General features: G+C 39.9%; 2 protein-coding genes across 7 annotated transcripts; one reads left to right on the top strand and one right to left on the bottom strand.

The window, feature by feature from the left end:
• Nucleotides 1–15529: 15529 nt before the first annotated feature.
• On the top strand, nt 15530–20773 carry pnpla4 (patatin-like phospholipase domain containing 4). 3 transcript variants are annotated; one of them, XM_023817491.2, is made up of 7 exons: nt 15530–16077; nt 16249–16438; nt 16987–17081; nt 18041–18176; nt 18534–18599; nt 19461–19613; nt 19757–20773. In XM_023817491.2, the coding sequence occupies exons 2-7, from the start codon at nt 16259–16261 to the stop codon at nt 19886–19888; spliced, it is 762 nt and encodes a 253-aa protein (XP_023673259.1). In that variant the 5' UTR covers nt 15530–16077; nt 16249–16258; the 3' UTR covers nt 19889–20773. The 3 variants fall into 3 exon arrangements, with proteins under 3 accessions (XP_023673259.1, XP_023673258.1, XP_023673260.1); XM_023817490.2 differs by having other exon boundaries at nt 15531–15928; XM_023817492.2 differs by having other exon boundaries at nt 15532–15691.
• Nucleotides 20774–22376: 1603 nt separating this feature from the next.
• On the bottom strand, nt 22377–29860 carry sts (steroid sulfatase (microsomal), isozyme S). Of its 4 annotated transcripts, none has more exons than XM_023817487.2 (10): nt 29789–29860; nt 28226–28387; nt 27985–28106; nt 27105–27227; nt 26365–26779; nt 26062–26198; nt 25336–25473; nt 24386–24545; nt 23853–23974; nt 22377–23644 (listed from the first exon to the last, which is right to left on the bottom strand). In XM_023817487.2, the coding sequence occupies exons 2-10, from the start codon at nt 28381–28383 to the stop codon at nt 23289–23291; spliced, it is 1731 nt and encodes a 576-aa protein (XP_023673255.1). In that variant the 5' UTR covers nt 28384–28387; nt 29789–29860; the 3' UTR covers nt 22377–23288. The 4 variants fall into 4 exon arrangements, with proteins under 4 accessions (XP_023673255.1, XP_023673257.1, XP_023673254.1 ...); XM_023817489.2 differs by having other exon boundaries at nt 24386–24542; nt 28226–28390; nt 29789–29854; XM_023817486.2 differs by having other exon boundaries at nt 28226–28390; nt 29789–29854.
• Nucleotides 29861–63153: the final 33293 nt, after the last annotated feature.

Here is a 63153-nt window from a genome sequence, read left to right on the forward strand (position 1 = left end):
TGTGGCAGCCTTGTTAATGTCCTACAGATCAGGGGCAAGTAAATAGACCCAGATCCTCAGCCGGACACCTCAGAGGCTCCTACCATAATTTGCATTTTATTTCCAGAATCCACACGATTTTTATGGCATTAAACCATGACCTTGAAATCAAATAACATAGTGAAATTTAAAAAAAAAAGAACACAGACACACAGAACCCCAGTCTTTAAAATATGGAAATGGCTAGTAAACAGGGGTCCTTATACAGCCATAATAATACAGGACAATCACAATATTAAAAAGAAAATAAGTGTAATACTATTGTCAAGGATAGATACTGACATGGTAAAGTACATCATGCCCTGCCAGTCAGTTTCTTCAATAGACTCTTGTCTTCTTTTGGCACCATTTAAACTAAACATAGCATTTGGTACTAGGATTGTTGACAACATACCTTTTGGTCTCTGCATGAAGTTTTGTGCAGTATTCTTTGTAATTAAACAATATGCTGATATGAAACATACAATTGAAGCCTTGTGAGTGATTACTTTTAAATATTCAAAGATAAATATATATTTTCCTGATACCTCCAACATCAGTGGTCTGAACACTGGCAGCATAACAGAAAATTATTTTTGTTATTATACTGAATTATTTATTTATCTGCTTTTCAGATTTTCTTTATCTTGACTGGCTTCCAGACTCATATTGTTATATTTTTTTGGGTCTGTGTCTTCCATCCATCCACCCATCTTCCCTATCCAGTTATCCAGTGCAGGGTTACAGTCAGCAGGGAGCCTAACCCAGGATACACTGAGCACAAGGCCGGGACATCCTGTGTGAGATCACAGTCCAATTAGAGAGACCAATTCACCTAAACCACATTTTTGAAAACACTGAGAACATGCGAATTCTACAAGTACATGCACATACACACGCACATGTGCATGCGTACACACATGTATACACACACACACACACACACATACACACAACCAGGGGTGCGAATGGTGACACTTTACTCTCTCGTGTATACTGTACTCTCACTTTACGCACACATGTGTAATGCATTATAGATACCTTCAGAAGGCATTCGTTCTCTAAATGAATAGCACTACAAATACTCTATAAATACCTTCATAATATATTATAATGTATTATACTGACCATTATCATGCATTATGAAGGTGTCTATAGTGCATTATACATGACAGCCTAATGCATAATAAACATGGCTATAAGGTTTTGCCGTTTTACAAATAGTTATAGCCATGTTTATAGTACTTTATGAATGCATTTTAATGCATTCTGAAGGTATCTATAATGCATTATGATGACGGCTTTAAGTAAAGTATCACCCTGCAGATCAAACCCACAAGTAAGCTGGTCTGACCAAATCGCTGAGCCAGTCCTCTTGCAGTGTTTGAATGTGAGATAGTACTAACTACTGGGAGACGTCTGCACCATATGCACACTTATCTGCTAATTAAAATACAGTAAGTGGTTCCCAAGCGTGAGGGTTCTGCTTACAAAATACAGTGGTACCTCAGAACTCGAATTTAATCTGTTCAGAACTCCAGATCGAATCCTAAAAAGTTCGAGTTGTGATCGAATTTTCCCCATAAGAAATAATGGAAAATCAATTAATTGGTTCCCGGCCCCCAAAAATTACACCAGTTTGTTTTTTTTTTTTGTTTTTTTTTAGCATTTAAACACAATGGACCGAATAAAACAAGAATTGCATATACTGTACTAAACACATCTAAGCACATTTATCAAAACAGTAATTTGTAAAGTAAGAAAATAAATGTATCCAAACAATGTGTCCTGCCCCGATCCTTCGCTTCTTCCGTGTGCCACGCCCCCTCGTTAACCCCGTGTGATCAGCTGTTTCTGGTTGTTGTCTTTAGTCCTCTGTATTTAGTCCGCGTTTCAGTTTGTTTCCCCAGTCCGATCATTGTATTGCCTGTCTGCGTTTTGCCTGCCTTACCTGTAATTAAACCCCGTATTCCCCGATACCTTGATGTCTGCGCCTTTGTCTCCGTTCTGTCCCGGCTTGGCACGACAATATTATTATAATTAAATGTATTAATGGTTTATTATTAATATTAAAATAATTAATAAAAAAATCTTTATTTTTAAATGTATTTTATTGTATAATAATAATTACTGTTACTGTCTATCATTGTCTAAATGTATTTTTACTGTCTAAATATATGTATTCAGCTAGTGTAAACATGCACGATGCTATCACAACGAATGCCAGGCTGAGACTGAAGCATTACCCTATGTTTCCGCTGAGAGACGTGCGGCGTGATTCATTTCCCCGTGCATACATGTTATCTTAGGTCGGCGTTTACGGTTTGACTTCTGAGATTCAGATCGAGCTCTAGGTAAAATTAAAAGTAGACTTTAGCAGGGCTTCTTGCGGGCTCCTCTTCTCCTGGGCTGATGTTCTCCGCCTCTCTCTTCGGGCTGATGGTCTTTCTGCTCCTCCCTTTGTTCTGAGGTGCCAGGTTTTTATGGTCTAAAGTTCATGAATAGGGATGACCAAGAATTCGACTCCTGAACCAATGGCTGGCCATCCATTTGGCGGGCTTTCGGAAGTATCAGTCCTTTTGGGATTCATGACCAGACTGATTTCCCCTTTACTGATGATTTTCATTAAGCTGGTGTAACTTTTGATACATCTACTTTCATGGTAACCACTGACCAGATTTGGAATCGGGAGTAATACCAAACATGCCATACCAGCTTCAAAGGTTCACACCTCATATCATCTGTATTAATTGATTGACAATTACTTACCAGTTCTTATTACTAATCCAACATCGTCTATAACTAATATATATATATAACTGAAGCTGATGTTTTGCAAAGCCTAGCTAAGCTCAAAATAAATAAATCACAGGGCCCTGATGGCATCTTACCTATAGTGTTAAAAGAGATGAGGGATATTATTTGCCGACCCTTAACATTACTGTTTCAAAAATCCTTATCTGAAGGTGTGGTATCTTCTGATTGGAAGCATGCCAACATAACGCCCATTTTCAAAAAGAAATAGGGATAGAAGTAATTTGTCAAACTATAGGCCAATCAGTCTAACTTGTATAACTGGTAAAGTTATGGAGGCTATAATCAAAGAGAAAATGGTAGATTACCTGGACTCAAATAACATTTTGAGGGATAGCCAGCATGGATTTAGGAGAGGTAGATCCTGTTTAACAAATCTGTTGGAGTTTTTTGAGGAAGCTACTCAGGAAGTTGATGATAAGAAGGCCTATGATGTCATCTACTTAGATTTCCAAAAGGCTTTTGATGTTGTTCCCCACAAGAGGCTCTCACTTAAACTCAAAGCGACAGGTATTTTAGGAACTGTAGCGACCTGGATTGATAACTGGTTAACGGATAGGAAGCAGCGAGTAGTTATAAGAGGCTCAATGTCACAGTGGGCCTGCATTCATAGTGGGGTACCGCAGGGTTCAATTTTAGGACCACTTTTGTTCCTAATTTACATAAATAATATAGACACCAATATATACAGTAAACTGGTGAAATTTGCAGATGACACCAAGGTGGGTAGTGTAGCAGATACTGAACTAGCGGCTCAGCAGCTACAGCGGGATCTTAATTTAATTAGTGACTGGGCTGACACCTGGCAGATGAAATTTAACATAGACAAATGTAAGGTACTCCATGTAGGGAGCAGAAATATAAAGTACAGGTATTTTATGGGACCTACTGAAATAAAGGTAGCTGATTATGAGAAAGACCTTGGTGTGTATGTTGATGCTTCCATGTCTCATTCTTGCCAGTGCGGGGAAGCAATAAAAAAGGCCAATAGGATGTTGGGGTATATCTCCAGGTGTGTGGAGTTTAAGTCAAGGGAGGTAATGCTAAGATTATACAATTCCTTGGTGAGACCTCACCTAGAATATTGTGTACAGGTTTGGTCACCATATCTTAAAAAGGACATAGCGGCCTTAGAAAAGGTGCAGCGTAGGGCCACAAGAATGATTCCTGGTCTTAGAGGAATGTCATACGAGGAAAGGTTATTTGAGCTAAATCTGTTCAGCCTCAAGCAAAGGAGACTGAGGGGGGACATGATCCAGGTCTATAAGATTCTAACAGGTTTGGATGCTGTTCAACCGAATAGTTACTTCAGCATTAGTTCAAATACAAGAACTTGTGGCCATAGGTGGAAATTAGCGGGAGAACATTTCAAACTGGATTTAAGGAAGCACTTCTTTACACAGCGTGTAGTCAGAGTATGGAATAGTCTTCCTGATAACGTAGTGCAAGCTGAATCCTTGGGTTCCTTTAAATCAGAGCTAGATAAGATTTTAACAACTCTGAGCTATTAGTTAAGTTCTCCCCAAGCGAGCTCGATGGGCCGAATGGCCTCCTCTCGTTTGTATAGTTCTTATGTTCTTATGTTACTTATATTATGTATGTGGCTGACTCAGTATACGATACAGGTGTTTTGGGTTGCACCTCAACAGATGTTACACTTTGTACAGACATTACATCACATATTCACATTAAAAACAGCACATCTTACCCTTAGGTAGGCATGGCCATTAGTTTGTGGTAATACCAATTTAAATTGCACATCTGGAAACAACATATTTTGGTTGGTGTGGCTTATCCCAATTGATCTTCTTCAGAATGGATAATGTACACCTTAATTAAGTTCTTTTAATATAGCATGGTAGAGCACAAAAAGCTTGCTAACGGACCACCAAGATCAGATAAGGACCACAAAGGAATGTGGAAAGAAAGGGGGGGGGGGGGGTTAAACAAAGAAAGAAGACTCTCTGAAAGTTAGGACACACTGATTACACTATTCAACTTTTCTTCTGGTATAATCATGAAAACATATATGCAGTGGTAGCTAATACCTATTTATTTATTCAAATTTATATAAGTGTTCAAGAATAAAGGGGCAAAATAGGTGATACTCCGTGAACATGGTTAGGGTGGCACACAAAACACTAAGATTGTCTAAAGACACATACAAACATAACCTATCTGTATAGTAGTCATGACTAAATCAATATGCAGGATATACAAAAGCCAAACTTAAAAGAAACTTTCTTTAGGGTGTTGGTCTGTTGGGTGAGTGATATGTAAGGCAGGATGTCTGAGGAGGGGGTTGTGTGCCAAGTTGAGGGACCCCTGTCCTTGAGATCCACTCTGCTGTCTGTAGGTCCCTAAATCTTTGGGCAATAAAAGTTGGAGTGCTGGCCGCCCTTGTTTTGTGTGTGTGTGTGTGTGTGTGTGTGTGTTTACTAACCCCCCTTTGGTGCCTAGGCCAATGTGTACCTCTCGTACCAGGCTAGACCTTGTCTCAGGCCACCTGGAATTTAAGCTCTTTGATATGTGCATGTGTGATCCTACACATCACTCTGATACAGGTTGATCATGGTTTAATCTGTCCAAAGAATGCTGTTCCAGAACTGCACTGGCTTTTTTAGATGTTTTTTTGCAAAGTTCAATCCAGCCTTTCTATTCTTAAAGCTTATGAGTGGCTTACATCTTGCAGTGAATCCTCTGTATTTGCTTTCATGCAGTCTTCTCTTTATGGTAGACTTGGATATCGATACGCCTACCTCCTGGACAGTGTTGATCACTTGGTTGGCTGTTACAAAAGGATTTCTCTTCACCATGGAAATGATTCGCCGATCATCCACCACTGTTGTCGTCCGTGGACGTCCAGGCCTTTTTGTGTTGCTGAGTTCACCAATGCTTGCTTGCTTGCTTTCTTGCTTTCTTTCTCAGGATGAACCAAACTGTGGATTTTTCCACTCCTAATGTTATTGCAATTTCTCAAATTATTTTTTTATGTTTTCGCAGCCTAAGTATGGCCTGTTTAACCTGCATACTGAGTTCCTTTGACCGCATGTTGTATGTTCACACCTCAATCTTCCAAATGCAGACAAGACACCTCAAATTAACTCCTGGCCTTTTAGCTGCTTAATTGATAATGAAATAACTGCCCACACCTGTCCATGAATTAGCTTTTAAGTGAATTATCCAATTACTTTCGGCCCTTTTAAAAAGAGGGTGGTTCATGTTAACGAGCTGAAACTCCTAAACCCTTCCTCCAATTTGAATGTAGATACCCTAAAATGAAATCTGAGAGTCTGCACTTTATGTCCATGCCCATCATATAACTTCAGTTGGAATATATTTCAGTAAACAGGTAAAATAGTAAAACTTGTGTCAGTGTTGAAATATTTATGGTCCTGACTGTACATTTCTCAAAATGGATGATAATTGTATGTTTAGATGTTCTAATTTATAGATGACTGACATTTTCTTCCCTAACCAAAGAAAACACAGAAGCATTTCTGGTAAATGGTATACAGCAGCATTTTCAGCAACATATGAAATTGTTGCTATGCTAGGAATCTGACTGCTATGCAACTTGGAAACTGTGATGTTCGACCTATGCCACAATTTCTTTATGGTAACTGCTGTTATTAGATCGATCAATGAAATTGCTGGAGTTTATCTTCAGACAGTTCAGGGTTGAAAAAAAAATCTGATCACTCGATTTTGTGGAATAACATGGACCAAACACTTGGGCAAATTCATTCATTAATATCGCTCTGAATAATTTCAGTGGATTGATTTCATATTTACACAGCTTTTTCAATTTTTCCACAACAGCCAGTAAGTCTTAATCAACTGAATATATTTTAATGTAATATAATATACACCAGGACATACTTATGCTGGAGTAGTTTTAGAATGACATGAAATATAGTCAAGGTTTACAATACACTATTTTGAAATATATTTTAATATTTCCAAAAGCAATAAGAAGCTGGTTTTCTGGGTGGGGAACTCTGTCCTTGAAGACCGTAGGGCATGTTGGCTCACTCATTATTCTTGATGCGAAATAATCTTAGGCCGACTTTTCAAGTCACAAATTAGTTCACTAAATGAATAGCGACTGTAAGCTACAGGCCTGCCGTCTGTGAGACCCAGCTGCCCGTCGCTGTTCCGGACCGCCGAGGAGCAGTGCAATCTGACAGGTGTTAACATTCAGCCATTCAAAGCATCCCAGCAGGAATTTCTTGCTTCACCATGAGACTCCCGTACACTTCAAAGCAAAAACAGCTGCACCTGTACAGCTTCATTACTGAAACTGACTGAGAGGCATTTTTCAGTATTATCTTATTTTCATGGCTTAGCAATCAGTTATGAAATTGGGCTGTGTACAGAACGTCCTGGAAAAAAAGCACCAAACAGCAAAACACGTAGGTACGGGACTTGTATTTTAAATAACCATCATTGCCCTGCGTGTACATGCATGCCTAAATAGGAGGGACATTGTTTTACCATTGTCCCTGTTCCTGAGAACAACAAGCCTTCTTGATTGAATGATTACCAGCCAGTGACACTGACCTCGCTAAGGTTTTTGAGAGACTCATCACAGATTCCATCTCCTTCTCTATCCCCATAACCATCGACCCACTCCAGTTCGCCTACCCTCAAACAGGCCTACTGATGATGCCATCTTACATGTCTTGCACAACACACCATCTTGACATCAATGGGCGGAACTATGTAAGGATGCTGTTTATTGACTATAGCTCAGCTTTCAACACTATTATCCCCCATAGACTGGCCTTCAAGCTCAGGGACCTAGGGACTGAACGCCCTCCTCTACGATTGGGTATTGGTGGTGAAAATGGGTCACTACATCTCCAATAGCAACATTAACACAAGGTTATGTCCTGATGCCACTGTTGTACTCCCTCTACAAACATGACTGTGTAGCCAGTGATGACTTCAGCTCCATTGTTAAATTTGTGGACAATACGGTGGTGCTGGGCCTCGTCTTAAACAATGATGAGAAGGCCTTCCTTGATGAGTGTGACCACCTGGCATCATGGAGTGAGGCTAACAACTTCTCACTCAACATCAACTAATCAAATGACTTTATAGTGGAGTACAGCAGAAGAGCTATACTACCTAGCATTCAATGGGGCACCAGTGGAGAATGTGAAGGATCTATTATGGCTGCAGCAAGAACTGGCGCCAGAGCAAATACTGGATGGTTTTTGCTGCTGACGGAAGGGGGGTAGCCGTGGTAAAAGCTGTCGGTTTGTGATTAGGTCTGGCTCCTAATCTGGCACCAATACTGGACCCAACTTATTCAGCCCCATGTCTCAAAGGCAAGATCAGGGTACCATCAGAGACACCTGAGTAAATTCAGGGTCTCTCCAGTGATCCTAAAAGCTTTCTACACTGGTGCTATAGAAATTTTCCTGCCACATCCTGGTACGGCCACTGTACCGTAGGACCCCATAGCCCTGCAGAAAGGGGTCTGCTTGGCTGAGTGCTCCTCCAGGTCAGTTCTGCACTCCCTGCAGGATATTTATACCAGTCATTGCAGGTCCACAGCTAAACAAATAACCCGCAAGGACTCCACCCATTCAGGTAACTGGCTGTTTAGCTTACTGAAACAAAGCAAATGCCTACGGAGTCTGATGGGCCAAATCAGAGAAGCTCAGAATAGTGTTTGTCAACCTAGTCCTGGGGTAGCCCCAGACGGTCCACAATCCCAAAGCATGATAGATCCACCTCCATGCTTAATAGTTGGCAAGGTGTTCTTTTCATAAAATGCTGCTCCTTTTTTTCTCCAAACATGTCTTTGCTGATTGTGGCCAAAGAGTTCTATATTAACTTCACCAGTCCACAGCACTTGTTTCTAAAATGCATCAGGCTTCTGTAGATGTTCTGTTGCATACTTCTGATGTTGGATTTTATGATGGGGATGCAGGTAAGGTTTTCTTCTGCTGACTCTTCCATGAAGGTCTTGTGGAACAGTGCACCACCACTCCTGAGTCTGATAAATGTTCCTGCAGTTTTTTTGTAGTCAAATGGGGGTTTTGATTTGTCTTTCTGACCAGCATATGAGCAGTTCTCTCCGAGAGTTGTCTTGGTCTTCCAGATCTCATCTTGACCTCCACAGTTACCCTGAACTGCCATCTCTTAATTACATCTCTTACTGTGGAAACTGCAAGCTGACAACGCTTTGCTATCTTCTTGTAGCCTTCTCCTCCATTGTGGGCATCAATAACTTTCATTTTCAGAGTCTTACACAGCTGCTTAGAGGATCCCATGGTTGTTGAGTGTCCACAAGTGTGTGCACAAGGTTTGAAGAGTCAGAGTAATTGTAAAGCTTTGAAATTGGCACCAGCTGACATTTACTAATGACAGCTGTTGCCATGCATCAGATCTAATGAGCTGATTAAGGTCTGAAACCTTGTAAACCTTGCCCAAACTTTTGCAGAGTGCCATAATAATGTTTTTATTTTTTATCTTAGTTCAATTTATGACATGTATATTTCAATCCATCCATCCATTGTCCAACCTGCTTATCCTACTGGGTTGTGAGCCTATCCTGGAAGCAAGGAACTGAGGCAAGGAACAACCCTGGATGGGGGGCCAGCCCATTGCAGGGCACACTCACACACACCATTCATTCACACATGCACACCTAAGGGCAATTTAGCAATGCCAATTAGCCTCAGCATGTCTTTGGACTGTGGGGGGTTAACTGGAGTACCTGGAGGAAACCCCACAATGACATGTGACCCAGGCAGAGACTTGAACCCAGGTCCCAGAGGTGTGAGGCAACAGTGCTAACCACTGCACCACCATGCCGCCCCCCACCTATATATCAATGTTTGGTGAAAATATTGTGCATTTTTTCCATTTCCTACAGAGACTGTATTTACAGTAAAACTGGTCTAAGTCGCCGTCTTGTAACTCGTCAATGTGCATAAGTCGACGCTCAAGCAAAAGTCCAAAATTTTTCCTAATGATGTTTCCTTTAAAATTCCTTGTGTAAATCGTCGCTTGTAAGTCGTCAAATTCCCTTAGTCGTCACCTAAATCCCGATCCCGAAGAACACAAATGAATGGATTTTCCTACCTGTAAGTCGACACCCCAATCGCTGCATTCCCGCCGCCTGCTTGCACCACGGCAATGTAGAAACGGGGAATCCCCACCTATCGCACTAGTCGCTCCCTGGTCTTAAGTCTCGCGTGTATAGTGCGGTGTAGTAGAGGTATGGTGTTATATTTACTAGTCGGCAAAATGGCGAGATAGACATAAGTCGCCAAAGTGTCGACTTCGGTGTATCTCGTCAATTCTCTAAGTCGTCACTTTTAAGCTAGTCCCGCGAGTGTCGACTTAGACCGGTTTTACTGTACATCTTTTCAATTAAAAAAATTACCAAAAAATGTTACTTATCAAGGGGTGCTCAAACTTTTGCATACTACTGTATCTCACCTTGCTGTCCACAAGGGACAAGTTTTGAAGTCAACTAGTAATTAGTACCCCTGTAACAGAGTAATATAGAGCAAAGGCCAGGGGATTTGAATCCACAACCTTTCAGACACATCGCGAACCAACCAAGCTACACACTGTCCTGAATGAGCCAAACTATTCAATATAACATTATAGTGAAAAAGTGCTTATCAGTTCTGGATTAAATCATGATTGCATTATAGCTAGACAATCAGTGCTTTTTAATGGATTCATCCAAACATAAACTTTTTAACCAGCTTTAGATGGCATGCTGTCTATATAGGGAGTAATTAAGCTTATATGAATTTCTTATATGAATTTAGGACGATGCTGTACACGACTTATTCATTTGACACACTAGGTGATACATTCATTATGCATATCCAAGCATGGCCAATGTACTAAATATGTTTAAAAATTAGATGTTTTGGTAGAATTGAAATCTGGACTCAAATCTGGTGCTGTATGTGGATTACAGTCAGCATTAATCTTTTCCATACAAACCTAGCAATCTAGCATTGTGCTTGTTCTTTGACTTTCATAACCTTTAATCACTCCAGGGTGGATTTTCCTCTTAAGCAATATAAAAAAGCTTCTTTGGTTTACTTTACAATGGATATTGGTCCCAGAAAATATCAGCAAAAATAAAGAAGAGTAGTAAAATAATGATAAATGTCTGGAAACTCCAATCGAGAAGACAGGATGGGTACTAAATGATCATGTGTGGAGTGAAAGACACGGCATTTAGTGTAAACTCTGTTTTAATCACTTGCTCATAGACATGTTTATGTATTTCTGGTATCGTGATCTGGCACACAGTGAGTGTTAACTTCTGTTAAGCAGTCTTTAAATTCTGCAGCTAGTACTGTTTTGTGGTAATTGTTATTAAAAGACTGTTAGCAGTTGAGCACATGGAATAATTCATCTATACACACACACACACACATATTGTCACGCCCACCTCACATGACCAGCAATGATTGCCGGAAACTGAGGGAAACCATCATATTTAAACCTTTCACTGACATTAGTCTGGTGCGAGGTATTGTAGTAATGTACGTACTAAGCGCTTTGATTATTCGTTGTCTCCCTAGTTACGTTCAGTCTTCCTGGCCCTGCCCGCTCCTTCCTCGACTCCTGCCTGCCCTCCTGCCCGTCCACCCTCCCCGTGACGCCCCTCATGGATTTCCCCGTGTTTGTCCCCCGTTTCACCAGCTTGACCTACTGGCTTCTAGACCCTCGGCTTCCCTTTACTCGACGACGACATTGGATCACGTTCTGGACTTTGGCTTCTGTTCCCTGGCAACGACTTGAATACGGCTCACGACCTCCCTTCTCTTAATCCCTAATAAACTTGGTTGCCTGAATTTGTCTCCGCGGATCTTTCTGGGCAGTACACATATTGTCCAAGTGTTTTTTTATTTCCCATTTATATTGTGGACCGATAAATTTTAAATGTTTCTTTCCTGTGGGAAGCTGTTCCTTATTGATTGATTATTGTTCCTTATACACAGTCACCAGTATGTAAAAACAACAAAAAAATAGTTTACAGCATTCTTTTGTGTTGCTGTCAATTACAAGAAGCTATTGTGTGCTGTGCAGCAACTCAATCCTTTTATAATTCAACAGTTAACACAAAATCCATCTTACTTGCATAATTATTCCATCTTACTTGCATAATTTTAATGCCTTTTAATGTCACCATTATTTTTAATATGATTTTATCAATTATGATTTGACAATATTTACACTCAGTGATGACTTTATTATGAACGCCTAGCTAATACCAGGCAAGACTCACTTTTCCCGCCAGAACCTCTTCAAGGGTAGACAAGAAAGGCCTTTTTGTACAGTACTGTTGTACTGAGCTATTGTTCTTGCACTTGTCCTCTTCCTCTTAGCTTTAATGAGTCTGGCCATTCTTTCCTAAACTCTCATTAACAAGATGTTTTCACCCACAGAACTGCCACTGACTGGCATTGTTCATCAAACCATTCCCTGTAAACTCTAAGCACCGTAACATGTGAAAATCCCAAAAGGACAGCTATTTTTAAGATACTGGAACCACCATGTCTGATACCAACAATCACACCACATTCAAAATTACTTAGATTAGCCATTATAATGATTAGCCAAATATTAAGTGAATCTCTTGCCCTTGTGCCAAGTCAAACTCTATTGTCATTTCAAAATATGGAGGCATGCAGTGAAATGAACTAGTTGTGAACCTATTAACCTGGTCACTGAGCCTACATTTGGACATCATACTAAACAACAGTGGCCCTATACTGGAAGGTTTATGGATACCTTATACCTTCTATACTTGTCTTCATTTGAACAAAAATAACACTTTATTAAATACTTGTTGTTCCTGTGCAGTCTACTCTGAAGGAGTTTCTGCTGTACAATGGAATAAAATAAATACATATGACAACAAATTTCATCAAGTATGACATGCTCTCAATGGCCCTTTGGCCCCCAAGAGCAGATTCATTTTACCACCATGCCACTGATGTCAGTGAACTCTACGGGTGCCTAATTTATCACGTCTGCTACCATTCGTGTCAGATCCCATCCTCTTCTGCTAAAGTCATCCTGGTTGTACCTCACCATCCGTTTTTTCTCTCACTCTCTGAATTGCCTCTCCTTCTGATCTGTAGAAACCATCTGATAGCATTTTGTAACTGTGTTCCACCGTTGCCAAAGAAAAGAAGATGTGCAAAAGTGTAACTGGTCAAGCACCCTTTAAACTTTAATTACATCTCTTAATAGGCTCACTAGGGCTATATTCATTAATTTGGTCTAAAACTGAAATTATACACTGGTGTGAAGCAGACTTTGCTGGATTTTCAAGTAAAAATGCATCTGAGAGCAATTTGCCAGAGGCAACACTTTTTTAATTACCCTGTATGACCGTGCTTCAATTTGGCTCTTTCATTAGTCATCTGAGAAGATGATCAAAAATGCAAAAAAATATCACAGAGCGCTCTTTGAACTTTTCAACAAAAGAAGTCAATTTCATAAGATCAAACCACTGAGGGCCGGTCAAACCCATAGAAAACTTGTCTGAATGGATGATGAATACAAAAAACAGTGAAATGTGTAAGAACAGAAGGAATGGTAAACCACGGCTGAGTGTGCACTGTGTGCTACCATTACAGTAAGATGGGGCTGTTGTGCCGCTCAGCGGGTTAGAATGCTTTACATGTTGTCACAAGGTTACGGTTCAAATCCCAGCACTGACAAAGTGATTGCACCTTTATCCAGAATTATGTAGAATGACTCGGAAGGTTGTTTTCAGACGTCTCCAGAAAGAATAACTGACTGAAAAATCCAAGAAAAATATTCTTTGTTGTGATTCAAAGGTGTAAAAAAATGTTTAAAAAAAAAAACAAGTAAACTCCATAGATATGGTGACTTAAACACATTTGAATGATCCCGTTGCCCTCTATAGGGTGCAAAGTGATGGTTGTGATGAATGTACTGGACCCACACCTATCTGCATATATATATTATACTAAAATGTAATCATGACAGAGCATTTAACCCCCCAGGGATAGTTACTTTCAGAGAAAAAAAAACATACATGTACCCAGATGGAGGCAGTAATTGGGAGTAATAGCAAAAATATTCACGTAATCATAGGTAATGAGAAGTACTGCTGGAGGGAAGTTTCAGTAATGCATCATTTTGAGTCAGTTTTGACCCTGGATATCTTTATATCAGGAAGCACGTGGTAATAAGAAAACCCTGCCCCACATTTTTGCACAGATATGATGCATTAAAAGCACAAAGTTTTCTGTACATGACAAAGTAGACTGCTCATCTATTTGGTCCACCAGTAAACAAAAAAAATATATGTAAGATATATCAAGTATCATGAACGCCACCCTTTTCTACAACTGGCAACACCGGTCAAGACTGTCAAAATCATGTTGCATCATCATGCCTGTGAAATTGGGAAGTGGCTTTTTCCCACAACTACTTTTAAATTCATGGAGTAAAAATAAGGACATCCATCATCCAACCACTTACTCACCACAGGGTCACAGGAAGCCAGGAGGCTACCCCAGGCAGCACAGGGCACCAAACAGGGGGACACACTGTACAGTGTCAGGCCATTGCAGGGCGTGCACACACACACACACACACGGTATAGGCAATTTGCAGGTGCAGGCAGCATAAGTGCATGTATTTAGATTGCAGAAGGTAACCAGGAGCACATGGGGAGAACAAGTGAGCTCTACACATGCAGGATGGAGGCAGGATTCAAACAGCCAACCCTGTGCAATGTGACAGGATCTCCAGCTGACTCACCAAGCACCCACAGATACTGTGTTTTTAAAATCTGAAAATCACACCTACATGTCATACATATAATCACTTGTTCTTTTCTTTACCAATCTATCATTATAGGTACAATATACACTTACCTATTAGGTTTCTAAAGATAAAACTAGCTGTTTCTTAGTGGGGGGGTGCCTAGCAGATTGTTAACTGATGTTCTTTACAGAACCAAGGTTCCTTTGGAACTAAATTCATGCAAATTAGCAGATATGATTAAGCAAGATTGAAAGCTGATTGAAATGTGTCACATAGACATTATTTGCCTAATATGTAATTTGATTGTCTCCAGATCTAGGATTGATATAATCACTGCATTGTAAATTAATGGAAATTTAACTAACCAGGTGCATCATTAAAATCTTTTAATATATTTGTCACACATGCAAAATTGAAGGTCAATAACCTTCAAGAACAGTGCTTTATAATAATTTTGTAGGAGTAACTTAATAATCTGTAAGGATAGATCTTCCTCACATTTCCATCAGCACGATGTGAGAATCTTGGTGCAAGGAATGCACAAGGTTGGGATCACTAATTGTTTGTCAGGCTAAGCGGAACTGATTGGCCTGTGGGGTACACATACCTTTTTAAGTAACAGCGTTCAGCCCTTTAACTGCTTATCCGATATTGAGTCCAAGTCAACATTGGACATTATTTAGGGAGCAGCCTGGACTTGATGCCAGGCTATTATACGGGCACTTTAGTGACGTCAGTTCGCTTAAGCACATGTTTATGAAATGCAGGGGGAAAGCGGCGTGCTACGTTTTTATTTGATGATTATTTAACACATCATTTATTCTTACTGCTTATCATACGAAATATCCAAACATGGGGGACTTTTATTTTGACACCTTAGACACTACGGTGGATTCACTTCCGCGTCTATGTGTGGGAGTTTATGCGCCTTGCAATTAGGAATGGCTTAATACTACGTTTTTCTCCATTTCAGTTTATCCGTACAAACGCTACTGTAATCGGAGACCTTGGCGGAGTCGCCCGACTTTTAAGACGGCCATTTCCACACCAGATTTAGGTGAAATCTGCTCTACCTATCACCTACACTAAAAGACCCAGCACTTAAAGTTCTACGATAAGTATACAAACGTGTACATTTTGTAAAAGAGAAAAACACACCTCAGTTTGTCCATTGCACATTTGTAAAGCTGCTTAAAACACGAAGAGCCGTGTATCTGATTCCAAGCCAACTTTATTGCGCTAACAACTAACTTGCGATGTACTGCCGAATTTACTGTTATGCTAGTTATCCCAGGTAAATTAACATGACTTAGCCCCTGATCTTTCAATAGCTAGAAACAACTCATGAGTTATGGTGAATCTCTTATTAACTAATCTCCTTGGCGTTTGTCTGATTAGATAACCGCTAGCTACCCATCCCCTAACGTTTTTGGATTTTCGTAGGTGAATATCAGTGCTTAAATTGTGAATTTGACTTCACTTATTGCATATAGTCCATTGAGTGCTTAAAATGGTGCTGCCTTACATTATTCTACACTTCAGTACAAGCTGAAATAAATATACATTTTGTGACCTCCTTTCAATGTAGTGAAAATTTTTCTACTGCCTCTGCAGAGGGTGGAGGATGGCAGTGCTGAGCCTGTCATTTGCAGCCTGTGGGTTCCTTGGGATTTACCATCTGGGAGTGGTGGAAGCTTTGGTCCAACGTGGGGGTAAACTGCTGAGCTGCGTAAAAGCCTGTACCGGTGCCTCTGCTGGGTCTCTCACGGCTGCTTTGCTGATCACTGCCCCTAACAAATTGGAGGTAATTTAGGTCAGGAGTGGCAGAGAAACCAGGAGGTTTCAGCTGTCAAGTTTTCTGCGAATTTCTGCTCCTGCCGGTTGGTTGCCAGAGTGTGAGATCTCTAATTATGGCCTTCGGTCTAGAATAAGACATTCTGTTACATCATGCCACATGGTGTAGTTTATTTATAAATACTTTAAATTATATTTAGGTTGATGATGTATTCATCCATAGTGATAAAACAGGACTTTGCAGCCTTGTACTGGTCAATCTGACTTATATAAAGGCTATAATTTGGCTAATTGATGTCACATCTCATTGTATGCTTACAGACAGTGCCAACTTTCAGCTGTCTTTATTTTTGCTGGGTCCCATAATTACAACACTACTACAGTAATTATGTTTACTCCAGGTTACCTGTGGCAACTTGTTGCTTTTATCATTTGAGATATGCTCTTCAGTCTAAATTTTAGAATTGCATGCTCTAGCTTCCAACAGCTGAATCCTTATGGATCATTTGGGTCATTAATTTTCTCTTTGTTCATTGTTGTTTCTTTCTTGCCGAGTAGGTCAGCAAAGATTTCATAAACGAGTTTGCCGATGAGGTCCGAAAGCAGAAGTTTGGAGCCTTGACTCCAGGATATGATTTCATGCTGACGTTGAGGTGGTAGATTCTGAATCTCTCAAATGCTGGAATGAGGTTGGATTGTGTCTGCCATGTGGGCAGTTGCATTGCTAAATGAATTAATGAATGAATGACATAGCTATTACAAAGGATTTCAACATGCATGCAATAAAAATTGTAGTAGGAGAATCTTGAATGAGGTAGCCTCAGCACATCATGAGATGTGGGCTTTCTCGTTCTTATAGGACAGGGCTATTCAAATCACGGTCCTCAAGGGCTGAGTACTGCTGATTTTCCAGCCTTCCTTTACCTGTGAGCCAGGTGTAAAGCTTCTGGCCAATCAGAATCAGTAATTATTAAACTAAGTACCCAGGAGAATTGAAAACAAGGACTGGGTTTGGAATTGAGATCCAGATTTGAAGAGCCCTGTTATAGGATGACTCTGGTAAGCGGAGTTCAATACACTACTAGTTACCAGTGTGTTCCTGCTCTCGGAGTTTATATCAGCAGCTGCCACATACTCCTACCAGGGATGTGAAGTGGAATCAGTGCCTTCTGCACTGCTGTCTCCAATGATAGCTGTGTTTTGTTTTAGCTGTTTTTGATTAATGAAAGTTGTTTTATGAAATTTTATCAGCGCTAAAAATGTGAACATACTGTAGCATTAGTAACGTTTACCCACAATTGAAATCAGCCTGGAGGTCCTTCCAGCCTGTCATCAGTGATAGTGGTTTGTCTTGACTTTTACACTGCTAGCCATACAGCAAATACATTTTCTCTATTCCAGTAGGGAAGAACTAGTGACCCTAACAGGGAAACACCAAACCTGCATACATTATAAAGGGAGTTTTGCTCAGTTTGCCCAGTAAATGCCAGCTGTTTCATAATGCATCAGGGTATGGTGCTATACAGAAACTGCATCCACAGAGCACAATCCCATGGTACAGAGAGATGGCTGCTAATTAGACCTTTAAAGTTAGCATCTCTTGTCGTTTCAGGAAGGGTTTGGAGAACATCCTTCCTCCCAATGCCCATGAGATTGCTGCTGATCGTCTCTACATTTCAATAACACACTCCAGGTCCGGAGAAAATTGCATGGTGTCTCGTTTTGCCTCGAGGGAGAACCTCATCAAGGTATCCTGTTCTCACAAACTTTATATTCTGTCCATGATAGTAATAGTCTCCATTAATTGAACATTTGCTGTTTGAGTACCTGCTGTCAGAAATTCAGATTAATCAGTCAACGGAGGTTAGTTGAATTTTAGTGCCTCCATCTAATGTACAAGTCTGTAAGATAGATTGTTTCTTACTAAACAAAAGACAATTGCCTTCGTTACTTTAATCAGTAAATGCACTCCCTGAATTCCAATATAAAATGTTATACCTTTAATATTTAGTGGTTTGATCCCCAGTTCTCCTGTTTATTTGTTTGCATTGTTGTTGGGGGCAGTCATAGATAAGCATTTATTTCTTTTCTTGATGAATTTGAAGGTCCTACTTGCCAGTTGTTTTGTGCCTCTGTATGCCGGAGTGAAGGCAGTTGAGTACCAAGGAGAGGTAATGAATCCATTTTAATAAAATTAAAAAGGATAAAACGTCTCTCTGCAAGCCTTTTTGGAGGCTCGTTTCAGTACAGTTGTTCTGGAGTAACATGCACGCCATGTGGAAGTGTACGTCGTGGACAGCCCTAATCAGAACCGTTTCTCATAAGAAGGCTTGATGAGGGATGGACATTGTGTTGTGGGATTAATGTATAGCCCCCTGGCCTTGTCTTTGACAGAGCTCTAATAAACCTGTCTCCAATAAACTTGTTGTCCACAGCTTGTGCGTCAACCTCACCATGATGGATGCCCACAGATATTTAGCTGCTGGTGAGGGTCACGTAAATGAGTCGCATTGCTATCCAGAAATGGCTGTGTGTCAGAGGGTGGGGAATGGAGTCAAGCTTCACACAGCGTGTTAAATGAACAGTGTTATCTGTCAGCATTAGTCTTCACTTATTTAGTTGTTTGAGGTGTTTAACTGCTTAAAGTCTCATTTACTCTCAAGTTTTCCATTAAATGCACTTTATGGGGTGTTGGATGGCTTTGGAAAGTAAATTTGTGCAGCTGCACTTCAAAGCCATTAAAGCGACTCTGAAAGATGAATTTTTACAGGTATTGCCTCTTTTATTTATGGCACTCTTATGTTGAGAGAGAGTCATTGTTTAATTAAAATTTTTATTTTCATGTTATATAGATTATTAGATATTTTTGACATGATTTCAGTTACGCAATGCATTGTCTATATCTCCGTGCTGTACATTGATTTGTTCTAGCTGACATTTCAAGCAGTGTCCAACCCTTTGAAATAATCCCTTCTCACCTTAAAAATTTGATTTGAATATTCAATCTGCTTAATACTTTGTTTCGCTCTTAGAAATGGATCGATGGTGGGTTCACAAACTGTCTCCCGGTTATGGCTGAAGGTCGCACAGTCACCATCTCCCCATTTAGTGGTCTACAGGACATCTGCCCCAAACACAGTGGGCTCTCAAATCTCCACATCAGCCTTGCCAAAATGGATGTCCTGGTGGGTCTTTCAAATTTAAACAAAGTCTTCTCAACTGTCCAAACCCCTACAGATACCATGAATTTTATTCAATTAATGTTATACTACATATATTTATCTGTTTGCTTATTTTTGTTTTTTAATCGCAATTTCATTTTCACCAGGTTTCTATTGATAACCTCACAAGACTGAATCAAGCTTTATTTCCACCAGCACATAACATAATGAAAGAAATTAACCGAAGTGGTTATGAAGATGCATTACAGTTTTTAAGAAGAGAGAAGTGGATGGATTAGCTGATTTATAGATTAGAGCAGGGATGGCCAATCTTATCCACAAAGGGCCGCTGGGTTTTCACTACAGCTCCCTAATTAGATTACTAATTAGAGGACTGATTGGCTGAAGAGTCCTCACACCTGGGTTTGAACAGATGACCTACAGGTTATCCCAAAAACCTGGATACACACCGGCCCTTTGCAGATAAGATTGCCCACCCCTAGATTAGAGGTATCCCCTGCCTTTCAGAAGTTCACTGTGTGCCACTTTTACGAAAGACCTGTTTTTGCTAACCGAAAGAAATCCAAAAACGATAGGAGGCCGTGTGCAACCCAAGCAGCAAAGGGGACGCCACCAAGCTCCTTCCCCAAGAACTACACTCAGGATCTCAAAATCAGGCCGCCGTAGCTGTGATCATGGGTGTGTTATCTTGCTTTATTTTGTGCATCTGATAGCAAGATGTGTCCTAAAATACATAGATAATTTCTACTTTAATTTATCATATCGTTCCTGCTTTTACTATATGTTAGCATTGTTTTAGGTATTGCGTGTTATTTGGTATGATGGTAAGTTATTTTTTGGGTCTGGGCATGTTATTTATTATTTCTTGTTAAAATAATAGCAGTTGCTTCTACGCTTTATTTTGGCTTATGAAAGGTTTCATAGCAACGGTCTGCTTTTGGATAGCGGTGGAAACCTGTATAGAAGTTGGTCACGCATTAACAGAAGTGTCAAGATCTGGGGAATGAAGTAAGATTAAGGTCTGAGACTGTTTTTGATGAGTGAATGTAAAATCTCTGGCTGTATGATCAGTTGGGGGTTGTACAGCAACCATGTAGCACTTCCAGTATTTAATTTCTTTTCAGTTTACATTGAATAAAAGAGAATGAATGCTGCTGTGTAAACTGAAGTTTCACTTGTGCTACCTGAAGCATTCAACCCACGACCCTGACTGGGATTAGCAATTAGAAAAAGAACGGACTGATGACATGTACAGTATACTGCTATCATATGTAGCTCGATGAGCAATGGAGCTGAATCAACCTTTGATGGTTTATGGTTGACAGTTACGATTGAGCTTCTCGTTGTTCCCATAGCAGGTGTCTGCTCTCTGCTAGCAGAAAATCTGTTCTGCATTGTGGTCATTCTTCTAAGACCAGAAGCCTCCACATGAAGGAGGCACATCCGTGAGGCAGGGCTCAGATGTGAAAAGGATTTGGCTTCACGGATTCTCACAAAGCGGTGACATGATAAAAGAGAAAGGGGAAAGTGTGTCTGTTGCAACAAACCAGGATTTCACTGACTTAAGTGGAGCTTCCAGAACTTGGTTTTTGAAGTCTTTAAATCCTTGCCGTTGGATTGTTCGGCTGGTAGCATTTATTTCAATTTGTGCAATTTAGTATCAATTCCTTCTTATTCCATTATTGACTAACTAGCTTTTTAAAGCACTCTCCCGTGCTATAGAACTCTGAATGATATAGCTACATCAGTTACAATCAGAGCCTAATTGTGGCTTGTTCTGCCATTACAAGGGTTGCCATGGCCCCGAGATTAAATTACGCACATAGAACAAAATCCTTTGAAATATCGGCAGATTTAAGCTGAATTTAACGGCTCAAGCCTCTATGTCCCTTGCATTTTTTTCTGTCCTACCTATTAATTAGCTCCACTTGTAGCAGAGTACATTTCATGATTTCATGAAAAGGTTAAAATTAAAAAAAAAATAAAAAATTTGTAGCATTACTTTACCCTTAAATGATTAAAGAAATTATATATATTTTCAGTAGTGGTCATGTATGTGGTATCAAAGGGCAAATGGCATTCAGTTCAACTTTTAAATGAGTATATGTCTATTGTAGTGTGTATAGGTCACTTTACATAATGGGTTAAAATCAAGTTCTCCCTTTTACTGCATATTTAAATACATAAAGCTATGACTTCATTGGGTTTTCATGGTTCTTAAAATGTCAATTTTACAGTTTTAGCCCTGTAGTACTTGCATGAAATATGCATGTTTTTTTAAAAAAAATACACAATAAATGTATGTGTGAACAGGTTCACCTCGTGCAGGTTCACCCCGGGCAGGGGATATAACCGTCCCACACACCGGCAGCACCAGGCATGCAGATCTGCAAGGAAGTTCTGTCTCTCTGCCACTGTCTCCTAGCTGGCTTAACACAAACCAAACGAGAGCCAGTGGTAAGGCACAAGGAAGGTAAATGTCCAGCTCTTATTGCACCCAGCACCGATGAACCAAAATGCTCATGATTCTGGCAGTGATAACGCTTTCCTTTAATTTGACAGCATTTGTTCAAACTGTGCAATCAGCGCTTTGGCATTGGGAAATTTTCTGCCGTTGAAATGTCCGTGATTATTTTTTTGTTTTTGGTGTCAATATGATGCAGACACATTTCAATGTTGCATCTCAACAAAGATCAAAGGCAAAAACCAACACAGATGGCTGGGCTGACAGCTGCAACAAACTAAAAAAAGTAAAACAACACAAAATTATTAATGGGTAGCCAAAGTCATTTTTTAATAAATGTGCACCGGTAACAAAAGTGCGGAATAAACAAGGGTCTCTTATGAATGTCTGGACTCCTCACATCATGCAGTTTCACTGCCAAATGGCTGGATAAGGGACCCTTTTAAATTCGGGGATCTGCCTGGACAAACTACCTCTGCGCCAACATGTTAATGACTAATTCAGTGAGGCTGCCAAAGGCTCCGGGTGGCCATGGTGCTCTCCGGTAATCAAATAACGCCAATCAGGCCAGGCGGACACAGCTTCAGACAAAACAATTAGCATGGTAGCCAGCCTTTGGATACGCTGGGTCAGATTTATCAAGACGTCTGTGGCTTTCTCAGCGCAGTTCCCAGGATTGCGCCCAGCTCGTTAATGTACTTATCAATGAACCTCTGAGACCCTGAATGGCAATCAGTCCGTACAATTAAAATGCAAATAAGTCCTTCCTGCTGTCTCACACATTATTGAGACACAATCTGTCCTTGTGGAGCCTGTGGAGAAGTCTTCTGTAAATACAGACATTTTTCAGTGAAACAGTGCACGATTAACTTCTTTCTTGTTATGAACTTAAAAACAGTGCATAACAGTCTCATGGTTATCCATTCAGATGTCTGTCCCTTAATCCAGGTCTTTACATACCTACAGCTGACACATGAATGAAAAATCACAATACTGGTTGGTTACCAATTAAATGCCTCTCATTAAGAGAGATGGTTGTATGAACATTAATCTCGATGCATCCCAGAGCATGAAAACATTGGGGATTTCAGACTTAGCAGCGTATGTTACGTGGCAGGAGACAGAATTCTTTTCCTGACCGACGAGTCCTCTGTGTGTCTGCGATTCATGGGGCATTTTTGGAATGAAATCAGTGCACTGGCCAAGTGCTGCCTCTAGTGTTGGTCTCTGTCACAGTGGCAGAGCTGGAAGAGAGAGGAACAGCAAGGCTGCAGCCAGGGTTTCCACACCAGGTTGGCTGGAGATAGCTGGTCAGCGGCACGGGTCAGGCTCCGGGCGTGGAGGGTCACCGCTTCCTGGATTGTCCCAAGGACGTTGTGGAAGAGCGGCTCCGTCTCCGGGCTCAGGGGTGTGCTCTCGGAAGGGTCCACAGAGAGGTCATAGAGCAAGGGGGGGTCGTGATACGTCACATAGTTTTCCGTGCAAAAGCAGGCGTGCGTGTGGAAGCAAGTGGTGGAGTCTTCAGGATAGAAATTAGGGGTGAAGAAAAAAGCTTTCCAGACAGATTTACCTGAGAAAGGGATAGTGGTGTTTAACTTTACTACCCAGACAAGACACGGTTTTAGATTAAGCTTCTCAGCATGTTTGCCATAATACATTGGTTGTTGGGACAAGGTGCATTTGAATGTAAGATTTAAGCTGCTTACTGAAATTTGTGAAAACTATGGAGTACGTGGTAGACGGATTTTGAGATTTTAGTTGAATGAAATTAGACCCACCGGTGAGTGGGCGCCATCTCACGGCGTTCAGGAAGGCGTTGCAGTAATGGAAGAGGAACTCGTGTTCGGATCTCTGTACCTCCCCCAGTAAGAGTGGCATGAGATCTCGACCGTCGATGTGCCTAAATGCAGACAGAGCCAGAGAGAGAGCATGAATGTGCACAGGTGATAACAGATCACGGGCGAGATTAGCGGTGCGCTTATCAACACCGTGCTTCAACTAATAGCAATTAACAGAAAGTGGGCGACTGACATCGCAGGATAACAGTGTGGCTTTCAAAGACCAGACTTTCATTTGGGTTACTGGAGAATCCCATGATGCTGATTGCAGTCCAGGGTGATTAGCTCAAATGGGAAAATGATTATGTCGTGCCCAGAGGGGCTTGGTGAAGAAGGGTCAAGGATGAGTGCCAAGGATATCAAACAAAAATGGCTGCAATCACAGAAAAAGACTGCGCCAGCCGTGCTCCTGAAGTTATGTAATCTCACTAGCTGAGTGAGTCATCAGTCTGGCAGTATATATCAATAGTAACCTGTCTTGAGGCAGGCTCGCTCCTGCCAGTTTCACCACGGTAGGAAACACATCCATGTTGCTAGTGGGCTCGTCTATGGTCTTGTTTGAGGGTAGGAAGCCACTCCAGCGCAGGATGCTGGGAACCCTAATCCCCCCTTCCCAATTGGTCGATTTTCCTGCTGTGAACAAATCACAAGTGTTATGCATTTGTCTTCATTTTCCAAACACTGCATACCTAATATATACATGTATACTATTTGGATATTGATATGCACTATACTATGAATGCAGTGCCACGTTGTTATCAACACATTCAGTAAACAATGCATACAGTATTTAATACTCCATACTTTACACCAGGGCCATCGTTAGGTCTATTTAATTGTGTTTTTATTGGCTTAAGTCATGAATACCTTTTAATATTATATACAAGTTTGCCATCCCCCCCCCCCCCCCCCCCCAGTAAAAACTGAGCCTCCCATCCATTCATCTTTAACTACACCCCTGCTTTATACTCCCCTTTTAACACTGGTCAACGCTTGTTTTTTTTTCTTTTCTTAATTTAACATGGCTCAAATTTTAAATATGTGTAATGCAACTTACAGCTCCGTTAGAAGCTGTTATCTGTTACGATACCAGTGGTCTGGTGCATGGTAACACAGTATCACATATAAACAGCAATTTTCTGTAGATACTTTTGTCACACAAGAACCAATCTGTAAGACTGCATTTCCCCCAGTAGTCCTTATTAGAGCCAACATTTGCTGCTTGTAGAAACCAGCAGACCTTAGGTCTGCCTAAGCTTTCCATGAAATTAGGCCATTATTTAAACTACAAGCTGAAACCCCAAGAAATTCTTGAAATGATTAATATAAGTGAATATTAATAAAATCTCCCTCACTCGGTGTGCGTGTTTGGAGGAGTCCCTTGCTGGTTCTCAGTAAATCTAGCTGTAAGTTAAATAAGTACCTTTGTAAATGCCATTCCACCCCCGGTGAACCTCTCCCCTAACGGAGATCTCCTCCAGGTGAGCCCCCTGGTCTGAGGTCAGGTACAGAAGAGTGTTCTCGCTCAGCTTCAGGGAGTCCAGTGTCTCCACAATCTTCCCTTAAGATCAAGAAAGGCAAGTGAAAATAGAGGCCACTCGTCATACTCATAAGTTAAGCAGAACAGGGTGGATATGACTACAAGTGCATTACCTAGAGTGACTGTTTTTTTTTTTTTAATTCAGCCATTAGTTAATTCCTTAGATTGTATTAAAAAGGGATTTATAGGGGATTTGCACCTAAGAATGTTCCTAGTTATATGACAAACAAATGCCAACAGAAAATGCATCAGTTGTTATAAAATGACAATGATCGATCTCACATCCATTAAGAGTTAAACCACTATCTGAAGATGACCATGCAATTATAAAATCATCATCATCATCTTCCTGTGAAGGTTTCTTAGATCATTCACACATATCCAACTATACTATACAGGAAAGTCCACACTCAACAGTGCCATCTGTAGTCCACTAGATGCTGCAGCAGTTCAGGGTTACCTATCATTTTATAAATGAAGAGCAGGAGTGTAGCTCACCACAATGACTCCAGTAAAATACCATGCTATTAAAATGCCAAAAATCAGGTTATACTGCATAAAAGTGCCAGTTGTGTCACTAAATGATAAAAGGACAGTGGATGCACAGACCTACACTCCAGTCAACCTCTTCCACGGCATCGCCATAGAGACCGTGCCGGCTTCTTCCTTTGAAGCGTTTGGATGCAAACAAAGCCGTATGCACTTGGATGAAGGAAAAGAAGAGCAGGAAAGGCTGATCAGCATTCCTGCAAGAGAGATCATCATTTGGGTCAGACTGACAGAATCAGGCAGGTTATTATCGGACCAAGTTTCACCACGGGGAAAAGCAACATGAAAACTATTTCTTTTAAGAATTTCAGCCAAACAGGCTTTGAAATCTCCACGGGAGAAGAGGGAAAAAACGAAACTCACCTATGTAAGAAGCGTACCGCTTCTCTGGTCATCCGCAGAGTGAGATCGTCGGACCTGAATGGCTGCTCGACCACTTCACCGTTTCTCATGAGCAAACAGTTAAATGAAGGGAAGGTGAAGACGAAGACGGCAAAAAGCGCCAAGAGCACGCCGAAGAGTGCCGCCGCCCACAGCACAACGTTACGCGTGACGACTCTCACCCCGAGGGAGTATGCGAGGAGCACCGTGGCCACGGCCAATCCCAGGCCTCGGAATGGTATGTGCGAGAAGACGTTGACGAAGATGGTTCCGTGGCCCTGCTGGCAGTCGCGTAGGTTGGTCATGGTGATGCCATAGAAATGATCGAACCCATGTCTGTTCGGGTGGTGACACAAGTCGGCGTTGTGTTCGCAGTTTAGCCCCAGGTGCCACTTGCCTACGGAGGAAGACGGGACATTAAGACCCCTCTGAATCCACAGCCTGGAAAGGAACAGGGCTGTGAGATGAAAATCCCACAGCAGGAATGAGAAAGAATAAAAGTCCCCAGTGGAGCCGGAAGCCCATTACTCTGCTCCCATACAAGCCCAGGACATGCCTAATAAGCTAATAAACCAAGGACTGCAAAGGCAGACCAATTCCCTCTCTGCATTCCACTCAGCTTAGATTGAAAAGGGAGCAGGATCACAGTGAATTTCAAGCAGCAGAAGGTACCTGGTTTTGTATCTGAAATCTTCCAGATCGAAAAGCAGGAGTCACAGTACCTATGAGGGCTGTGGAGTAGCCTTGCTGCTGGGCGAGCTTGGCGAAGGTGACCTCCGTGGTGGGGAGACCCCCAGAAGTGGCAGAGAAAATGTAGACCCCCAGTTTGCCATGGCTGGCCATACCTAGGAGACAAGCGGAGACTGACAAAGGGTGCTGGAAAGGGTATCCGCCACTGAAGGAAAAGCCTCTATGCTTATTTTTAGTAAGTCATAGTAAATGATTTACAGACGCTCCTCTACTTACGAATGAGATATGTTCCGAACGGCCGTTCGTAACTTGAAATGTGCGTAAGTCATTATTCAACATCATTTTAATGGTATATGCAAGTACTAAGAAGTAGGATGCTGGGAGTTTGCACACTACACTGCTGCACAGCGGGAGTAGCGGCCAGAAGTCGTACTAGGCGGAATTGGGGCACAGAAAAAAATATTGATGTTGCGGACAGGAAACGGGAGCCCAAGGAACACAATTTGGACTTACAGTCCTCTTCGTTCGTATGTCTGAAAGTTCAGAAGTTGAAAGTTCGTAAGTAGAGGAGCGTCTGTATTTCAATTTTCAGTATTATTAATATAAGATTATTTGGGAGTATACTGACATAAATTGCCCTAGTAGTAATTAGTACAACTAATATCTAACAGTGTATTTAGTGTATTTCTCATAAACAAGGAAGCAACAGTAGAGCAGGAGCCAAGGTCCATGGTGTCACACCTTGATCTTATGGTTATAATCTCAGCTTGGTCATGTGGGTCAGGGCGGATCAGGGTATGTTCTCCTGAGATATCAGGAAGGTTTTTGTTTCACAATCTGTATTTGAATCTGTAATGAATATGAGCCAAAATGGATTCCATGGCAAAGGTTAAATGCTTGCCCCTGCCTCACCTGATCTCACTGGGTATCGACCAGTGAGGAAGGCTGCCCTGCTGGGGGTGCAGAGGGGAGCGGCAGCGATGTGCTGAGTCAGCTTCACCCCCTCCTGAGCCAGCCGGTCAATGTTAGGGGTCCTGCACTCAAAATCAGAAACAGCTAATAATAATAATAATATAGTTGTATTAATATTAATAAAGTGAATTTTGGTAAAACATGGTTACTCTCCAAATACAAAAATGAAAAAATCTTAAACCTTATAGTTGTGTTCCCATAGCATCCCAAATCTCCAATGCCGAGGTCATCTACCATCATCAAAACAAAATTTGGACGTTTCCCATCTCGAGATGCAGAAAAAGTCGTCATGAGCATGAGACTTAGGTGTAAAATCCGGAAAAGAGAGGCACATGGCATTATTCTGCTGGATGACAGAGAAGATTTTTGTGCACATTGTGAATACCGTATAAGGATGACATATTACACATACATACACAATGATCACAGACGGAAATAAGGTAGGGGAGACTGGGGCTGATTGGCACGGTCATTGTTCAGCCCTGTATATCTCAGACATGTATTACATTATGATAACCTAGCTACCTGCCAATTAAGCTATAAGGCTGCAGCTAAAAAACAGACATATTAGATTACACAAAACAGTTACTGATGATGGTTCATTCATTCATTCACTTGTGCCAAACAGTCCAAACATGGGGTTGGCTGACACACATTATGGGTTGCTCATTAATATTCTATGAATTTTGTAAAAAAAAAAAAAAAACTATCATTATACAAAAATAACCAGAACTTCAGCTTTAATCCAAAGTAAAACCAAACAGCAATGTCATGAAATCTTTCTGAAAATGTAAAACGAAACATCCAATATCAGTGAAATAATGCTTCTGAAAATGCAAAACACTCAAAATATCTAAATTTAAACATTGTCTAATAACAGTAATAAAACAATAAAAACTTTGCCACTGAACATTTTAAAACGTCATCTTCTTACATTCTTCATCCAAATGATTTTTCAAATAAACAACCTGTTTTTAATTATCAAACAAAAGCACTATTAAAATGCACTGTGCATTATGTGCCAACCAAGCTCAGCTACGCTTTGTATGCACTTCATGACACCAAGCTTGCACGACTTACCACAGGCTTCGAATCTTAGCACAAAACATAGCTAATCCCCATCTGTATTTGGTACAATAAATTTATTTTCAACATCTCACTCAGATAAATATAAAATGAGACATTTCACCATGAGGTCATTTTGTTGCCGATGTTGTTATTTTGACAAGAAACACAACGTGATAACCACCTTAGTGTGCAGCCTTCTGATCAGTATGAATAAATGCAGTTCATTGGGACACATCTTATAATGTTTGCGAAAGCTCTCTCTACACTCTTGGAAATTATTGCTGTGCCAACCAACTCCTATGGCCAATAAACCCCAGTCTGCCATGTGCATATAAGGTAAGCCTCATAGTTTTGCTGCAGGGTTAACTGACTTTAATGACCAGCAAAGGCAGGATCGAGGTCAATTTGCAATTTGTCTTTTTTGCAGTAAAGCCATTGTTAGCATTGATTACTTAGCATTTGCACAGAAATTCAGTTTGAATGCTTCCGACTGAAATATATCACGACTGTCTCATTTATGTTAAATAATATATTGTAGCCTAAGCAGTCTATAACTATCTTTACAACCTAACAAAAAACTTCTCGGCCGAATGACGTTCAAAACGAAAGCGAAACGTTTGTTAATAAAATGTAACGATAACTATTCAAATGTGCGACGACTTACTAACAATCTTACCTTTTGCACTAAATGCACTAAAAGTTACCGAATGAAACAGACCGGGAAGTGGCGGTCACGTGACCGAGTGACGCCGGGGCTGTCAGTGTCACTGCGGGTCACCACTGTAATACAATGTATATCGGGCACAGTTTATTAACGTGTCTAAGCAAGGCTTGGGAAAACCTACACAAATGGCAAACCTTTAAAACCATCTTTAAATGCTCTGTACTAACAGCTTGATGCATTGCGACCCAGTAATGTTTTCTTTCACCCTTAAACTCTCAGGATTCCAGCAAGGTCCTCGATTTATGCTTTAAAATGGCACACCTTGCGTTCTTTATTAGAACACCGAACAGTGCTTTGGCTCACCGACGTAGTTAATTAAATCCATTCATCACTGCACAATGCATAAAGTGAAGACATTTATTTATTGCCTTTTACTGCATACTGAAGCCAACGAATCCATACGATTTAACCTCAAATGTTGTATAGTAAATTATATAAGAATTGCGACGAGGAATGTGCTGTTCTGAGCAAATTTACCACAAAATACAGAGAGAACATCTAAAGGATTATCACATATCTTCATCTAAAGGATTATCACATATCTTTCTGAGTTGTTTTGAAATTATTAAACGGAATTGCATTTAATGATTTCTGAGCAGAAATGTAGCTGTAGAAAAATTCTCTGATTTAGGTTCCATTCGAGAATAATCAGAAGAGTAAATTCCGTACCTTTTCAAGGTAGACAAGTGGAAACGTCTTTGCTTCTAAAATTCATTCCAGGACCAGATCTTGATGTGCTTGAGTTTTTTGTCTGGTATTAAATGTGTCAAGATGTGTCTATTCTGGGTAAAGATTTCTTGACAGATGTCACACTTAACTAGATGGTCTTGTCAGTATCGTATGATTAAGAAGTATTCTTGTATTTGATCCTTTGATTTCTTTACGCCAAAGATAATTGTTTGAGATGTATTTTAATGGCTAATTCTGGTGGTTTACTTCACAATATTTAATCTTTTTTTCAATAGGGGCCAACCTTCTCAGAATTAAATATGTATTTAAGACAATGTGCTAGTATTATATAAATAGTATTTTCAAATACTTTGGCCAATGAACATACAGAGCAGATCTTAAAATGTCAATTTCAAGTCAGGTCAATTTTATACAGAGCAAAACCAGAATATCAGCTAGTGTCTTTGAAAGGATCTGATTCCAAATCATCCAGTCAAATCATACTGGTCCATGCCCTCCTCTGTTATGTAATATTTATTTTTGGTTGGGGTCACAGACTACCATGTACTTCTGTGATTGACTCTTTAGCACTGAATACCACCTCCCATCTCTTACAGTGTATTCTGAAGACACAGAAATTAGTCATTAAACAATTGACTCATTCATAAAAAAAACTCCACTGCTCAAGTAAAATAGCGGACATCATTGTTGAAATGAAATGAATCTCATGCATACATACTGAATTAAACCAATAAATGGGGAATATTTAGTGTATTTTGAGTGCAGCTCTGTATTCTGTAATGATCTGAGAGGTTAACGAAGAGAATATTTGAATTTCGACACCCCCAACCCACTGAACCACGTATGACTACTGACGGTGATTTAGCCAGGATAATTCCTTCCATTGTCTTCATAGTTTTCTTTTTTTCATGTCACAACCCACCTGCAATACTCATGCTGTTTATATTTATACACATATTCTGTCTACATGCATTTCCTATGTGACTCTGTGTAATTTTATCGAAATGTTCACACACTGCTGGCATCGTGGAGGACATGTCTGTCTGATAAGGACATCTCAATGTCAAGTGCTCCTTATACTTTATAATTTAATATGAGGTGAAGGTGCAGCGCCATCTGCTGTGTATAAAATACAATGCGCCCATGGCAAACGATCTCAAACCGATTAGTTCACAGAAAAGCATATCAGAATGTTTTCAGTACAACCTATATATAATGGGTCCGTCTATAATGCAACAGTGATGCTGTATTATCTGATTAGCACGAACCCTTATTTACATCGACTTAGTTTAAATTTTAATACCCCAGTCTGTTGGATGTGGAGAGTAAAGACACTTCCTCAAATGGAATTTCTGTGATAAAAGATTTATTCTGCAGAAGGATATGCAGAAAGGGAAAAGCTGAGCCTATGTAGCTGTATGAACATCAGGCTTCTGAAAAGGAGGTTATGCCGAGAGGAACAGCACAGTCACGTATGTGAGCCGCTATGGAAAGCAAAGAGGACGAGGCGAAAAACAGTCACCGCAGTTCTGAAGGTCACAACACAATGCTGGTAAAGAGCCAGATGCTGAGTGTCTGTCCATGGCTATTCAGCTTCTCCGAAATGTGGACCGGGCCAGACAGTCATGGATAAAATACAACCCCAGGTTCTTCAGTATCAAAGAATAAACAGGCAGAAAGTTGAATGAATCAGGTCTGATTCATGCTTATATAATTACTTCAAGGTCTTACACTGTTCAAGAGTATAACAGAAGCGTCCTTCTCAAAGTTAAATTATTTAGCTATTTCCATACAAAAGTAATGAAGAATAGTCAAAAAGAATAGCTGTACCTTTTAGCTATGACTATTTAATTATAGTAACAATGCCAAACATTCCCAAAAGCCCAGTGCCGAGTAGAGGACCTTTACAGAGGACTCAGCAGCGGTGAGCATGCGTGTTGCGTGCTGAGCTAATCGCTTTCACGCTGACCTCCCCTGTACTTAAGATGCACAGCAGACAGCGTCATCTTCAACGCTGTGCCAGCTTAGCTTCCCTCTCTGCCGAGCACCGTTTGTGTCCGGCCCGTTCGCTTCTCCACAATGGAGCGTGCTTTACAGGGCACACACATACAAAAGCGCGCAGTTGAAATCCCGCCGGCCGCAGTCTGAATGCCCCGCTTCCGCATTAATTAAACGCTCGCCGCTGAAGGTGCCGGAGACACCGAGGTGAATCAGCGTGTCAGCCTGGAGCGGGGCGAGCAGGTCGCAGATTCTCCGAAGACCCCCAAACGGGCTCGGCCCGGAGCCTTCCTCTTAAATCCAGCCAGTGGGGAGGGATTTGTTAGACTCGAGCTGCACATGAGGGCTCAGCGCTTAGGCTAATCTGCCAGCGTGATAAAGCCCCGCATTCTCCAGGCAGGAAGGAGGAAATCTCTCGCTGTTTTTGGGCTTACACTGGCAGCGGGTGGAGTTTTGCTCATAAGAGGTCAGACTCTTAGGCAGAAGTTGGTGTCGTTCTTAACGACAGTTCTTAGGCAAATATCAAAGCTGAATAAATGGATCATCTTCTAAAACTAGTAAATCCCATCAGATTCTGCTAATCTAGAAGATGAAAATAACTATCATTATTAGAACTGGAAATTGTTGATATTTGTATTACCCATTCATCCATCTTGAGCTCAGAGCAGGGCATGTGCTTGATATCAGTTTATTACTACTATTCTTATTAAAAATGCAAACATGTATTGTGTGGGAGATTTATTGCATTTTGGCTGCATCTAGGTGAGAGCATGACTGATGGAAGCTGGATGAATCTCCCTCACGATCTAAAGTCAGACACCTTGAGCTCGGTGATGAAGAGAAATGGCCGTCATCATAGACTGGGCTTCAACCATGCCCTTCAGCCCCTTATCAAATATCCACATCTATCTCTTTACACATGCACATCCATAAATACATGGACACACAAAGAATAGACTTAAATAATTGTATTTGATATTGGAACTGTTAAGGGATTCAGCAGTCGTTTCCTCTTCTTTTTGTCTGGCCCAGGGAGAAGCCAGGAATGAGAAATCAGCCGCTGTCACATCTTGATGAAAGTGTGGAGGCATGTTACAGAGTGCCATGAAAAATTCATACTCTAGCAGGGCAGCTGTCTGAGGCGATTAGATTTCTATGTAAATCGTTACCACCCAGCAGGAAAATCACGCTGCTGTTGTTTTTTTTTTTTTAAACAGTGATGTGACCTGCTTGAGGGAATACCAAGGAGACACCATGACAGCAACACAACTGCATTATTAGTTACAATGCTCTCTATTCCTCCTCACTGTAGTTAAAGGGTTCTTCAAATTTGCCACCTTGCACTGCTTTGAGTTATGGCATTAGTATATCCTATCTTCAAGTTTGTGTGTGTGTGTGTGTGTGGGGGGGGGGGGGGGGTATTTAAAGCAGCACAGGGCACAAGACTGGGGTTCATCCTCTTGGATGGAATGTCAGCCAAAGAAACATCAAGTTCTAAAAATTGCTCGTTTTTCATTTTGTTGATTCGATTGGTATTGAAAATTGCCTTTGGATTACTGCAGAGAGGGTTAGCTTAGCATTTGCATATCTTGCACTTGTTTCCTAAAAGCGTGCAGCTCAGGAAGCTGGCATGCAGTTCAGAACTGGCCTCCCGTTCATCCCTCATCCCTTGCCTTCCTTGGGAGGGGCTTCATTCTCACCGTGATGCTGTACTGAATAGACGACAATCTAGCTGGATAGAAGGATGGCTGGCTCTGCCCTGTGGAAAATGACATCCGTCTTCATTATGAAGTCCACCCTCCATGAGATCTATGCCGACATATTCATTGGGTACCCCTTAAATTGACCTTTCCCGCCCATCATGGGAATAACACATTTTACCACCTGTCTGCTGTTTACAACAGGGTCTTAAATGATCAAGCTGGCTGTCGTTTTAAAAAATACTAAATGCTAAAAGTTCAAGCTCAAGGTTAATTAATGATTTTTTTTCTGCTATGCATAAATCAATCTCTAATCAGTTTTCTTAGTATATGAAATTCTTTCAACAAATCCTATATTAACGCTATATTACATTAACCTTAGTGCTCCATTTCCTAATGGAAAGTTCACTCAAATTAACTATTTTCCATAGTAACCGTGTGGCGTTTTAACATCGTGGGGATTTTAAGAATACATTGCCAGTAGAGGGCAGTGTTTCACCACCCAGATGCCTGTCATCTAAGGAGAGGGAGGCTTACAATTTTTTTAAAGAAAATAAATAGAATGGAATAATCTTGCTAAATTAAAACTGCATATAATACAAGATGTGAATAATAATTTAAATGATCTCCTTTTCTGCTTGTTAAACAGCATGTTTTTAACAATAGTCTGCATTAGGCTAATACTTTTCCTGCCTGGATCTCATTCAGATCATCCTGTGGTGGAGGAAGTGAAATCACAGGTGATCCTCTTTTACTTCTGAGCCACAGGCTCTCGTGGGTTTTTCTGGTGCATGGTGAATGTCAGGTGTGTCATTAGGGCTGCTGGACAGCTGGCTTCCCCAATCAGAATACCATCATTCCAGAAAAGCAGTGCATCCCTGTGCTGAAATGGCAGCCGAACAGGCTTGTGAGGAATACCAACAAATACAGGACTGAGGCTATGGAGCACGGTGATTTGTGCCTGATATATGCAGATGTGTATTATGGCTGAGATATGGAGACATATTGCTATGTCTCTCCTCCTATGCCAGTGACCGAGCTGACCATATGCAGCATTACTTTCATGGATCACTCAACAGTGAAGCATTTATCAGACATAACTCTTATTCAAAGCCCTTTAGACTGGATGTTTTTCCAAATATTTAGAAAAAAATATCTAAATACTTAATGAAGGGCAACTGAGTAAGACTCACAGAAAACAATCTTTCTGCTGAGTCTCTGTCCAAATCACAGAATAAAACAAAGTCCAGGTTGTGCATGCAGGCGGTAAATATTCACATTATTGGTCTCCACTGTACTATTATTAGCATTGTTATTATTAATAATAATATGAAAAATAAAATTTGCTCTTCGGAGTAAGGTGGAATTGTTGCAGAAAATTAATAATAGTGAATACATTAAAAGCACATAGAGCTTAGTGAACAAAATTGGTTCTGGCTTTGAGGAAGGAAGGAAGGAAGATCCATATTAATGACATACTAACTATCAAGGAGAGAGTCATTATTGGCATTCGATATTAATGACTGTGATCAATGAGGGCATTGAGTTTGCCACATGATTTATGATTTATTCCATCCAAGTTTGCATTCAGGAGTACCTTCAGAATCAAAATGACTTTTTCAAAGTGCTTTTTGAGCAGGGGCCTAAAGAAAACGTTTATATGAACTTCCTGTGAGAGGACCCAGTGAATTGGTGCTAGATGTTCTTCATACGTGGTTCCTTGATGTGCTACTCAAGCAGATACATCCCGTACAATCTATAAGAAGACATATCTCTTCCAAGAAAACCTCAACTAACCTCACCCTACCACTGACCCAACCCGGCTCTTTGTTGTCATTCACAGTTTGGTTGAAATGCTTGCATTTGGGACTACTGGATGCTCTGTTATGTTTTGCACTTAGATTTGATCTTACTTAATTATCTTCTGGACTCAGTCATCACAACATTGAACATGCCACTAGGAATACTGAAGTTCCAGACTGTAGACCGGACATTCTGGAGGAATGACATCACTGTTGAACTGCAAGTACTTCCTGGTACAATGCATGTACCGTTATACCAAGCCTGGTAGTAAAATATGAGTGAGGAATAATTTTAATAATCTTGTTGCATGTATTTTGATGTCAGAAAAATCTGCAGGGCTTTGCAAAACACCTTTAAATTCTGTAACCCATTAATTTTCATATTTTGAAAATTCGGTATAGAATTCCACTTTCTGCTTTCTTTTAAGGTGATGGATTTATGCTGTATAGTCAGATAATTATATATGGCTGGCGGAAACAATGAAATATTGAGAACTTTGCTACAGAAGTAAAACATTTACAATTTTGATTGCTTTTAAATGACGTAACCACCTGTTAATAATTACTTGAATTCCTGAACCATCTGATAACAATTTTTATTTTGTTGTTATATTTAAATACAATATATTATTTTATTTTGTGATATAAATGTACATCTTTAATTATGCAAAAGCACAAACTCCACCGGCAAATGGGATAATATCAAAAAAATTTCATAAATTGTTTTAAAATGCATATCTTTGTAATATTAGTTTTAAAAAATAAGACCATTTTTAACCAGTTTAAGGGTTTTCTCTGTTTATTCTTCTGTAAATGGACTGTAAAATGCACATTTGTTTAATGATATAGCTTACAGTAAAATAAACAAACAAAATCAGCTCATAATAAATCATTATGCACATAATATATAGATATATAAAGGTATATAGATGGTGCAGTATAAGAAAGGCTCCCCTAAAGCTCTTTGCCATAATCCCGCATCTCCGACTGGCTCCAGCTTCACAATCAGCTCCTGCGTTCTCTCCCCCATCCTTCGCTTGACTTTCTGTGCTGTTTGAGGATGAGCATCAGCTCACACATGTTCAGTATCGCTTGGCTCCACCTCTGGAAAATACGAGCCAGCTTCCACAATCCCTTTTTTATATGTGTTTGATTAGCATGCAGAGTTGTTTAAATTGCCTCCCTGGTAGGCAGATTTGAACGGAACAATATCCTTTGGCTTTCGCCTCTGGGTCCATTGCTTCTCATTTATTTTTATGCTCAGTTACGATCGAAACTTGGCTGACTCTGCCTTGAAACGTGTGTCAAAGTAAAGCCCATGATGAACTTTTGATATCAGTTAAATAAAAATATGCGTGTGCCGTCTCTCAAACAAATGATTACAAAAGAATTCCGTTGGGTGTGAACATCATATTCATTGAATCTGTTCATCATTTCTCCTTGTTTGAGAGCCAGAAGTATGTAATTAAAAGGTCTCCTGTCTGATGACTTTTTTTTGGCCGGAGAAATATGTTTGGGTGAAGGTTTGTGTGGTCAGAGCTCATGTTGCAAAGCCTGATGAGTGAAAAAGATTATTAGGTTCTTTTGATTCCTCCTTTTGGGAAAGGAAGAAATGCTATGGATTGTTGACATACTAGCACATAATTTTGGTCTACATTTGCGGTTCATGGTCTGAAAGGTTTAACCACATCTGATATGCGATCCTGCTTGCTGTGAATACTTTAGCAGTTTGTAACATACTGCTAAGCCAGGAAGCACTTATCCTCATTCATTTTAGCACAAAATATATAAGCATGTGTAGATATATAAACTTTTGGAAACAATGTATGTTGTTATTAGGGGATTGTCAGGGAAATTAAAAGTCCACATTCTCAAATTTTAGAAAGTGTCTGTTTTTCACTTTAGGTGTAAAAATGTATAATTTATTTTCAAACCCGTGTTAAATGGAATCCCATATGTAAAATGGAATCCTCTGCTGAGTTGGGGGTGTAACACTGGCCCACTGCCACAGATCTGATTTCGTGGGAAGATGGATAAAAAGACCTTCCTAGGGTAACTCACCTTTCCTGAAACTTTTGGGTTATGATTTCATTAACTGAGCTGTCCATGGTGAAAATGATTATTAGTGGACATGGATGTCTGTGAGTAGTTCTGTTGTTTTTGAATTACATTCAAGATATAAATATATATGTTGTATCTTCAAAGAAGACACACACAATACAGGACCTCCAGGATGAACAAAGGATTGAGCTGTGGCCTCACTCCCAGATAAACTCGCTTTGTGTTCATTTTATGGTTGATCCTTTACATTCCGGCCCAGACTAAACCCAGTTACCATCTCCCAAAACAATCTTTAATGTTTTTAACTTTGATGTGAAGTCAACCCCTTTGTGCTTGTGCATATTCTTTGTTTTCTGAGAGTATTTCATACAGAGGACATTTACTATAAACCTAAAAGAAAATAAATAAAATTTACGATATGACACTGGCAAATCCTTCAGCAAATCATGCCTGATCTGCCCTTATTTTTAGGCAGAGCTTGCTTAGGAAGTGGAATCTTAAAGCTTTCCACAATGCCCCCATTATGTTAAAATTAAAAAAGAAATGAGGATAGAAAAGTTATAATAAAATAAATACAAATTGTGTTGCTTCAAAATCACATTTCCAAATAGCTTTTGGCAACAAGGACACATATTTAACAGACATGTTTTTTTTATTATTATTAAATTTAGGATAAATTGAATTAAATTTAGCATTGGAGGTGTTCATTGCTCTTGCATATGGTTTGAGAATGGACTCGTTAATTTGCAGATGAACAATGCATCATAACAGTAGAAATGCTGTTTTTTTCTGAGGGAAATGTAGTCCTACAAATAAACATTTATATCCCTTGGAAATGAATAATGTCTTTTTAACACTTTCCCATATGCTCTGCTATAAACAATCCTCTTTGGCCCGCTTTATGCACGGGCCAAAAAATATTATCTCAACGTGAAAATTTCTTTTTGCATTTACGCCAAAGTGTAATGCAACACAAAACAGAGGACTTGATTTTCCCCCCCCATATTTTAAGCTTTTGTACAACTTTTTCCAACAAGCTGGATTTTTAAAAAGAACAAAAGAATAGCTGAATATTCATTTCTTCCTGCAAGATGGCCCACTATGCGTGAGAAAACCCAGTAAATTATTGTGTTTTTGTCATGTGTTTCTGAGAAAGCATACGTGTGAAGTGGCTGCCTGACAGCCGAGTTGCCTAACACACATCTCCTTGGGGCTAGAATCTGAGCAAGAGCCTGAGATGTAGTAAACTCAACACCATACGCCGACGACAGAACAGAAATGTGGATCCTGTCATGTCCATCATGTTTCTTTATGGAAAGATGAAAGCTAATCTAGAAAAGCTGATATTTATTTTTCATCTGGAAACAATGCGCCATGGTAGTTTAGATTTTGTATTATTATCGACTCATTGAGGTGCACCATCGGAGAGCTGCCGTAGTTGCATCCATTGTTTTTTTTTTTTTATTTTAAATGTTTCTTTAAAGATTGTTTTCTTAATTTAACTCCGTTAACTTCTGCTCCTTTGTTCATATTTGTGGCTGATGAAGGAGACTCATGCTGCTCTTTTTTGAATATGCAGGTTGAACCTGGGTCCTGGAAGGCAGTGCTTACAGACATCAGTATTCAGCTACAGTACTCAGTACTACATTAATTCCTTACAGAGTTTGGCCTCTTGTCATGGACTAGATGTTCGCCTGCTGTAGTTATTCTCCAGCTAGTGCCTGGCGGTAACACAGCGAAAACCACATCAGCTACAGCTGACTTTAAAAGTTAACAGGCATACGTAGCCATAATGGCTGGAAAGAATGTGTGGGTGCGCTGGTAACGTGAGTCGCTGGGTAATTACACCCAGACCAGTATATTTACTGCTCCCGTTTTCACACCTACTGGCTGCTATATCTGCGACGCGTTCGGCTTCTGCCAATATTTTCTCTGGTCCACAAATGCCAGGGCAAGGTTTTACTAGATAAGTGGAATGAAATGTTTTCTTTAAAAATGACTGGTTACCGGTGTCATATTTAGAGCTTCTTGTTTTGATTAAAATTTTGATTGTCCAGTCTGACCCAGGAAAATTAAATATGTGTACTGATTAACCAAGCAGTAAATTTAAGCAAACGTCTTTAAGAACATACCAAATGTGATCCAGCACCAGAAGAACGATTCGCGACATACACAGCCCCTGATAAGAAGGTTTTGTTTTACCAGGAATCAAGTCACCTTCTGCTCACAGAGGTCACAGGATTCCTAAACAATTTCATGATGCTTTAGGGGCTTGAGGGCTGGAAAAATCTCTAATGGCAAACTAATGTCACCCAATGAGTCCACAGTTTTAATTACAATTTTAATAGGTCACACTAAGCGATATATTTAAGCCAATGTTACCATGTTGCGGGTATGATGGAGTGCATGTTAACTAGCAGATCAACCCTATGGGATGTGCACTCAAAATTACTGCTGGGGCTCTGAGGGTCGCTTTTATGAACAGAGGATATCTCTATCCATCCACAGATTTTTCCTCCATGCTCACTTGTCCAGTACAGGGTTGCCTGGCTTCTTTTATAATAGTATTCCAGTCGGAAATAATCAGCCATCTTTCTGCCTTTTATTTCAAACTGGTGCATATAATTGAAGTAATTATGGTGAACTAAAACTAGTCAGGGATTCAGAAAAAGTTCTTGAATTCTGCACAACGTTTCCAGTATCATTAACGTAGCATGATAAATCATTGGAAGTCACTTGTGAAATATCCGCTCTGTTCAGCGCCAGCTGCAATACTGACACAGTTCCGTCCTGAAGTTTTATCTGCACTGTGATGCACCTAGTAACCTTCCTGCTCTACTCAGTACCTGAGTGTCCTATGTTGAATAATTCAGTTTTACATCTTTACAGTTTTGAAATAGCACACATGTAGCCTTTAGCAGTGCATATAATATAAACACCTGAATCATTATTCTGTTCTTATAAATTCAGATTTTTTTTCTGTTGGGTAGGCAGGGACAATGTTTGTGAAAGCTCATGCTTTGTCATTTGTCAAGTCTAATCAAGGGGTTTATAACTTAGCATCAAGAGAATACTTCACTGAGGTCTCAATATGCCATTAGTGCGAGTTCACCTCAGACAAAGACGTCGGATTTGTTTCCTACAGTGAGTGATGAAAATATGCACAAATCAGCCTGACTGTTCCTGTTATTTTAAGGTCACTGATTCAGCTAAACAGGGCATGTTTGGATTATGGAAGGAAACTAGGGAACCTGGAGGACTGGAAGAAAACCACTAAAACAATTCATACATATAGAGATTTATCTGGAATTCAACCCATAATTCCTGTCGTGTGAGGGGTCCACATTAGCTGGCATGTGTGTGTGTGTGTGTGTGTGTGTGTGTGTGGTCCAGGTATACCTTACCTTGTGGGGATCAAATGTCCCCACAACCTGATGAATACCTGTTTTTTACCTTGTGGGGACCATGGGAAAACTCTATTTTATAAAAATGCCATGAAAAAACTAAAAATGCAAAAACTCTTGTATTTTGTTTGGTTGCTTATGGTTATTGTTAGGGCTGGGTAGAGGTTAAGGTTGTCCTAGTTAGCATTAGCATCTTTCCCATAGAAATGAATGAGCGGTCCCCAAAAAGATATGACTACACTACTGTGTGTGTGTGTGTGTGTGTGTGTGTGTGTGTGTGTGTGTGAAATATACAAATGCATAACCTCCAAAGAGCACAGTAAGCTCAACTGCACTGTTAGGCATAACTAGAAGCTATCAGGGTGTTAAGGACAATTAAGAGATGCTGACAAAATATACTGTAATTTAAATGTATTTCTCTATGTTTTCTCTCTCTAGTTGCATGAGGTTAAACCACTTTGTATTTTTAGAGGTTTTGTTTACAGAGAAATTGACTGGTTAGAGAACTCAGTTATACTGGTTAAATGCCAATTTTGCCAAATAACCTGCTCTGTTTCCCAAAATTTTTTTGAATTCCTTTTATGATAAGGTAAATGTCCAGGCTGCATCTAATTCTGAATTTATTTTTGTCATATTTCTGGGCAGTACAATATACAATGTATACATATACAGTGTAAGCAGATGCCCACTGGGAAGTTGACTACTCTATTAGTCTGTTTTGGTCGCTCAGTGAAAACTCCTTTTATATATTCAGGCAGCTCCATCAGAGATGAATAATGAGTGATGCAGCTAAACGTGACAGGGTCATGCATAAAATACTAAGCCACTGTTGCAATATACCAAGGTCTTCTGGGCAATGTTATGGGACAGTCTCCATTGCGCACTCATTACGGATTCTCTAGCAGAATATACTATATGATACAGCTTTGAAGTTAAATGGATGCCCCAGGGAGATGACAGTCTGATTTAATAACCAGGAAAATGTGCTTTGCTTTCACACTGGAGACTTGAAATAAACAGAAAGGAATTTGTTTGCTGGTACAGATGACCCTGTTTTAGCTTATTGATTGTGATTGTTTTTATTATTTATACAGGATGAGCAGTCACGTTCATCTTCAGTAAGAGATACAGACATGGCGATCTCTCATATTCTGTCATTCTATGCTTTGGATTCATTGCACCCTTTAATTAATATAAGTTTTTGAAGTTCTATAATGCATTTATTTTAAAATATTACAAAATTCATATATTGTAATAAATGTATTATTTCACTTACAAACCTATAATTCAGTAGCAATATTATATTATATGGTTATTTTCCAGATACTGCCATAGATTTCATCAACGTCAGAAAACACTTCACTAAACATGTTATTAACACAAGACAACACTGTTACACCCATAAGTACATCTTTCCAGCAAAATAAGAAAAAAAAAACATTTGGCATCACTTCATTTGGTAAAATGAGGTTTCGCATAGGAAACTGTGCGGAGTGCTGGCCTATTCCTCCACCAGTCATGCATTGAATTACATGCATTGGTCTTTAAATCCCAGCCTTGATACATTTATTTTTTATAGTGAAGGCAGCCCATCGGCCTCGGTTGCCAGGGCCCTCGCTGAGCGCTTGCTTCATCTGGACCATTTCCAGAGATTGTGTCAGCGATGGCCCAGAATAGCTTGCCAGCCAGGCACAGATGCTGGTCTTGCGTTGTGCAAAGAGATCTGTGATATTTCCTCGCACCCGATCACAGCCGGATACACGTTTGATGTTTGAACGGGTTTCCGACAGCCAGATGGATCGTTTCACTGGTGGTCACAAAAGTGACAGCTGCCTCGTCCCACTCATGTCTGGATCCAGGTGTTTGAAGGGCACAGGCAGCCAACTTTATGGCTGGTCACTGGAGGAAGCTCTCTGGCTGGGGAAACGACTTGTTTAAATCAAAAAAAAAAAATCAGCATTATGATGAAATATAAACCATATGGCAACCATACTGATTCCTGGACGCATATGAGGCTCAGTGTTTCCTTGTTTATAATAAATGTATTTTTTAACTGCAATTTAGAGATGTAATTGCAATGTATTTTTTTATGATTCCTGGCTTGGTGATTTTATTTGAAAATAATTACTGTGGCACAGATTTAATAACAGGTGGGCATATAAAATAAACATGTACATGTGTAACTGCAATGTGTAAAACTGGTGAAAAACTTGTGCATATATATTATGCTTGATAAAAAACGCTTCTTTGACACCACAGTGAAATTTTTTGTTTAGGTAGACTGCCTGGCATTTTTAATCAACTTATTACATCCGTGAGTCGCCTTTGGCTGCTGCTTGGGTTGATGAATTGAGGAGGTGTCCAATGTAGCACTGAGTGATGTTTGTCAGGCTCACTCTGGCCTGTCAGTAAATCTCATACAGCGCTTTATGTGTGCATTTCATAAGCCGTGATTTAATATACAGCCCTACGGTGCACAACTCCTCAGAAGCAGCGTTTATCACTCATACTCACACTCTAAGTCTCATTCAAAGGAATGAGATTGACAGCACATGATGCTATATGTCACGAGCTTGGAGACATGGGCAATTGACATCGAAAGGGGTAATGTTTAACCAAATGATGCTAATAGGCATATTGTCACAGCTTTAGCTTCTTAAATAATTTGTATATAAGAATTTCTGACTTGCATAACATGCACCACCATTTTGGATTCTCAGGACTATGTCATTTCTGCATTTCCAGTCAGTAATGTATGAAAAGGGTGCTGTAATTATTAAACCATATAAGGACATCTTTATTGTGTATTGCAAATTTTTGGTAAGCTCAGTCTAACCATTCAAGGTTATGAGAGCAATGATGATGCTGATTTTTTGAACTGCTGTATAGGTCACTAGAGCCTGCTCATTAGACAAAGTGTCAGTAGCCTCAGATATGTAGAAACTGGTACATTTGGTCTTGTTTCATGATAATATTATATAATGATTGTGTTATGGCTGAAGACAGTGAATGGATAGAGCAGAGTACTGAGGACCACTCAATGCAATTTCCTGTATTTCCTGACCCACTGGTAATTAAACTGAACATCCTATTTCACTTGTGATAAGTAGGAGAGGTTTATAATCTACTGCTCTGGAGTGTTGCCCTGTCACCGCACACCTACTGAGTTGGGGGCAAACAATCAGGTCCCCATTCCGTGTGTATATGGGGGGGGGGGTTGCACCTTCTCCCCAGGTACTGTGGTGTCCTCCACCCATCCTGCATTTGCCCATAGTCTGTGATTGCAATCCGCCAGCATTGGCTGTTCCCCGGACTTACAACATATTCTGTCTGCCTGTTATTAATAATAATTAGGCCAATTTAATGTTGTAATAAATATTTTCACAGGACATTTGTATATTAATATCTGCAATTTTGGATATGGCAAAGGGCCTCATTAAATTGTTGCATATCATTCTTTAATTATGACACATGAATACCCCCGTGTTTGAAGTCCTGCATGACATGCCGGCTGAGTCAAGAACATGTCCGAAGGAATGTCATAATACAGGTCCAAGCTGTGAATTTTGGCTAATGCTCTTCCCAGATGTTTTCTCCCATATTTTATTTGACCCAACACCTCTTCAAGACAAAGTCCAAGCATGAAGCAGGGGTGGGGGGATGTGGGGGTTTGGGGGGGGGGCACCAGGCGGAATCCGTATGCTACACATGTCTTGAGCTGAAGCCTTGAGCTCGGTAATGAATTTTTATAGAATAGAAACAATTAGCTGTTTTGTTGATCCCCAGAGTAGCCAGTTCACAAGAATGGAGGAATGGGGATCCCCTTTCCTCCCCCAGAGCCGACGGCGTAATGAACAAAACGCATAAGGAGCAGGAAGTTTTCAGGAAGCATGATGTTTTATGGGTGACTTGTGGGGCTGCTCTATTCATGTTCCCTGTGTTGCCAAGCTGTGTTAAACTCCAGTTGTGCCTCAGTCTTATTGTCCAAAATTTATGTGTCTTTCTGTTTCACATAAGAAAATACGATACAAATTTACCGTAGCGGTCATGAAAAGGCTAAATTTACTGACATTGCAAGTTCTTTCAACTTTGTAGATATTATTAAATGGGAATAGAAAGACTAATTTGTTTTTTATCTTTAATTCCTCACTCATCATTGGAAGAAACACCATCCCTAAAAAAAGAGTATAGATTTTCATATTGGCCAAAGAAAGAGCTTGTGAACCAGAGACAACTCAGCACTGCAAGTGAAACTAAGACATTGCACTTGGTGACATTTTACAGTAATAATCGGCATGTGCAAACTGACATGTCTTGATTGATCCCCAGGGCTGATGCCTGGGAGACTTTATTGAAACATTTTGACTCAACTAAGAGAGGGTTTTACTTTGATAGCTTTACTTTTCTTGGCAGCATCTTTGAAGCAGAGGGACATCTGGCCAAAGACACCAGTGAGCAGAGCACTTATTTCAGACGTGTGCTGTGTAAAGAGTAAAGAGCACTACATCACTGACAAACAACGTCAGTCAACGTTTTGGCTTGGATGTCATCTAGCTGCCTGGATTATATTCATTGTGATTTTTCCCCTCTTAAGTGCTCCATCAGTAAGCTCATGTTTCACGCTATAATATTACTATCACATCAATAATAATGCGCCATGGAAGAAGTGATACCAAACATTTTGTTCTTTTGCGCAAAAAAATGACCAAACAATATAGATTTATAATGTATATTACATTCACTTTATGTATGCATGTCTCTGTAAAAACGCAAACTCTCATCATTGTGTCCACCATAGTCATCTCATGTGAAAAAATACATAATGTGACGTTAATATCCTTTATACACCTTTCTCTTTTACCTTTTCAGGAATAAGCCATCTTTTCAAGTTGGAAATCTTGTATGAACCTATCTGGAAGCATCTGGAAGTTTGGGGAACTCCATCCATTAAGCTCCCAGATTAGAAGCAAATCTTCCTTCAAGGTTTATAAGAAGTTTGCTGGTTTCGATGACACATCATCTGTTATTGTTCTTAAGAAACAATAAGGAAACGACTTTTCTTTGTTTATCTGGTAACGCTTTACATTAAGTGCACCTTCATAATGCAGTCATTATGCATTCATAGAACATTCAGTGCACCTTCATAATGCATTCATAGAACATTCTTAAGCAGCATACAAGTACACCTTAACATCCTAACATCCCTTAACAGCTTTAATATACATTAATAACAAACAATACATGATTATACAAGTATAATATTTGTTATTAATGTATATTTAAGCTGTTAAGGGATGTTAGGATGTTAAGGCATACATACATGATGTTTATGAATGTTTTATAAATACTTAATGAATACATTATGAAGGTGCACTTAATGTAAAGCATTACCGTTTATCTTTGTTTATGTTTATAGCTTAAAATTTCTGGTAAGGCTTTCTATGAATGGCATGTATTTAAGAATCTATTAACACGTTCATAACAAGTTATAATGCATTCATAAACCATTATAAACATGGCTATAAATATTTATAAAAAGGCATAACACATCGTAGCCATGTTTATTATGCATTATGATAAACATGTAGTAGTTATATGTCACTAATCTATAATGCACTATAGATACCAGCACAATGCATCCTTAATTCGTACACTGACTATTATAATGCATTATGAAAGTATCTGTAGTGCATTATTGATGACATCTTAATCAGTTTATGAAAAATTATAATCAACACTCTAATTCCTTATGACTGGCACGAGATGATGCTGTAATGCTTTATTGATTCTTATGCTAACCATTGTAATGGTGTCTATAGAGCACCATAGATGACAGCTTCAAGTAACGTGTTACTTGATTTCTGTTGAATGTTTCTGAGGAATGTGGGATGATGCTGTACTTACAAACGCTGCTCTAGTTAAAAAGTAACAGCATATGAGATATTAAAAGGAATGTTTTGGCAGGGAAAGCTCAATTTATCATTAGCGCCATCATCAGTATGTGTATATAATGTGAACAAAGTAATGTAATGTAACATGATGTATTGTATATATGTAATATGTTTGTCTGTCCGGCAACATTTTCACTAATCGATGTTTAATTTGGGAAACTGGGGAAGGCCCAGTGAGTTGTACATTCTCACACAGTGAATGCTAAGGCTGCTAACAGGCTGCCCCAGGCAGCTGGTGTCTGGATTCCAGCTCAGGTGTTATTCTGATACGGGGAAGTGCTGCCTGTTGTTGTCTAGTGAATTCCTGGCACATAAAAAAGCCGAGAGAAGCTGAGGAGCAGAATACGAGCCGGGTGGGATTTGCTGGAGTCCACATCTGGATTTCTGGGGATGAATTATGACAAGTCAGAATCGCAGGTTCTGTGGCGGCCAATTGGGTTTCCTTGCATGATTTGTGTCCAAGGGGCCCCGCTGTCACCTCTGGCTACCTCAGGGACTCTGTATGATGACGCTACACAAGCTGACAGGACACCAGCAGGTTCTGGTACCACTAAGCCTTGGAACGAGGGCCCTGCTCATGCTTACCACGGGTATCGTAAGTGTCAGCAATGGATGTTTATTGGATATTTGGTGCGTTCTCTGTGAATAGAAAAAAACTGCATAAATTCTTTACACAGTTTTAATGTTAATACCAATAGTTCACTGATCTAAAATGAGGTGAATAGTTTGCACTTTTTGGGTCAATTCACATGGAGTGCAGAATCATTCACAATAAAATCAGTTTGACTGGAAATTATAAGCACACTACTAACTTTGTATCTCAGTGAATCCTGAATTTCTGTACAAAAAAAGCAAATCTGTCTGGATAATTCTGTCCTTAAAAAAGATAACAGACATACCAAGAATCAGTTTGCTGCTCTCTCCCAGTGCGTTTGCAGTCATCATGAGTGGCGTACAAATTACACTCAACCTGTGGCAACGGCTTTATTTATTAAATTACTTATATGAAGTAGACTTATATTTATGGGTATGTTTGTTTGTATGTGTGAATGATTGTATCTTTTATTCTTAAGCCAAATCTATTTTTCTCTGAGATTGTATATGACAAGAATGACTTCAAAAGTTAATGTTGAACAATGATCACTCATGAAACATAAATTGGATTTACTGGAAACCAGCTTATGTTTTGCTGGACAAAGACCAGTGCTGCCCCACCCAAAGTGACGATTGATAGTGTAGGACGTGTGCATATATTTCAAACCTCCACTTAATTCCAAGAGAGCCACATTTTTATGATCATAATTTTTGTATTACAAAAAACAGTTATTTTTTGTATGTATTGTCTTGATGAATAGTCCGCATGCATCTGAATGGGTGCATGCCAATATTTCAGACCACGTGTTCCCCAACTCTCCACTGCGACCTCCAGTCAATTAATGTATATGCTTTATTCCTCTGCTTGACGATTTGATTAAACTAATAATAAATCAATCTTCATAATGAGGAAATATACACAATGACTGGAGTACACAAAGAAAGATTTGGATGCTGTTTTTGCACAAAGGTTTTCTGGTGGATATAAAAATGTTATTGTTATTTTGAAATAATATGTGTATATTATGCAAATGAGTTGTACACATTTATTTATCATTCTTTATTTTAACATGAATCGACTTTGATCACATTATTTGCTCCTTTGTTTGTAAAAGTGCAGTTTTATCTTCCAGCTATTAAATTTATTTTAAGCATGAAATTATGAAACAACTCAGAATACAGGGTTAATCCTTGCTGTGGATTAGGAAGTTCATTAGATGTTACAAACTTTTCCTCTTGTCATCTTAAATAAGTTTCAATCAATTAAAAACCTTATCAGACATCTTCACTGATATTTTTAACTCTTCAAGTTGTAAATTCCCTTTTCTCAGATGGTGATGTTTGTTTTCTGCACCCTGTACACTCTGCCATGTCGCTTTAGCAAGGTCTAGTTCTAGATTTACATTAGGTGGGATATACAGCCTGGTTGTTTGCAGCTGCTTTGTGTTTTTTACAACTTGTTGGACAAGTGTCACAGAAGAGGCCATACCGCTCTCATAAACACAACCAGAAGGGAGTGATTATTTTTCAAGACGCTGATGTCAAGCACTTGCCAGTTCATGCCTCTGTAGAAGGGTTTTGGCAGCGGTGCTCTCTTTCCCTGTGCATTGTGTTCCAGTCACTGAAGTGATGCATGTCCCATTCGTTCTTTTGGAGTGTTTATTTCACATCCTCAGTGCCAGAACTGGGCTCAACACTGTTGTCTTGAGGTGTTTTTCCCAGTTGTTCAATTGATGCATTAAAATGGATGCTCTGAAGTTTCTCACTTGAAATTATTCTTCATACTAAGGTACTATCTTTATTTTCACCTGGGGTGCCATTTCCTAAGTTACACTGTAACAGATCAAGTCCATTTTAAACACATTGTGAGTCATAGTAAACAATGTAACACATGTGTGCCGATATTTTCGCCTAAAAAACTGAACAGATCTGTGAGAATGTGAAATTATAATGTTCATGGTAGAACAGGGGTTCTACTATTAGTAAGCTTTGTGCCTAGAACTCCCACTGGCATATATGTGGCCTGCCAAATTATTTAACTTAAAATGTTTTCATTTCTATAAATTTGGTTTTATGTATTTGGCTTTAACCATACCGTACAATTATTTAAAAATGCATTATTTTTACTAAACTAATTAAATAGTACTAAAAAAAATATTATAATATATACCCAGGGGTCTGAATTCTAAGCTTGAGTTATATTTTGTGTATACATCTATGTACTTTTGTTTATTATGATTGGACTCTTTCCACACAGCTGAACCGACATCGACCTCGGTGACCTTCCCAACACATCAGCCGACACAGATTCATGTTTGTGGATTCGCAGAAACAGAAAAGCGCTGTGACACAGTGTGAAAGATAACATTTTTCCACCGTGACTCAAGTAGCTGGGTCTGGAGAGCATTTTGTTCAAATAAGCTGGGAATGTGACAGAGACTTCCAAAGTCTTACCATGACTGTATTTTTTCTGTAGCTGAAATCTGAGCAATAATAAAATGCAAGTTTCTAGACATTTCAAGCATTTTCTCTTTTCCATCAGACACGAGAGATAGCTATTTTAACAGACCTCCTTTATAGAGATTTTCATATGTTTAAACTGTTTAGGATTAAATTCTATGATGCTCATGAAATTTTGGCTAATTGCCCTGGGTGGTGACAGACGGTCCGATTCGTTTCTTTAACTGGTAATCAGTTGAAAATTTAACATCATAACTCAGTATAACAGAACAAAACCCAGCTTAATCAAATGATTGACTGATTTTCTGAAGCTGCTTATCCTGTTCAAGGGGGGTCTGGAGCCTATCCTGGAGATATGGGCACAAGGCAGAGAACAACCCAGGATGGGGTGCCAACCCATCACAGGGCACACTCACACACCATTCACACACACTTTGGTAATTCCAATTAGCCTCAGCATGTTTTTGGACTATGGGGGGAAACTGGAGTACGTGGAGGAAACCCTACAATGACACAGGGAGAACATGCAAACTCCACACCCATGGAACCCAGGCAGAGACTCAAACCAATGTCCTAGAGGTGTGAGGTGACAGCGCTAACTACTGCACCACCATGCTTCCCCTCAAGCTAGAATGTTTTTGGTTTTGTAATTTAATTGTGTAATAATTAATTATCATTGCAATTATAATGTTGCAGTATTGGTGAGATGTGCTCTGTTTAGTGGAGGAATATTGGATCCATTACAAATTACTCTTTAAAAAAATCACCCTAATAGACCCAGTTATTTCATGTATATCCACCAATCAGAGCCCTTACAGACTTTTCACTTTCTCTGAGTCACAGGTCCACCATCTTCCCCTGGGATTTGTTCCCTGGTTGTCCCTTCGCAGCTTGTATTTATTTAAAAAGTGCCTCCGCTGCCACAAATCTGATCATTCTTCACCCTGTTTTCCACAGTTTCCCAAAACCGATCATAGGCCAAAACAAATCTTTTTCTGTTGTTTAAACACTCTTCAGAAATACCACAGCAAACAGATTTTCAAGCTGATACTTACAATAAGAGCAATTTTCCTCATGCATTCCCAGACTGCTTTAGATCTCAGAAACTCCTAGAAGAAAAACGCTCTAATGTTTCACCCCGGCTTCTGCCAGGATGGGATATGCATTGTGAGTTTTACCCATTTATTCAGCTGCCTGAACCAAAGAAATTCAGGTCAAGTGCCGCTCTAAGCTAAGCCAGCACCACCCTTAATGGAATTTGAACCTGTAAAGCAAAAATGTCCAAATTTTGAGCCAATGTTCTATGTGCTTGCAGGAAATCTCATGAGGCACAGGGCACATGAAACAGTGTGACTGTTTACGTCTTTTAAAGGCGGAAAAGCGTTTCTTCTTTAAGTCCCCGGACTGCAGCATACACGTCTTATGAAGTGTGTCTGATATCCGTAGCAATCAAACATCTTTATAGCATGAAAGTGGGCATTTTATATGCAGCCCTGTTTTCATACGAGCAAGGCCTTTTTATATATCTGGGATCTATAGCTAACTAGGCTGTTTTCACCAAGCCTAGTATAACTCTCTGGTCATAGATTAATGGTTTTTGAAGGCTGTCAATGGGCTTCATTTGTGCCCAAGGACATAATGCATGAATAATGAAAAATAAGGCAGATAAACTCCAAATGGCATTTCCCATTCCAATTCTCCCTCTCCCCTGCTCTTTCCAATTTGTGTCTAGATAGTGCCATAGCGGCAAATTACAATATTATATGATATTGCTCATTGTCAGCTAGCTCATAGGCAGGTTGCATTGCTATCAGCCCACAACAGGAAGTTGCTGGAAAACAGTGCTGTTGCCTCGCACAGGGTCAGGGGTTTGAATGTTGCCTCTGTTCTGTGTGTTTGGAGTTAGGTTTTTTCTCCTTGGTCACGCAAATTCAGGAATCAAAGCATTCTTTCAGACAATCAGCATCTCTAACAGTCCAGTAAAGAAGCTTTATTGAAAAGGCATGGTTTATCCTTGTAGCAAGAATTGATTTTCAGATTCAGTTGAAATGTTGTTTTATTATTTAGTATTCAATTTGTATAAATTATTAGTTACATTTCTGATTTTGCATGTTTTTACATTGTATCACAGATTTACTGTGAACCTCTACCTGCTGTTAGATGATTGGCACTTGGTCTGTTTTGTATTGATGTTGCTTCCTAGCTTTTGTCCTCAGGGACCTCGTGATAGAGAGCTGAGAGGGAGCAAAATACTGGACTGTAACATTTCAGCTACCCATCAAGCCAGGGATGGCTGAGTATTTTTATGGAGCTGATCACATATCCCCCCCCCCACCCCATATATACTAAGTTCTGTTATAATCCAAACATCCCAATTTTGTGTTTAGGGATCATGAGAGAATCAGGAAAACAGAATGTGTAATTGACCACCAGTGCTGTCCCTGGGCAGTCTGACAATGGCTCTGCAACACAAGACCACAGAATAAATAAAATGCTGTTCTGAAGCGGGGAGAGGATGTGCCTCATGTTTCTATCCTGGGCCACAGCCAGTTTTACATACCAGCATGCAGCAGCCCTGAATGGCCCAGAAGGCCCTGCGGCACAGAAGAAGCACACTGCGTCGGGACTCCTGTGTTCATGAGACCACAGCACTCCGAAGGTGTTTATGCAACATCTACCTGTCTGCTCAGTTCGTCATCAGTTACTCTTAAGAAAGCCTGGCAAAATTATTGAAAGTAGGTTTTTAAAGCTGTTGTAATACATTCCTCGTTTTAATTATACTTTGAGGGAAAAAAATGTGTGGAGGACCTCCCAGACGTGTATCCTGCAAGCCTGTCACACAAGATGGGGCTTGTTCTACCGCTGTTTATTTTACTAAATATTAAACATGGCCCCGAGGATGTTATGGCTCGCTCCAGTTTATTTTGGACTTCAAAGGTAACACTTTGAATCGGATCAGTTTGCTTCATTGTCCGACCACGGTGAAAAGAAGGCTCTGTGCTGCCCCGTTTGGAGACACCAAGGGTTTGAGATCATAACCCATGTGGGACCATGTGAAGTGTCCATGTTGATGTGTCACCCATCGGTTCTGGCTACAGCGCTCTTCTGGCCAATATTTTATTCTGGTGGTGTGGGGCACATGTACATAACCAAGGAGAATAAGCACACACGTTGATTATAGGCAAAGTGACTGATGTAAAGGATTAGCAGTGGGAAAGAGGCGTGGGAGTGAATCGTTACTGTGTCTTCTTACAAAAACACCAGCTGCCATTACTGGAATGAAAACAACAGGAAAACAAGTTTGAAAAATAGTAACAATGAAAATGCATTGTGCGTAATTTTACAAAGACCAATTAAATTGGCTGAAAATAAATGTTTTGTTACTGCTTTTTTTTAGCAGGCTGCATGGTGAATCTTATTGGACTATGCCAATCGTGATGTGAGGTGATGTGAGAGTAAAACACATCTCACACCATGTGTACCTTTAATCATCAGCCTCTGCCTTTCTGGTTGCGGAGCCTTTCGCCATCCTGTGTATTCCTGGTCACAGGACATATTTACCCTGAATCTTTCAAATTAAGTTTGCAGAATCATTTCCTTCTTAACTAAAATGTACACATGTGCTGTCTGAATGTCACAATCAGATACTCACCTCTTAGTTATGAGATGTGTTTGGTGAACTGACACAGGAACCCAGTCTCTCATTATCACTAAAATTAAGCTAGTTATCTTCAAATCATATTAGGTGAACTGTTTCCGTCTCCCTGGAGCATTCATGATAACAGCAGAGATGTGATATAAACCTGATTCCATCCCTGTTATTTTGCATCACTGTCAGAGAGCAGCATGCTGGCCCTAAACCTACAGACTTATAAATAAATAGTTTGATCCAAATTATGCATGACGGCAAACAGTGACGTGCTTCACATTTAGCTACATGCTGCTCAGGCCCCCGCGGCAGCAAAAGAAATCGCTTTGTTGTTCTTCTCGAGTAAAATCAGGCTGGTTAATTAATGTTTTTAGGGAAAACTTCTTTGTTTTGTCAGGTCTTCCTCCTTCCCCTCGAAACACAGAGTGATTCTGTGACCTTCACCTTTCATTTTAATGAATAATGTTTATGTGGGTATGTAGGAAGTTATTATTAGGAATCATCTAAAAGTCAAATTTTAATGCAGTTTTCTTCTAAGAGGTTTATACTCCCATTTTAAGCAGCATGGTTTTCATTTGTCTGACTAATTAAATATAAATGTTGTATACATACACTCAGATACACAGACACAAACACACACACACACTCAGACCTGTACTCGTATCTTAGTGGGGACCGTCCATTCATTTCTATGGGCAAAACCCTAATCCCAACAATGACAACCTTAACCCCTACCCAGCCCTAACCTTAACCATAAGTAACCAAACAAAGTACAAGTCTTTCGGCATTTTTAGCTTTTTGATTGCAGTCACAGACTTTTATAAAATTGAATTTCCCCTTGTGGAGTCCACAACATCAGTATAACAGGTTTTTATCACATTATGGGGAGTCTAAATTTTTTTACAGGCTCACGTACAAGAGAAAGAGACTTCAAATCTTTCACCTTGCAGGGAAGGAAAAGGGGACAGCTACGCTGGTTTTTCAGGCGCTCCTGTGAAAAGTGACTGACTCTGGCAATATATGGAAGTTTAATGCAGCACATTTTAATGTTTGTACATTCATTAAATATGTTTATGCTTTAAATGTTGTGGAATGTAAGAATTTAAAGTTGTCGTTGAGCAGGATTTCTAGAATATTAATATTTGAGTTGTCCTTGGCCATGTCGCTACGGAGGCAGGGCTAACGGAACACCCGTATTGTCTTAAATAGATGACACAACATTAAGAGTGCTTCATTGCTTCAGTGCTTTGTGCACATACATTCCTGCCATGCCACACGTCTGATAGGCTGTACAAACATTGGTTTGAAGTTTGCATTTCTGATCCGAAACAGCTCGCGGTTCACAGGCAGCTGTAGGATATTAAACCGAGGCTTTCCCATGAGATTCTGAACTCACTTAACGGTCTGTAGCAGACTATATTAGAGGCCATGTGAAATTGGGCTCCACTTCTAGGGGGCTTTAATTCATCAGGGCCTAATGCATCCTTCGTTACGTCTCCAACCCCATTTGTGCAAGACCTTGACGTTTTTTCTTCATGCGTGTCTTTTATGCAGAAAGGGAAATTGAGATGCTCATTTGCTATTAGTGATGTCTTCCTAATTTTTATCTTGCATTAGCAACGCAGGAATCTTTTATAAACCAACAAATATCAGTGAAAGAACAACATTTGGGGCAGAATTAAACTAAGTCTGAATAGCCCTGAAGCCCCGCAGTCCCTGGCACTTCTGAGGATGTGTAACACGTCTTCTGCAGCGCTGCCGTATTGACCTACCTAGAAGATGGGCTGGCATGCTTGTTTTAAAATGGCATCATCATAAATGTCAAAATAACAGCCATACCTGCCCCCCCCCCCTCCCCCCCTTCCTGCTCATCAATTTACAGAAGCCATGACCATGGGAGGAAAGAAAAGAAACAAGCAAACTAAGCAATCCTTGTGGACTTGAATGAAAACTTAATTCAGGGTTAGGGTTTGGGTCAGGCTAGATTTAATTATTTCTTATTGCTCAGTATTGCTGGAAGGGAGTGACTACCATGTGTGATTAGATAGTGGAATTTTCTCAATCAGATTTAATCATCGGGAAAGGGATTCCTGGAAAGAAGGATAACCTTCCAAAAACCTACCAGATAAATCCCAGTGGAAACAGAAGAAAGGGAACTCAGTGTTTGTATCAGAAGTGCTCTGTGAGACCTCAGATTACCTAGATTTGGACTAAGTAATTCAGTTTCTACATACACCATATAATTAAAGTATTGGTGTTGACCTGTTGCTATGTGATGTTTCTGATATGCAAAACACAAGTCATCTATAATTGAATAATGTAACATCAGCAAAGAATTAGATATGATTTTTAGTCAGGCGCTAAAAGAGCTTTGAGGGCAGTAAAGTCACTCTCGGTTTGGACCCTACTCAACCAGTGATTTATAAGAAATGCCAAACAATAACTGTGGCTTTTAAAAAACCTTCGATTTCATCATAAATTTGAGACGCATTTGCGGATTTTGAGTTGCTGCCATTGAGTGACTGAATCGCGGCACAGCCATAACGGGATAGACGTGTAACAGGGATCCACTGAGCAAGCGAGTCCCATCCACTGCTATTAAGAGTAAGAATGAACAGAGTATGTGCTTCCCTTGGGCCCCTATCAACATTTACAAAAGGTCCAAGAATGAGACCACATGCCTGCCACTGAGGTTTAGCTTAATTTGACGTTTGGGTTTCATATTATCATGTCAGGCCTATTATAGCCCTGGTTTCCATTTTGTAGTACATGCTACTTATGGTAATCGTTGCTTAGTATTTTTTTTTAAAGAAAATTTAAATGCAGTACAATCACCCCATATGACACAATCAACACAGTGATGCTGTTCGTCAAAATCCAAAGAATGCAGTAAAGCGTTTTCTTTGGTCTTTGGTCTTTATCTGTTTGTCGCTGAGCTTTGTGGTCATGGTGGAAGGTCATCCAATATTGTATCGATATCAAGAACGCAAAATGAGATTTTGCGAAAAAGCAACATTTTTCTGTGTGGAAAAATGATTAAACAGTATAAGATAAATGTATTACTGTAAATCGTGCCCTTTTTACTGCCCATCTGTGTAATATAGATATGCGAACGCAGCTGTAATAGAAAATCAGGCCACACTCCCAGCCACAGCATCATTTCTAATTCTCTGCTATGCTGCTATGACTGCCCGGTGAATTACTTTTTTTGCCTTCTACATACCGGTAGTAGCCATGCAGCTGCAATCTCAAAGGCCACCCAGGACTGATGTCTCATTTAAAAAGTAGCAGTTCTGTTGTGTTCCAAAATGATGTGATACAGCATTGAATTTAATTAGTCCATTTCTTTATCTGTTATTGTGTTTGAAGTAGTTTTTCCACAAATAATAACATTGTTATGCTTTATCTATAATTTATAGGTCAAAAATGTTCTGAAATGTTCCAATTATTTCACCGGAGCTGAAAGTTGTCTATTTTTAATTAGCTGCAAAACACATGAAAGACTAAACAAGTACTGAAAATATCAGAAGTCTCTTTCATCTAATGACATAACATATGCAAAGTAGCAATGCTTCCACAGTTCATGCTATAGGAAACATTGCAAAGGATTCATTTCGTAAGTGCTCTGTTTGAGGCTGTTAGTTCTGGATGCTGGCTGATGGGCTTTTTTTCCCTACTTTCCAATGCATGTGCAGTACCTGAGGACGTGTAAATGTCCTTTCCAGGCAGGTTACTGAGTGGCCCCAGGGAGTATGGGGGGGGAGGGGGGTACGTGGGCCTCAAACCACAGCCCAGTTATGAGGAAAATCGAACAGTAAAATGAAAGTGCCTATTACCAACAGACCACCGCCGGGGAAACACATTTATACTGTTATTCCATTGATGTTTCTGTTGGTGTCAATGTTTCTGCCACAAAATTCACAAAAGGGTCATGAGATTGACTGCCTCAATAAACAGAGACACACAAGCATTTATCTGTAGAGGTCTACTGAGAGACATGAAGAAGAGACTCAGCAGAGGGATTCAGCAGCTATACAGAACTCCACATGAGACGACCTTAGTGATGAAAGAATGGCTGGAGAAACACATAGGCCATGTCAGCGAAGCCAGCTGCTGGTTTCAAAAGGAAGCATTTCATTCCTTCGTTCATTCATTCATCCTTCCATCCATTCATTCATTCATTCGATCATTCGCTCATTCAACCAACCATTCATTTGATCATTCAATTATTTGTTCATCGTTTGATTTAACCTTCAAAGCATGTCTACAGCTGAGACACAATTTTGAAATAGTACCTGAGTACATGGACATGTACATGAACTAGGCAGTCACAGCGATGGTAATCAAGAGCTAATACAAAGCACTTCTGCTACAGTGTGTACTTTGCAGGGATATAGAAGGCCCCATGGAGCGAAAAACAAAAGCGGTTGGTCTTCATCAGCCAGCCTCCTTATTGGCATTAATATTATTTATATAATTAAAGCCATCTGCTCAAATTATTAGAATGTAACTATCTTTAAGTATATCAGAAAGAGTACATGTTAAACGTGAGTCCTCAGTATGATGCGGGAGCCATTTTATTGGGATTATAATCGTCAGAGTGGAAAAAGTGCAGCACTGTAACATCATATAATATAAAAATGAAATAGTATGTCATAATAGGTAGCTTGTAGAATAGGTAGCTTGTCGTGTCAAAGCACGTGTTACTGGCATGATAGGCAAGACATCTTTGATGGTCAGTCTTCGTAGCAGGCTTAGATATCCTGATGTGTGATGAAATGGGCACATGGGGATGCTTTCGGCCCAGAGAGTGAGACATTCTCCAGTTCTGCTAGTCTTATTTAAAGTTAATTGGCTTTAACTTGATTGAGCTGATACGTTTGAAGTGAACAGGTTTGGTTGCAGCTTAGAATCCTATATCATGATTTTCTTTGTATTATATTTCGCATCCCTGTACTTTGTCAGCATGTAGAGCACGGTACATGTGGTAATTTAACCATGACATGGTTCTTGTATTAGGGATCTGCTTTGAGTCTCACTAAGAAAGCATTTGACAGTGACTATGAAGAACACAAGAGAAGCAGACAGCCTGATCAAATCGCCACATTCAGAACATGCAGGGAAACATGCCACAGAGCCAGTCTTCATATGCATGTGGATATGTGGATCACTCATGTCTGGATTTCTGTTTATGCTTTCATGTGATTAAAATGGGGATCCTAATGAAGAATTAAGCTAAACATATATATATATATATATACTGAAGCTAAACTTTGCACTGATTTCTTGCTTTTTTGGCCTTGATTTCTGAATACTTTCTTGTTTTTGGTTATTTTCTTTATGTGGCCCTTATATCTGCTTGCATCTATATGCTAATACAGCAGTGATAGTTCATTTTAATTTCTAATGTTAGTTTTCTCACTGAAATGTGTGATGAAATGATGCTTCATATATGTACTGCATATAGCTTTTCATTAACACTACTGTACAGACAACTTGAAATATGTGCCCCTAGTGAAGTTCAATCATTATCAAATAAAACATATTAGACATCGAGTCCTTGTTAATGTGAAGAATGCTAAATAGACTGGTACTGAAATTGGGTTGTGTTTGAAAAATAATCTTTCAATCATTAAAATACTATTTCCTATCATTGTATAAAATATGTATCTAGACGTTGATTTCTTTTGCTACTTCTCGAGCTTAACAGACTGGGCCTGACGTGACCTTCTCTAATCAGTCACATGTGGCTGTATTTGAAGCATGGACCTTGCCTGGAGGTGTGAGCTTTGATCTCAGCGCTCCCCAGGATTTAAGATCTTGGACCATTACAATATGACAGCCCCTGAGTAGTCTCTGGAAGACGGCTTGCTGGGATCTTTCGGACCCTTCCTCTTGAAGGGATTTTATGCTCCTCGGCATCCCTTTTGGGTTTGTGTGTCATGTATTTGCACTCGAAAAGCTACTTACTGGGGCTCTGAAACATTTGGCAGAAGAAGTGTTTGGTCTTCTGTTAAAATAAGAGACAGATAAGGTTTTTTCTTGGTTTGTACAAGATCTATATTGCAGGGACATAGTGTTTTAAAGACAAAATATCCTCATGAAAAAAATATGTGTGATTTTCCATTTGTTTACATTGTGCAATAAATCATTCTTGATAAGTTTGGGCACACATTGGGAGGGACAGCCATATCGAAGACTAATGAAATGCCAGACTGCGTCAGGAAGATGAAGCGGTCCTCCTGAAGTCAATCGACAGTCATGTTATTAACTTACATGTGATATTAAAAATAAAAGGGCAGTCCCTACACTTCCTGTTTGAATCCCTTCAGTATTGTCCAGGGGTTTGTTGTCATCACAGCAGGCTTTAATAAAAATTTAACCTCCGCCATGTTTCTTCAGCAATAGAGTCATATCTCCCAAGAAAGCAGTATTTTAATGTCAGCTTGGCTCATTGCTGCCCCAAGAGAGCCTGTGTCAGAAGTCTCCGATAACCTAGAAAGCCGAGCAGATCCAATGGATTTGGTACAGTACCCGAAGAGGAAGCCTCTGTGTGCTTCTGTCTGATTTGTGTGACAGATTCCCTCATTCTGGATCTGGACCAGGGCATAAACCATGGGTTTTAGTTACACAGTGAGACAGTCTCTTGTTGTAGATGATGCTGGGAATGGAAAAGGGCCCTTCTGCCTTTAGGCATCAGTCATGGTCTTTGGTATTGTGCCTTCGTATGCAAGCCGTGGTTTAAATGGAATTGATGGTTTTCCAGAGCACAAATGAGGCACATTTCAGTATCGTGGAATGCAAAGATAGATAGATAGATAGATAGATAGATAGATAGACAATGAGAGTGTGAAGGCCGATGGCAAAAGTCTTTAGTTGCCCTCAGCAGCTTGCATGGGAGGCAAGACCTGATATCTGCAGAAAAATGCACACATATCCAGACAGAAGATCTCAGTGTCCAAGTAAGTGTGCGTACTAACAGCACAGATTGTGCATCCCCTACTGAATTTTTCATTTTTTTCCTTCATAGAAGTTACACCCAAAATACTGAGAACAAAATGTTGTGCTGGAGTGACAACATACCTTCACCTGGTCCAACCTCCTTATTCTACACCCTTTACAAATCATTTACCATTTTCTGCTTGACTCTTTTGCTGTCTTTCCTCTGAGGCCCACATGACATTTGGCAGAAAGCATGAGGCTAACAGTCCGCTGGCTACATTCAGTGAGAGGAAGCTCCTGTCTTAGGTCAGCAGCATGTAGCCGTAATGGTTCAGCACTAGCACATATTTTGGTGGTTTGACATGAAATGGAGGGGCGTCAAGGGGGAAGGGAGAGGAACTTAGAGGGAACAAAACCTCTGATGACAAGGCACGTGACCTGCCAAAATAATCAAACAACGCTGCCAGAAAATAATAATAATAAAACTAGCTGTGTATCTTGCCTCGTGTGCCAACTGACAGACAAACACAGCCAAGCAGAAAACCATCAGTTTAATGACCAGCTGAAAACATTATGCTGTATTTATACTCTACGGTAAATGGAAATGTAATAACACAGCATTGAACTCCACTCCTGATGATTTCCAGTTTTCATACCAAATGACTTCTTAATTGCTTAGTCATCCACTCCTTTTGTTGGGGACTGTAATCACACGAGTCCCAGGCTCTTATGTTGGTGATCAGCAATCCAAGCACCGTCTGCTACGCTCAGATCAAAACTTCCATTCATGTTACACTAGAGAAGAAAATAGGTGCAAGGGTGTCGTATATGGAAACCCAGGAGTATCATCGTGACATAGAAAGGGCAGCTAATTCAGGACACAGGGAGCAGTGCTTGGTGGGGGTCACTGGTGCTCAGGGTACCTCACTGGTTAGGGATTCAAACGAGCAATTGTGCGACAACAAATGCACTTCCCTAACCATAACTGTCCAAGATATTTGACAGCTGATTCAATATGTATTGCAATTTTTAAACAGATTTTGCTGAAAGGCATATCAGGTCTACATTTAAAGCAAAGACAAGGGTGGTAACAGTATAGATATTCTTCCTGTGCCTTTCAGTTACAGCTTATTCCGTTTGAAACGCACAATGAAACAAATTCATACATTTCTTGATACAGGAGAAACCTAAATTTACAAGTAAATGTTCAACATGGAAAACATGCTAATTGTGGCTTTGAATTGGTTACAGCTAGTGCTAGAGAGCTGAAAGACCCTCCCACATCACTTAAATCAGTAGTTTGGGAATATTATGGTTTGCCAATATTCTCCATAATAAATTAATAAATGATTATAATGTAATAAGTTACGCCAACACCAGAGAGAGGGAGTAGTTGATACGATTAAGAATGTCTGTCAGCTCTGTTATACTGAACTTAAATATTTTTAACAAACACATTCTAACATGTGAACTCATTTTAGACGACACTATCCGAGTATATGCTTTTGCCCGGAATTTCAGACCCGCCTAAAAAATTCACACTACACAATTTTAGCCCTAATTTTCTGCGTGCTGACAGTTTATGCCTCAAATAAGAGGCAAATCGTTGTTTGCTGGACGCTGGCAAATCGGCACTTGATCACTATTAGTTCAAAGGCATGACCGATGGGCTGCAGACGCCCATCAGATATCTAGCAGGCTAAATATCTGGACCTGTCGGCAACTCCAAGTCCTGTGGTGTGAAAAGTGTTGTGACTGAGTGTGGCGACAAGCTACAGCCAATGAAACTGCAAGACACGTGGTAAGTGAAATCTGAGGGAGGAGTTTAAAAAAGTATAAATAGTTCAATTTGTTTCAAAACTGTTAGTGTTAAGGGAAGTGGTACAGAGGTATTCAATGAAAGTTTACATTTCACCCACTTGCAGTTAGTTGTGGCTTTAAACTGAGATGGTGCAAGGAAAAACTCTGCACTCACTTACTCATTCATGAAAGCATTGTGCCAAACTAGCGAATGTCAGTCCCTTAACAAAATCAGGCTATGTGCAACTGGGCAAATATATCAGCAT

This window comes from Paramormyrops kingsleyae, chromosome 1 (assembly GCF_048594095.1).
Source record: "Paramormyrops kingsleyae isolate MSU_618 chromosome 1, PKINGS_0.4, whole genome shotgun sequence".
NCBI lineage: Eukaryota > Metazoa > Chordata > Actinopteri > Osteoglossiformes > Mormyridae > Paramormyrops > Paramormyrops kingsleyae.

Coding starts and splice junctions, on each gene's coding strand:
- pnpla4 (XM_023817490.2), top strand. CDS start 15,891: ATGTACTGCCGAATTTACTGTTATGCTAGTTATCCCAG. Junction 18,177..18,533: donor CGAGGGAGAACCTCATCAAG/GTATCCTGTTCT, acceptor ATGAATTTGAAG/GTCCTACTTGCCAGTTGTTT. Junction 18,600..19,460: donor CAGTTGAGTACCAAGGAGAG/GTAATGAATCCA, acceptor TTTCGCTCTTAG/AAATGGATCGATGGTGGGTT.
- sts (XM_023817487.2), bottom strand. CDS start 28,383: ATGCCATGTGCCTCTCTTTTCCGGATTTTACACCTAAGTCTCATGCTC. Junction 27,228..27,984: donor TCGATACCCAGTGAGATCAG/GTGAGGCAGGGG, acceptor CTTGTCTCCTAG/GTATGGCCAGCCATGGCAAA. Junction 23,645..23,852: donor GAGATGGCGCCCACTCACCG/GTGGGTCTAATT, acceptor TCCCTTTCTCAG/GTAAATCTGTCTGGAAAGCT.